The following is a 72,089-nucleotide window of genomic DNA, read 5'->3' on the forward strand; positions in this document are numbered from 1 at the left end:
AAACTCAAAGATGCCCTGCGCCAAATTTCCGCTACAAAACTACCTGTGGCCAGGACATGATCCTGATTTTCTAGACAACCCTGTACACAACATTCACATTTAGAAACCACTGGGATGCCCAACTCTTTAATACGCGCATCCACACCTAGGGAAAAATTCAAAGCCTTTCCCATCATAACTGAATACTTCTTTGGTATCCCAGAATGCCAAATCCAACGAGCCCATTCTATTTTTGGGGCCCTAACACGAATACATTCCCAAGCCAACTTCAAGGAAAAAATGCCATCCAAACTTGGCTTCCAAATCAGGATATCTACCCCATCTTTATGGTCACCGAAAGATGTCAAGATTGCCTCAAGTTTGGATTCCCCAACCAGTCTTCTGAGAAGATCCACATCCCACCCATTATAAATGCGACACTCCCTTATTGTGAGAAGAGGAAGATCCGAGATCTCACAAGAGTCTATAATAGCACCTGATGATAACCAGTTATCCCTCCAAAAAGAGACACGACCATCCCTTACCTTCCACACGGCATTACTCAACACCTTAGGTAGCACCGCTACTATTTGCTTCCAGAATAAATAGCCCTTACTAGCCTCAATCAAAGAGATTTGCCTATACTTGACATATTTTGCCTTAAAGAAATTAACCCAAATGGAATTTTGAGTTAGAAGCTTCCAAGCAAACTTCATAAAGAGCGACACCTGCACATCTTCAAAATTTCGAAGACCCCTACCCCCTTCAAGAATCGGAGTACACACTCTAGCCCAAGAAACCCACTACTTTTTTGGTTTACCATTGTAGGAGCACCAAAACAAATTACTCATGAGCCAATTAAGACTTGCCACCACAGCCTTACGTGCATACAAAACAGAAAAGAGGTGTATCGATAAACTTGCCACAATATGACTCAACAACAAAATGGGAGCACCACACGATAGGAACTTCATTTGCCATCCTTCAAGCTGGCTCCGGATCCAGTGCATTAGCCCATCAAAATGAATTACTTTCAGCCTTCCTGAAACCAACGGTGCCCCATATTTCACCGGAAAGGAGCCCTCTGAGAAAGATGTAATTCTCAAGGCACTCCTTTTTTTAGCACTCGTAAAATGTTTAGGAAAGAAAATAGAAGACTTCTCTTTACTCACCACCTGACTAAACCAATCTTCATACTGAGCAAAGGCAACCCTGATAGCACAGAGCGAGGACTTCCCACCATTAGCAAACACAACAATGTCATCAACATACAATAAATGTGATATAAGAGGAGCACCCCGAGGGTGAGAAAATGAAATAATCCACCCATTACCAAAATTATGCTTTAACAATCTGGATAATAATTCTTCCACAAGAATAAACAAGTAGGGAGATAAAGGATCCCCCTGTCTCAAACCACGCCCACTGGGAAAGAATCCTTTCATGGTGCCATTCACAACCACAGAGAACCAAGGAGTAGAAATACACTGTTGGATCAACTCACAAAACCGAGGGCCAAAACCAAAAGTGGACATGACCTGTAATAAGAAATCCCAGTCAACATTGTCATACACCTTACTCGTATCCACTTTAATTATGACAATACCACCACGGGCCTGCTTATCCACAGCCAACTAACATTCTCAAATATGCTTCGTCCAGGTAAGAAGGTCCCCTACTCCGAAGAAATAATCTTATTTAAAATAGGTGACAATCTACGAACTAGAATTTTGGAGCATACCTTGTAAACCACAGAACACAGATTGATGGGTCTAAATTTGTCAAACCTAGTAGGGCTTGGCACCTTTGGAAGGAGCACAATGTAAGATGCCGAGCACAATCTGGGTAGAGGGGCACCACTAAAGAACTCCTGAACTGCGGCCACCACATTAGCCTCCACAATATCCCAACACGAACAATTGAATCTAGACCCAAACCCATCTAGGCCTAGACTACTATCCTCCGGAATAGAAAAAATAGCCTCTTTAACCTCTTGGATTGAATGGAACTGAAGAAGAATGTTGTTTTCCTCTTCTGTAATGACATTCTGCACAAACAAGGATAAATCTGGGGTAGCCCTCATTGGTCTTGCCTTCAGAAAATCACTCAAGAATTCCACAGCCCTAGCATGAATAGCCTCTGGGGATGACAAACAAGAACCATCACGTAGTCGCATCTCCTGCACCATCGGTTTATTAACAGAAGCAAGAGTTTTAAAAAAATTGAGCGGAGGCCTTGCCCTTCTCCATCCACCTAATTTTGGCCTGTTGAGATAACCGAGTCTCCTCTCTAAGAAGCCACACTACAAGCTCTTTCTTGGCAATTAGTAATTCTGACTCAACCTCTTCAAAAAAGCTAGCCTGCAATTGACCCTCAAATCTTTCTATCTGCTTCTCCAACTCACAAATATTTTTTTCCGTATGCCAAAAAACTCTACGATTCCAATCTTTCAAAACCATTTTAAACTTTTTTTAATTTAACAACAAGACAAGACAGCCCCATATTAGCAATTGGAGCTTGCCAAACTCCTTGCACAACCTCTCTAAAATTCGCATGAGACACCCACATTTGTTGGAACTTAAAAGACGATGGACCATATCTACATGCCTGAGACTTTAAAACAAAGAGCATAGGAGCATGATCCGAAGTAGAGCGAGGCAAAAAATTACACAAAGCATCTGGTAATAAATCCATAGCCAGAGGATTTAGGAGACATCTGTCTAGTTTTGACCAGCTTCTAGCCAAACCTCGCTGCCCATTACACCAAGAAAACTTGGCCCCCATTGACTTCATTTCCGTTAACCCACATACCTCAATAAAATCATTAAATTCATCCACTGCCATTCTCGACCAGTGTTTACCACCCCTACGTTCATCATCCCCACGAATAATATTGAAATTACCAAGACAAAACTAGGGAATATCTTGCACGACATCCAACTGTAACAACCTCCAGAGATCACACTCTCCATATGCTTACATTTTGCATAGACCACAGAAACCATAACAAAATGAGAGGCATCCTTCAGCAAGACAGACACATGATGAGCATTGAATTGACTAATCGAAACCACTAACTCGTCTTTCCATAATAGCCATAATTTTCCACCAACACTTTGATTAGAAAAACCATAATGAAACTTCAACCAATTTTTTAAAACATCCAACTGACTTTCATCAACAAAAGGCTCAGCTAACATAATAAAATTAACTTAAAACTTCCTTACCAACTTACATAGACGTCTCCGCGATGCTCGAATACCACAGATATTGCAAAAAAGAGGCGTACAAATCATAAATTCATCCGAGCAGGCTTGCTAGGAACCCGAGATGAGCTTCTGAGAGTTCATCCACCCTTACTTGCATCTTTTGCGCTATAGCATCCCCATCAGACGGATACTCTTTATTTTTGCATAGTTGCTCTATCCTGTCTTCAGCGGGTTCTGAGACGTAATCCTCAACCATTCCCTTAGGCAGAAATGCCACCCTCTCAACCAGAATTATCATAGCCAAAGACCCCAACCCTCCATCTTCCACAGTGTCAAGTAACGCCCCATCCCCTGTCACCTGCTCACCTAACTCCTCTACTCCCATCATACCACAAGTCTCCACCCTCTCCGCATCCGGATTGACATTCACTAGGCTAGACTCAACAGTACGCAAATTTTGCTAGCATCCAAAACCAGTTGCTTCCAATACAACGGCTATCTCCTCATGGTTTCCACCAACTTCTGCACTGTCAAGGAGCTGGAACCAGCCCCAGTTACATCCACCTTTTCAGCCTCCAAAGTATCAACAACAGAATTATTATGGGTCATAGGACAAACATGTAAATCCAATACGTTGCTTACTACATGGTCCTCTACCACGGAAACATGATTTCCACTCACAAGTGTCATGCCACCACAATCTGCACTATCACCTTGTATTTTAGACAAACTAGGACTAGCCAAATCTTTTTCTACACTTCCGTTCATTCCCACATCAGCAGCAACGTCATTCACAAGCATAGGAGACTGCGAATCCTCCATCATTTTCATCAACAGCAACAACGTCTCCTTTGGCACATCAGCAGGAGTCATAACCCCTTCCATATTTTTGTCATCCACAATAGGTCTCAGTTTCCACATATCCACTACCTTCTATGGCTCCTTTCAACCTCTTTTCTTCTTACGATCAAACACCTTAACACCAGCTTCTGTCCATTGGCAAGTATTTAAATTATGGCCTTGAATACATCATCTAAAGCAAAAAGCAGGGAATGTCTCATACTCAACCTCTATATAAAAGCTAGAAACATGGTGCAGATTGCCAATCCAAATTCCCCTTACAGCATCCTTTGCCGCATCAATTTCCAAGCAAATTCGTGTCCCATCTATTCTCGACACACACTTTGTGGCGTTATCACGCCGTAAGAACCTACCCAACGGTGCAGTGATGTTCCTTAAAAATGACTCATAATAATAGTTTGGTGGTAATCCAAGGAGGAAAACCCACACCGGCACCAAGGAAGACTATGAATCCTCATCAAACTTCGTGTGCCAATGGAACCCATAGTAAGGAATCCCATCTACATCAGTAGCCTCCCTCGACATTGCCTTCACGAAATCATCCTCACTGGTGAGTCGCACGAACACATTCCGAGGTTTCCTCATTGTTGAAACCATTGGCCGTGAATTTAATCCCCAACGACTGCGTATGAACACTCTAATGGCATTAAGGGATGGACGCTGCCAAAGAAACTTGAGAACCATCGAGTATCTAAACAGTATAGCAGATTTTTCTATTTCCTCCTTGGAAAACAGAACACAGATTTGACAATCAATGGATTTGGCAGGACGGAGTGGGACATCAATCTCAGGCAACGATTGTGGTGTTTGTGCCACCAAATCTGCAAACATTCGCTGTCTACCAACCGTCGCCGAATGTAATGCCTCGACCCCAAGGGTCCGAAAAGTTAACTCATATAACCTAATAATCAGCTCCAACAATCCTAATGTATTTCCAAATCCAAGAATATATACTTCCAAAACTTCAAATCAAATGTAAATACTTCAAATTAATAGACCATACATACTCACATATCAAATCCTCAATCCAATAACCCAAATAAAAATCTCAAATCTTCTTCAGGTCCCAAATAACAAACTAAAATAAAATAAAATTGGCATAAGTCTCCATAAACCGTCTAAATCCATAGAAATCAACTTAATAAATAAATAACATCCAACAACAATACTAATACACGAGATACCCAATATCTATTCACAGATAATCTTGCCCACAACATCTAATACTGATCCTCAGCTGAACCATTAATGTCATATGAGAATATTATGAAGATTAAAGGGTGACTTATCAACAACTCAGCAAGCAGAGAGCATATACTAGCATGTAAACATAAGCATTTATAACATTCATTATGCAAATAAAATATTTACTTTCAGAATGCAAAAACAACATATTTATTCTTGAAATGCATAAACAAACTTGTCACAAAAACACTAGAGCGAAATTTCTAAAGAGACAAACTTATTTCCCAAAAAGAAAAATCCATTGGCAATTCCAAACTGAAACATTATAATCATATCATCTCTTAGCATCACAATGGGGACAAATACCATGTTTACCCCCTGTGGTAGGGTTATAAACTGTTATTATACCCGTGAATGGGCCGTATACCATGTTTCACCCCCGTGGTAGGGTTATAAACCACCATTATACCCGTGGCTGGGCCTTAACAGAAAACATAACAGATATCATCGGAATCAGATCACATTCATATACAGAATCAGAACTTCAAGCCAAGATTTTCAAATGACACATCATATCAAAACAAAATATTGAATAGCTTTAGATCACTTCACATGTTCGAAATAAACATAATCAAAATATTTTCATTTATTCATAACAAAGCTTTTAGATTTTCATAATTGCTCTTTTGCATAGTTCATAAACAAAATGTACAAAATTAGCTCATGTCTACACCAGTCATGACAGAAAATACTTTCTCTTATATTGAATTTATGCATGTACAGAATAAACATCTGAGGTTGTTTTCAGATCATTTCTTTTCAAAAACAAACATGCTTATTTTCAAAGTCAACCTCATTTTATTTCTTTTATGCAAAACTAGTATATGAACCCCGCTTACCTGACTTCCATGTATTATCAACACCTTGAGTCGGAACTCTAATAGTGACACCACCTAACCAAAACATATACCCAACATTTAATAAGCTAAACCAGTAAGCTACTATTTATTTACTAATAAACCAAAACTGCCCCTTCTTAACTCAATAACTAACATAAAATTAAATCCGAACAATACTCTCCTCACACCCTTAGCATTTAAACACCATCACCGTCACTAAAAAAAAAAAAATCCCACTCAGCAGCTAAATACGACTCATAAAGGTTACCTCTTTCCAACAAGTATTTAATCAAATACAATCAACCCCAAAACACCATTCCGCCTTTGATCACTATTAATCCCCACCAACCGTGTAATTAGAATTCACACCACCACCATATCAACTATACTTTATCTACATTTCAAAATCCAACCATGTAATACCCAAGAACATTACCAAAATTTTCAGAAGAGACTGACCTAAAAGAATCGCAAAAGCTTCGCACCTCCTTGAATCAAAGCACCCACTGTAAATTAAGCCCAAAAATTCACTGGAATCTCTAGTGGAAAACAAAAATAGATGATGGTCTGCGCATGGAAGGATGAAATGTCTGAGTGTGTGCGCACGGCAACCAAAATAGAGTGGCTTTGTGTGTGAAAACAAAACAAAGCAAACCAAGTAGAAGAGAGGGTCTGTGCGAGTAAAACCAGAAGAAAAGGAAGAAGAAGAAAAAAAATAAAAATAAAAATGAAAGAGAGATGCCGGAATGAGAGAAAGGAGTTACCTACGGTAGTGCAAAAATAATGCAGTGGAGGTCGATGGTTGAAGCTCCAACAACCCGGGGTTGAACGCACGGTGAAGGGAGAGAAAAGTTGAGAGGAACCAAAGGACAAAGTCTGCTCAAAGGTGAGGGTTTGTTTCTTGAACGTGAGAAGAGGTAGAAATAACTGCAGAGGTTATGGGTTTTGTGTGTACAGGTTGAGCAAGATGCGGACATGCAGCGCAGTGGGAATATTTCCTGGAGTAGAAAAACAGTGCAGCATAAATGGGAAAGGAAATCACCAAACGACGCCGTTCAAGCCTCCCTTCAAGTGCTGGCAAGTCGTGGGCCGGGCTTTGTGCAATAGGGCTGGCTTCAATAGAAACTGGGCTTAGAGCCCGAGTATTACATCCTCTCCCCCTTATAAAAATTCCGTTCTCGGAATTTGTCACAAGTTATCAAGATTACTGACGAACAACTGTGGGTACTTGACTTGCATTTCCTCTTCCAATTCCCAAGAGGCTTCACTGACAGTATGATTATTCCATTCCACTTTAACCAAAGGAATAGTTCGTTTCCGTAATACTTGCTCTTTTCTCTCTATAATCCGTATCAGGTCTTCTGTATAAGTCAGATTTTCCTAAAGTTGAAGAGGCTCATAATCGATAACGTGGGTGGGGTCAGGTATATACTTCCTCAGCATAGATACATGAAATACATTGTGTACCCCTGAGAGTGCTGGTGGTAGGGCTACTCTGTAAGCCACTTGTCCAATCCGGTCAAGATCTCAAATGGCCCGACATAGCTAGGGCTCAACTTGCACTTCTTTCCAAACCTCATAACCCCTCTCATGGGTGCAATCCTCAAGAATACCTTACTCCCAACCTCAAACTCTAATTGGCGATGATGGTTATCTGCATAGCTTTTCTGTCGACTCTGAGCTGCTCTCATTCTAGCTCAAATGGTCTCAATCTTCTCTGTTGTCTTCTGTATGATTTCTGGACCCAAAATTTGTCTTTCTCCCACCTCGTCCCAATACAAAGGAGATCTACACCTCTTACCGTAAAGTGCTTCATAAGGTGCCATCTCAATGCTAGCCTGGTAACTGTTATTATAAGCAAATTCGACCAAAGGCAAGTGTCATATCCAGGTTCCCTTGAAATCCAGCATGCATGCTCTCAACATGTCTTCCAAAATTTGAATGGTCCTTTCCGGCTGACCATCTGTGTAATGCCCCGGTCCTGCAGGGATCGAAGAGTTACTCCCTATAACTTAAAACTCACAATTCATCAATAAATTTATAGACTCCAAAATATAACGTCATCAGAATACTACCAAGTCTCTTAATAAAATCCGCCACTTCTCAGAAATCTTCTATGAGTAATCCACTATGCTTAAAATAATCATCTCACCGATACTCCATAATCTTGATCCTTAGCTAGTCTATTCAAAAATCATCTGAAAAAAATAAATGGAGATAAGGGGTGAGTTATCAACAACCCAGTAAGCAGAGGACATATACTAGTGTGTAAACATGAGCATTTTCACAGAGTTCAGAATGCATAAACAAAACATTTCAGTATCAATATGCAAATCTCAAAAAAAATACATCTTATCAGAAAATCAGAGCGACTTCTCAAATATTTCATATTTAGAAACCAACTTTTCATATTCAAAGATTCCTTTGGCACAACATGACTGAACAACTTCGTCTTATCATATCACATCAGAATAGAGACCATGTTTAACCCCCTTGGTAGGGTTGTGCATCTTGCAGAAAGTCAAGCAGAACATAAATCACAGTGTTACCAAAGCGATTGCACTCAGAACAGAAAATCACTATTATATCCCTTGGCGGGCCAAAGGTCACTATTATCTCCCGTGACAGGGCCAGAGGTCACTATTATATCTCGTGACAGGGCCAGAGATCACTATTATATCCAATGACAGGGCCACATATTAGAGCAAAACAGAATCAAAATCACCATATCAAAGTCAGAATCAGAGTCAGAAAGTCATGCCAAAGGTTTTTCAGATGCCACATCATAACAGAGTACAGAATAGAATAGAATCAGATCACAAAACATACTTTATGCACAAAATTTCATATTCGCTTTCTTTTTCAAAGTTCAGAAACATAATGTCAAAAATAAGCTCATGTCTACACCAGTCATGACAGAAAATACTTTCTTCTTAAACAGAATCTCATGAGTAATGCAGAACAATTATCTGAGGTTGTTTTCAGATTTCTTTTCATAACAAAACATGCACATTTTCCAAAAAGGACCTCAGTTCATTTTATTTTAATGCAAAGTCTAGCATAAGAACCCCGCTTACCTGGACTTCTTAGCTTTTCAGAATTTTCCTCAAAAATGCCGAACAAATAATAATCGTCACCTATAAAATAATCACGTAACTTCCATAAATTTCCAACCAACCACGTATTTCGATATTAAAACTTAAAAATGCTAAAAGAACCTATTTTAAGAACCTCAAAACCTAAAATTCTCATAATACCTAAAATACCAACATTTTCTAAGACCATCAATATCCACTTAATCGAATTCGTACTGGAGAAGAAAATTTATCGAATAAGTATTATGATAATTATAGAACTCAATAAAAATTAATATTCAAAATATCTAAAATACCAACAATATTTTATAAATAAAAAGAATACATTGATTACTAAACTTTTCCTAAAATAATTCATGAAAAACTCACCTCTTATGAAAAATAGATTTACTTACTTCAACTAACAATATTATTAAAATACAATACAATATTTGTTGAAACTTAAAACAAAATCCTATTTAAATATAAACTCAACACAAAAAAAATACTTCTCAGCCGAAAACTCAAGCCGTGAACTTTCCTAATATATAATAGGTTAAAACTAGTAAGTGCCCAAGTTAAAACTTTACTTATAAATATACACACACACACATATATATATAAATATATATATAAACACCCTATACGTAAAACAAACAATAGACATACAACAGAATAAAAGAAAAACATGTAGCGGTGGCAGTGACTCACCGAGATGGTGAAGTGCGACGACACGATGTACGACGGGAGGTGGTGCACTCGGTGGCTATGCACTGAACGAGAAAGAGAGAGAGAGATGCACGGTGAGAGAGAGCTTACGGGAGAGTAAACCGAAAGTGAGAGACAGAAACAGAGAGGGAGATTACCGTGCGGCGGGGTGGCAAGAGGCGGACCTGGGGTGACGGAAAACTTCGCCGGTGGTTGCTGGAGCCGCAAAGTGATGGAGCTCTCGGTGGTAAATGGTTGTAATGGCTCACAGTAGGAGGAAAAACATCCTCTGTTTTGGGAGTGAAAAACAGAGGCTTGCGGGATGGCTATCGAAGGCTACACTGGTGGGTTCACGGCTGGGTCACGGAGGCGGCGTATGGCAGCATTGAGGAGGAGCAAGCGGCAACTTGACTTCCTTGGGAGGCTGCGTTTTCCAGGAGACGGTTGGGTAAAACCGTGAAGATGCAGGTTGGCTTTTGGCCATACGCGGGCAAGTCTCTTGCTGTGCGATCCGCGTGCTCAGCGTCTCATGTGGTGCAATGGTTGCCCCCGGTTGCTGACCTCCTTGTATGAGCGGAACGCTCTCACGGTAATGGCATGCTACTGCGGCTGAGGCCGAGACGGACGTGATGGTGCACAATGAGGCGTTGAGCCTTGGTGAAAGACGCTAACGGTGGAGGGTAAGGGCGTTGGTTTTACGTGCGTGGATGTTGGCGTCGAACTAGGAGGGCCCGGGTGGTTCTGGTGGCTGGGTTTGATCGAGGCAGTGGCTGGGATGCTGCGCGGCGGCTGGTCTTCAAGCGGTTGTGAGGATGTGCACTGAAGTTGGACGGTGGGAGGGCATGCAACGCTGCGGTTGCTGTTTGCGTGGGGAGGAGTTTCTAGTGGCGGCAATGTTTGGGTAAAATCTCCTTGCTTGGGAAAAACATATGCATCTATATATATGTGAGGTGAAACCCTAGAGAGACGAGAGAGACGTGTGTGTGCATGCATGCCGTGAACGAAATGCGTGTGTAAGCATGCCGTGGATGAGAGGCAGACCAAGGGGAAAAAGAAAAAAAAATAAAAATAGAAAGAAAAGAACACAAAATTAAATCTGGTGTTTAAAAACAAAAATAAACATGTGAAGAAAATATAAATCAATAAATGAACTAAAAAATAAATAAATAGATAAAAAAAAAAGAGTTTGGTTGGGTCCGAGTGTTACAATCTGTCTACAGGTGAAATGCAGTGCTGAAATTTAACTTAGTGCCCATGGCCGCTTGTAAGCTTCGCCAAAATTTCGAAGAGAAACGAGGATCCCTATCCGACACAATGGACACGGGTACCCCATGCAACCTCACTATTTCCTGTATATACAGCTCAGCTAGTTGCTCTAACTTATAAGAAACTTTGATAGGTACAAAGTGAGCTGTCTTCGTCAAACGGTCCACTATCACCCATATTGCATCCTGTCCAGTCAGTGTCCATGGTAAGGCTGTAACAAAATCCATAGAAATATGCTCTCATTTCCATTCTGGAATCTGAAGTGGTTGCAATAACCCTGCTGGTCTTTGATGTTCTACTTTCACCTGTTGGCAAGTTAGGCACTATGCCACAAATTTGGCAATCTCTCTCTTCATGCCATCCCACAAAAAAGACTCTTTCAAATCCCAATACATTTTTGTACTACATGGGTGAACTGTGTAAGGCGAGCAGTGCGCTTCTTCGAGAATAAGTCTTTTTATTCCAACATTGTCCGGTACACAAAATCTATTTCCAAACCTTAACATTCCATTTCCAGTAATGTTGAACTCAGATTTAACCCCTTTTTCTACTTCTTCTATTAATCTCGCTAACTTAGAATCTTCTTTTTGGGCGCGCTTAATTCTATCAATCAAAGCTGGTTGAACTATTAAACTGGCTATCAATGCCTACTGGTCACCAGTAACAACTTCAATAGCAGCTCTTTCTAAGTCCATTAATTAGTGGGGCTGAGTGGTAAGAGTTACAATTGTTGGTCCCATTGGCTTCCTGCTAAGTGCATTAGCTACAATATTAGCTTTGCCTGAATGGTAGTTAATGTTGCAGTCGTAATCCTTGACTAGTTCGAGCCATCTCCTCTGTCTCATATTCAGTTCCTTCTATGTGAAGAAGTACTTCAAACTCTTGTGATCCGTGTAGATTTCGCACCTTTCACCATATAAATAATGTCTCCAGATTTTAAGCGCAAAGACAACTGCAGCTAACTCCAAATCATGTGTGGAGTAATTTTGCTCATATGTCTTCAATTGCCGTGAAGCGTATGCTATTACTTTCCCGTGCTGCATCAATACACATCCCAAACCCAATCGTGAAGCATCACTATAAACCACAAATCCTCCTCTTTCACTAGGGACTGTCAGAACTGGAGTTGTCACCAATCTCTTCTTCAATTCCTAGAAGCTTTCCTCACATTTTTCAATCCATTCATACTTGTTGTTCTTCCTGGTAAGGGCAGTAAGAGGAATCGCTATTTTTGAGAAATTTTCTATAAATTGGAGGTAATAACCAGGCAAACCCAAGAAACTTCTAACTTCATGCACATTGGTTGGTTGGGTCCAGTTAACTATTGCTTCAATTTTTTCGGGGTCTACTGAAATACCATCCCTTGAGACTACATGTCCCAAAAATGCAATAGATTCAAGGCAAAACTCACACTTCTTCAACTTAGCAAATAATTTCTTATCCCTGAGTGCCCCCAATACTTGTCTCAAATGGTCTTCATGTTCAGTTTTGCTATTGGAGTAGATTAATATATCGTCAATAAACACCATTACAAATTTATCCAAGAATTCATGAAATACTCGATTCATCAAGTACATAAATACCGTTGGGGCGTTGGTTAGGCCAAAAGGCATGACCAAGAATTCATAATGGTCGTACCTGGTCCTAAAAGTTGTCTTAGGCACATCCTCCGGCTTGATCTTCAATTGATGATAACCTGATCTGAGATCAATCTTGGAGAAAACCTGAGCACCTCGCAACTGATCAAATAAATCATCGATGCGGGGCATCGGATATTTATTCTTTATAGTCACTCGGCTCAATTCCATGTAGTCTATACACATTCTCATTATCCCATCCTTCTTCTTCACAAACAAAACTGGAGCTCCCCAAGGTGACACACTGGGCTTCATGAAACCTTTGTCTAATAAATCTTGTAACTGTTCTTTGAGTTCGGCTAACTCTGATTGTGCCATTTGATAAGGGGCTTTAGAAAGAGGTGTCGTGCCTGGGGCTAATTCAATAGCAAACTCTACCTCTTGCTCAGGTGGTAATCCAGACAAATCTTCAGGAAAAACTTCCGGATATTCTCTCACAATAGGAATCTCTTCTAGTTTCAATTCTTCCTTTGGTTCATCTACCACGAAAGCCAAGTACCCCTGACACCCATCACGTAATAACTTGTCAACCTGAAAAGCATAAATAACTAATGGAGGGGTACACACTCTGGAACCCAAAAACTGAAGTTCCTCTTCTTCCGAAAACTTGAACACCACTTCCCTTTTGAAACAATCAATACTAGCATAACTGGAAGCTAACAAATCCATTCCCAAAATCACATCAAACACAATCATAGGAAAGACTATCAGGTTAGCTGGCATTTCCTTCCCGCTAATAGTTATTGGGCACTTAAGTATTATCTTGTTGCAATTCACTATGCCACCTGCTGGGGTTGAGACCCTTAAATTGTTAATCTTCTCATCAGCATCAACGGGGCACAACTTAACATAATTCATTGAAATAAAGGAGTTGGTAGCCCCCGAGTCAAATAAAACAGTAGCCTTATTGAGAAACAAAGGAATAATTCCTAGGTTTACGTCATATAATCAATAGAGATAATAAGATAAGTAATTCTTAGTTCTTAACATAAAAAGCTAAAAAGGAAGGTCAGAAACAATTATACCTGTGATGACCTCATCCTTGTCCTCAGCTTCTCCGGATGTTAAAGCAAACACCTGTGCCGGTACAGTCCTCCGCTGGTTGTTGCCTTGACTATTCGCCCTAAGGTTTTGAGGTGGGTTAGGCCTTCTGTTGTTCTCCCCAAGCAATGGACATTCTCTGATTAAGTGCCCATCCTTACCGCATTTGAAACATGATCTCATTTCCTTTCTGCACTCCCTAGCGTGTATGCGGTTAAAGAATTTACAGAGGTTAGATGTATGATTTCCCTGTATCTGTCTCTGACTTGAACTGCTTCCCTCATTTCACTTCTTCCATGACCCTTGATCTAAATTAGAGAATCCTTGTGGCGTAGCTCTCTTCCTCTGTTCTTGCAATTCAGCACCCCTCTTGAGATTCTGCTCGACTAACATCGCCTTGTGCACCAATTCTGAAAAATGCTGAATCTGTACGACCATCACTCGTTCATAAATCCTGTAGTTCAAACCTTCTTCAAACTTCCTGGTATTTTTCCCTTCATCAGGAATCAAGTATGTGGCAAAGCGTGATAATTTCGCAAACCTTGCAGCATACTGTCGCACAGTCATGGTCCCTTGCACCAAGTTGGTGAACTCTCGAGCTCTAGCTTCCCTATCAGCCTTAGGGAAAAATCGATCAAAGAAATTTTGCTTGAATTGAGCCCAAACAATCACTCTAGTCCCCTCAGCTTCCCTGATGACTTTTTCAGAATTCCACCATCTCTTCGCTTCTCCAGTTAGTTTAAAAGCTGCGAACCGAACCTTTTGCTGATCGATACACTCCAAAACACTGAATATTTCTTCAATGCCTTGTATCCAATCTTCCACTACGTTCATATCGCCTCTTCCATCAAAGGTGGGAGGATGCGTTCAATTAAATTGCTCAAACGTGCAACCCCCATCATTGTTGTTTTGGTTCAAATCTTCAAGGCTTTGAACTCGACGACGAGCCACCATCCTGAAAGCTTAAATTTGGTAAAACGTTCTAAAATAATTAAAAATGGAAATACTAAGTAAATAAAATAAATCAATAAAATAAATAAAATATGCGTATCAATAAAAATACATATATATATATATATCAATTAACTATTTAAACCTAACATCACTTAATACTCACATATGTCATTAGAATCTAAACACCTCAAAGTTACGAATTTAATTCCTAACATCTGCAAAATCTAAAACCTCAAATCTCATCAAAATCAATCATAAGGTTAGAAGCTCAAACTTAAAATATTCACGTGATCATCCTTATAGTCCTCAAGTTCCTATACAGAAATTTTTACATCCTATGAACCCACAGTTCCTATACAGAAATTTTTACATCCTATGAACCCACAGATATCTAAACCTCCAAGGTCTATAGTATGCAGAATTATTAACCTATCTCTGATACCAACTGTAATGCCCCGACCCCGAGTGTCCGAAAAATTAACTCATATAACCTAATAATCAGCTCCAACAATCCTAATGTATTTCCAAATCCAAGAATATATACTTCCAAAACTTCAAATCAAATGTAAATACTTCAAATTAATAGACCATACATACTCACATATCAAATCCTCAATCCAATAACCTAAATAAAAATATCAAATCTTCTTCAGGTCCCAAATAACAAACTAAAATAAAATAAAATTGACATAAGTCTCCATAAATAATCTAAATCCATAGAAATCAACTTAATAAATAAACAACATCCAACAACAATACTAATACCGCAAGATACCCAATATCTATTCATAGATAATCTTGCCCACAACCTCTAATACTGATCCTCAACTGAACCATCAATGTCATCTGAAAATATTATGAAGATTAAGGGGTGAGTTATCTACAACTCAGCAAGCAGAGAGCATATACTACCATGTAAACTTGAGCATTTATAACGTTCAATATGCAAATAAAATATTTACTTTCAGAATGCAAAAACAACATATTTACTCTTGAAATGCATAAACAAACTTGGCACAAAAACACTAGAGCAAAATTTCCAAAAGACAAACTTATTTCCCAAAAAGAAAATTCCATTGGCATTTCCAAACTGAAACATTATAATCATATCATCTCTTAGCATCACATCGGGACAAATACCATGTTTAACCCCCATGGTAGGGTTATAAACCACCATTATACCCGTTGCTGGGCCTTAATAGAAAACAAAACAGATATTATCGGAATCAGATCACATTCATATACAGAATCAGAACTTCATGCCAAGGTTTTCAAATGACACATATATCAAAACAAAATACTAAAATAGTTTTAGATCACTTCACATGTTCGAAATAAACAGAATCAAAATATTTTCATTTATTCATAACAAAACTTTTAGATTTTCATATTCGCTCTTTTGCATAGTTCAGAAACAAAATGCACAAAATTAGCTCATATCTACACCAGTCATGACAGAAAATACTTTCTCTTATATTGAATTTATGCATATGCAGAATAAACATCTGAGGTTGTTTTCAGATCATTTCTTTTAAAAAACAAACATGCTTATTTTCAAAGTCAACCTCATTTTATTTCTTTTATACAAAATTATTATATGAACCCCGCTTACCTGACTTCCATGTATTATCAACATATTGAGTCGGAACTCTAATAATGACACCACCTAAACAAAACATATACCCAACATTTAGTAAGCTAAACCAGTAAGCTACTATATATTTAGTAATAAACCAAAACTGCCCCTTTTTAACTCAATAACTAACATAAAATTAAACCCAAACAGTACTCTCCTCACACCCTTAGCATTTAAACACCATCACCATCACTAAAAAAAAAAAAAAAAAACCCACGCAGCAACTAAAGACACTCATAAAGGTTACCTCTTACCAACAAGTATTTAATCAAATATAATCAACCCCAAAACACCATTCCACCTTTGATCATCGTTAATCCCCACCAACCGTGTAATTAGAATTCACACCACCACCATATCAACTATACTTTATCTATATTTCAAAATCCAACAATGTAATACCCAAGAACATTACCAAAATTTTCAGAAGAGACTTACCTAAAAGAATCACAAAAGCTTCGCACCTCCTTGAATCGAAGCACCCATTGTAAATTAAGCCCAAAAATTCACTGGAATCTCTAGTGGAAAGCAAAAATAGACGATGGTCTGCGCAAGGAAGGATGAAAGGTCTGAGTGTGTGTGCATGGCAACCAAAAAGAGTGGGTTTGTGTGTGAAAACAAAACAAAGCAAACCAAGTAGAAGAGAGGGTCTGTGCGAGTAAAACCAGAAGAAAAGGAAGAAGAAGAAAAAAAATAAAAATAAAAATGAAAGAGAGATGCCGGAATGAGAGAAAGGAGTTACCTACGGTAGTGCAAAAATAATGCAGTGGAGGTCGATGGTTGAAGCTCCAACAACCCAGGGTTGAACGCACGGTGAAGGGAGAGAAAAGTTGAGAGGAACCGAAGGACAAAGTCTGCTCAAAGGTGAGGGTTTGTTTCTTGAACGTGAGAAGTTGAGCAAGATGCAAAAATGCAGCACAGTGGGAAGATTTTGTGGAGAAGAAAAACAGTGCAGCAGAAATGGGAAAGGAACTCACCAAACGACGTCGTTCCAGCCTCCCTTCAAGTGCTGGCAAGTCGGGGGCCGGGCTTCGTGCAATCGGGCTGGCTTCGGTAGAAACTAGGCTTAGAGCCCGAGTATTACACCGAAGACCCAAGAGGAGCCCCGGTAGCTATCATGCAACACTAACCTTAGCAGTGCACGGTTTAGAAGTAAAGGGTAATGTCATCCGAGTTCTATATAAGTTGATAAGAGGAAGAGTTGGATGGGTTGGCCTTTTTTCCAACTCAAGTATCCAAAGTTGTTCTTATTCTAGAATAGCTCAGCTCCTAATTAACTTGGATTAAGGCTACTAAGCTCAAGGCCTAAGGAGCTTTTTAGTTGGGGTGTTACACCCAGTCATCTTCCTCTCTATCAAATGATCCACCACTATTTGACGAAACGCCCACCTAGCTTTCTTCCCCTAGACTAGAAATTAGAATTATTGACCTCAACTTTTGGAGATGGCGTCTAGACTACTATGGGTGCATGACACATGGGACAATTGGTATGCAATTTAAGCCAAGTATCAATACAGGGAATATGAAAAGCGTGACTACACTTGGGCAAAAGTCAGTCTCATCTTTTTCAAACTCGCTCAAGCAAACCGACACATTGCTCCTTCAACAAGACCTTCACCTCTTTTACACTCACACATCATGATCGAACTGATAAGCGATTGTTGAAGACCTACAGTGTGGATGTGCCAAATGCAATGGTCCACCATAGATCCATCTTCTTCCTCAAGAAACTCATCTTGGGTCTCCACAAATTTCCACTGTGACCTCCTCCTTAGATTCTGCCTTTGTAAATAGTACCTCAAATTGATATCATAGAAGCAAACAAGCAGAAAGCAGCAACAAGAAATGTGATCGTAGTGATCAAGAAATGGGAGATCTTATTGAGGGATTTATTTGACTCAAGTGAGGAGCATAGCTGTAAACAATAACCTTGAACATTTTTTGAACATTATGATAGACAAACCGAGGTTGTATTTTCTGAATCTTCTATCAGCTTTCTCTGTCACTGTAGCCCCATAGCAAAGAGAGGTATTTGGTTTTACAAACAAAGAAAACATCAAAGCAAAACCGTCAAGGAGAGAAAGCTTAGAGAGGTTGGGTGATGGTTGAACAAAAATGAGATGAGAAACTTATGAGGAAGGTTCATTCAAGACAACTTCATTTGTTGGGTAAGTTAATCTATGAATATGAAGGATAACGTAGATAAGCACTACGCTTTGTTTTGATCTTTTCTGCCGTTTTTTGCTAGCTTTCAGTTCCTCTCCAGCCCAAAAGCATTGATCGCGTTTGAACCCCAATAAATGAAATTAACTATTTCATTTAGCTGACATGGTGGGCCATGTCGACTAGTCCTTGGCGACTATACAAACGTGACTACATCTAGAGTTTTTCATCTCCCTTAGGGAGCATGCCTCTATGTTTAATCCTATAACCCTTCTAGGCTTTTCAACTAACACATCCTGACATGGGCATGTCTCTTGAATGGGCACTTCAGTGCATTTAATGGGACATGCCTTCTTAGGTTCTTAGTGAGTAAAATGAGGGTCATTGCTTTATCCATGCAAGTTTACCCCCGCCCCTAAAGGACGAGCCTTTGGGCCGCTAGCCTAACCTTCTTGTCTTGCACACTAATCTCAGTTAAGTGGGCTCAGTAAGGTTTTATCTTTTGTGGTGAGATTTTGGCCTAACAGTTTCCACGCAAATTCCTATTGCATGCACGCGACGGGAATTTTATTCATTATTTTTTTGCGTCAGCACTGTCGATATGCCGTTGCGATTAACTTCCCTTGGGTTGAACAACTCTCGTCGGTTCCTCTTCCCCAAGTTCCCTCAGGTCACTTGCTTCGTGGGACTTATAAGTCCCATCTTGCAGTTGACGACACATGTCACTCTTAATGGAAGCGTCGGTCTCCAACCATTGCTTTTCTCTTTCAAAATGTCGTGCTAATTTCATACTCCCTAATTCTAGCTTTTCTCCCATATTCTTTGCAGCCTAGCTCTCGCCCTGCTCCCGTTCTCAAATCCCCGATGGTTTCAACAGCATGAACTCTTTTAAGAGTAAGGGAATCGCTGGGAGCCAATGGTCCATCACTACCATTGTAGCAGCGCTCGACTTTGTGAGGGATCTGCACAGGATTTTGGATTCCATTAAGTTGATCCTGCTCAATCCTCTTCAAGGTACAATTGATTTGAAAGGCTTTGCTGGGAAAGTAGCCCTTTACCTTGGTATGTTCTTGTTGGGGCTACGACTTCCCTTCCGTCGTCCTGTTCGTGAAATCCTAGACTTCCTAGGTTTGGTCCCATCTCAGCTCAACTTATGTAGCTTTCAGTCATGGACAGGTGCTCAAGAAGGGAGAGATCTTATGGAGGGCTTTATTTGACTCTGGTGAGGACCATAACTGTAAACAATAGCCTTGAACAAGTTTTTACATTATGATAGACATACTAAGGTTCTATTTTCTAAATCTTCTATTAGCTTTCTATGTCACTATAGCCCTACAACAGAGAGAGGTATTTGGTTTTACAAACAAAGAAAACATCAAAGCAAAACCATCAAGGAGAGAAAGCTTAGAGAGGTTAGGTGGTGGTTGAACCAAAACGAGATGAGAAACTTATGAGGAAGACTCATGATGGGCGAGTTTTGGCCATTTGCTTTGTTGTCGAGAAGGGGCCTCCATGGCGCCTCGGCTTAGCATCTCTCCTTTGTTGGGGGCTCGAGCTCTTGCTCAGTCATCGCTGCAAGTCCCATTCATGCTGTCAAGGTTAACTGTGACAAAGAAGGGAACATAGGTTTGTTGTGTCCTAGGGTCTTTGTTCCTCCCTCTGATGATTTTTTCGGTTTGGTCGTCAGAATATAGTTTGAAAAGTTTGGGACTCCGTCTCTAGAGTCGAGTGATTTAGACAATGCAGGTAAAAACGACAAGGAATAAGAGCAGGTTCATCTTGCGGGCTGCCCTCTCCATGAGGGCCCTGAGGCCGTACCCGACAACCTTTCCTCGGTCTAGTCCTCAATCCTTGAGGAAGAGAACCAAGACATTCTCCTTAATGGGATGCTAGTGATGTTTTCATCCCCCCCTGCTTCTGTGTCTCCACATGGGGAAGTTCCTTCGGAGGAGGTGGGAGGCCAAGAAGCTATAGCGGGCGAAGTGAGTCTCATATAGTCTCCTCCTTCCGTTCCTCAACTAGGGCACCATGGGAGAGTTTGCTCCTTCACTTATGGTCACGTTGGGGACAAGGCCAATCCTTCGGGAGCGTTTGATCCATCTCAGGAGGGCCCTTATATGTCTACCCTACAAGTGGATGACTCTAAGGACCCACCCTTTCAATAGACTATGCTCGACCACCGAGGATTTCCTTCTATGATAGGTTTCCTTATCTTTCCTACGTGTTCTTCCTTGTGCTTTGCTTAATTGTTCTTTTGGTGTCACAGGGGGTTCGCCCATTAGCAACTTTGGTTGCTCACTGCCATGCCCAGTTGGAGGAACAAGTTTGTTCCTCTTATTCCTTTATAGAGGGAGCTAGGTGAGTCGTCTAGTGAGTTGTTGGAGGTGGAAAGAAAGAAATGGGAAACTGCTTATTCTGAGTTGGGAGCCCTTCTACATCCCAGGGGGCAAAGTTGGACAGCCTCTACCAAGGGTTGGTGGCTGAACGGGAGAACTGGAAGTGGAACTCCCTTGAAGCCACTCTTCCGAGAGAGGAGCGAGATTACAAGCATGGTCTTAACAATGGTCTGGTGGAGGACCTGAATACAGAGAAGGTTCGTGGTACTCGGTACATGGTGAGAGCCTTACAAGCAGAGTACCTTCACCATGACGTCTAATCAGGATTTCAACTTTACAGAGGACCTTAAAGTGCATCAAGAAGAACGATCTCATCACGATGGCTTCATGGAGGCTTTGCAAGGGGAACTTGCGTGTGCTGGTAGCAGATTGTAAGGTTGGATGCTGAGCTGGTGTCCTCGCAAGAGGTGGTTGTGCGACTTTCACCCCAAATCATTGTCGTGTTCGCGGTCGGGCATGGGGAGTGGGGTTCACTCTCGATCATGAAACATTGAGGGATCATTTGCTAGACCAGTGAGAGACAGACTTGAGTACCTTGTAGCTAGAGACCGTGTAGCGAGGTGCCAATGCTTATCAATGGTTGGACTCCATAGATGCCAAAGTGATGTTGAACACTTTTTTGCCTCTAGTGAGCAATCTTAGGCCCCAAATGGGTGTGCTTGGCATGCCCCCATCACATGGGCATTTTCAGCCACCGTGGGCGCAAGAGGCTTACTGGACTGCTCATCGGGCTCTGTATGCCCCCATCGCATGGGCATTTTCTGTCATCATCGCCCACATGGGTAGGCTCGGTATGCCCCCATCTCATGGGCATTTTCAGTAGTCTTTGCCTGGATATTTGATTGACTAGCAGACTTAGTATGTCTCCATCGTATGGGCATTCAATCGTCATCGCTCGAATGGGTGGGCTCAACATGCACCCATCGTATGAGAAATTTCAACCATCGTCACTCGAATTGTGCGAGAGGCTTGCTCGAGCACTCATCGGGCTCGACATGGGAGTTTTCTATCGTCGTCACCTGTATGGGTGGGCTCGGCATGCCTCCATTGATGGCTAGCCAAATCCCACAACTACTGCAAGTCTTGCCAGCAGTGCCTCATACTCAGCTTCATTATTTATGGTTTCAAATGTGAGCTTTATCGCGAAATAGAGTTCATTGTCGGCTTCAGCTATCACATGTACGCCCACCCCGCCTCCTGTGCGGCATAAGGAGTCATCGATTTAGACTCGCTAGGGATTCTTTGTGGGGCCTGGCTAGATTTCATTTGGGAAACTGGTGAAGTCGCAACAAAGTCTGCCAACGCCTATGCTTCATGGCACTTCAGGAAGGTAATCAATATCGAATTCGGTCATTTCGATTGACCAACTCACCAGGCGACCATTTGTATCGGATCTCCACAAGGCCTTCTTCAAGGGTGCTTCAGTCAGGACAACTATCAGATGAGCCTGGAAGTAAGGTCCCAGTCGACGAGCTGCTACCACCAGGGCAAACGCTAGCAACTCCATGCACGGGTAATAGACTCTGTCTCCCCTCAGGGTGTGGATCATAAAATAAACCAATCTTTGCATCCTCTCCTCTTCTCTCATCAAAGCGATGGACCCTACATTTGTAAAATTATAAGTACATGGCCTCTCTTGGTATTGTCTGGCTTAGGAAAGGGGTTGGCTAGGTACCCCTTGAGCTGTTCAAATGCCTTGTTACACTCTTCGTCCTAGGTATGGATCTTCCTCAATACTAAAAAAAGGAGATGCATTTTTCTCGTGGTTAGCCTCAAATCCTCTTTCCAAAACCATAAAGCCTAAGAATTAAGGCGCATTTTACTGCATTGAGTGTCATTTAGTACTGTCGAATGATGGCGAAGGCCTCTCGAAGATCTTCTACATGCATGCTAGGCTCCTTGCTTTTAATTAACAAATCATCCACGTAAACCTCCATATTCCACCCAATTTGATTTTTAAACATGTGGTTGACTAGCCTATGGTACGTCTGGCATTCTTCAGACCGAAAGGCATTACTTGGTAGCAATATAGGCCTCGGTTGGTCTCTAATGAAAGCATTCATTTCTTGATTGGCTTGGCCCATTCAAATCTAGCTATAACCGGATTATGCATCTATAAAGCTCAGGATTCGGTGCCCTATTGTGAAGTCGATTATCAAATTGATGTGGGGTAGAGGGAAGCTATCTTTTTAAGGTACACTTTGTATAGGTCGGTAAATTCTACACACGTTCACTATTTACTCTTGGGCTTATTTACCAACATGAGCTTAAAGAGCCATTCCAGGTAATGAGCTTCTTGGATGAAACCCAAGGTTAAGAGACGCCCAACTACTTTCACGATTGTTGCATACTTATCCATAGTGAAACTTCGTTGCTTCTACCATATCTTTGTGGCCTCCGAGGTTTATGCAGAGATAGTGTTCCATTACCTTAGCGTCAATGCCATGCATATCTTTGACTAGGAAATGCTCCAACTGCTGCCTAATTTTGGATGTCATCCATGTTCCAATTCGTGTTGTTGCCCATGGCCAATCTTGGTCCAAAGCTATCATCTCCAGCAATTTGCCAGCCTCTCCTTGCCTCAGGCATTGCTCATCCCGCACCTCTACCCCTTTCTCGATGAGATTGAGTGGTGGGGGAGGAGGGACTTCCTCCAGCTGTAGTATTTTTGTGGTTCAAATGTTTTCCCCTCTATCTTTGAGCTTCTGCATGTAACACTCCCTTGTTAGCACTTGCTTACCGCAGATCTCACCATTACTCACCTCCGTATGGAATTTCATCTTCAAATGGTAGGTTGAGGTGACAGCCTGCAGATTGTTCAAGGTCAGGTGCCCGATGAATGCGTTGTATGACGAGTGGGCCTTGACTATTAGGAAATCGTTCATGACAGTAGCGACTTATGGTATTGTCCCAGCAGATACAGGCAATGTGAGGGGGCTGACATGTTGCACCCTTTCTCCCAAGAAACCTTTCAGGGATGTCGACGATGGGCGTAGCCTATTCCGGTTGGATCCCCACTTTATGAATGTATACCAGAACATAACATTGGTCAAACTCCCATTACCTACCAAAATTCTTCGAGTGGTGTAGATGACGATCAACAGTATTACTACTAAGGCATCATCATGCGGGTATTGCACTCCTTCACAATCTTCATCGCCAAAAGAGATTGCAGTCGCCACCCAAGTTCTTATTCGCTTGGGAGGCTTTCCTATCGTAATGACCTCCTTGTACCTTGCTCTCCTAGCGTGGGCTTTTCTTCTGGAGGTGGTGGGGCCTCCCCCAATGAAGCCTCCCACTATAGTTCAAATCTTGTCGAGGGGCGTGTTCCTTCTAACTGAGCTGTAACTATTGTCCCTCCTGGCATCATGTTGTGTGTTCCTTCCCCACCTTGGGCTCTTCTCTAAAGCTCTCGATTTTTTTCTTGTCATTTGTTGGTCGATTGGTCCGACATGGGTTCATGTTGGGCAACTAACTTCTCCAGCTCTCTGGTTCCTTGCATAGTTTCTACTCTTTACTTAAGAGTATGGCAATGGTTCGTCCTATGTCCTATTCTCCCATGGTAAGCACAGTAGTTGTGACACCCCCAACCTCTACTTGGGATAGAACAGAGACTTAGAGCGTCGAGACATGTAACAAAAGGTTATATACCCCCATACATGACAGTAAAAATGCAATGCATCCTATAAATGCAACTAGCATAATGCAATATTCGCAGTGAATTAAGGGTGAAAAAAAAAAAACTTATGCCAGAATAACTAAAATCATCTCAATGCCTTAATGACCATCGTAAGGTCAAACCAAATCGTAGCATAAACTTAGTACCTCTAATCATAAAAGTCTCCAAAGCTAAATCAATTGTTTCATGAGTTCTAAAGTATGAAGGACTAGTGCTATAAACATAAGGATAAGGTCCCGTCTTTTCTGGAGGTTTGGCTCCTCCTCAATAAGTTAGATCTATTACTCCAACCAGTCCGTCCTCCTCAGGTCCTGACACAACTTCTATCATCTTGAGTGATAGTGGCTCCACAAGGAATGAGATTTACTTGAAATCTTAATAAGTTAAACAACCAATGTGCACAAAGATAAATTATGTATAAAGAATGATAAATATAAAATGCATGAAATGCAGAAAAAATTAGTGTATGTCTCCCATCCAGATTTCTTAACATTTTCAGAAAAACTGAGACACATATTTTCGTTCAGAAATTTTTTTTACTTCAACTGTCAAAAATATAATTTCATCACAACATTTCATCATTATTAAGAATTCATATTTAATCGTAACATCATAACGTGTGGTATCAACACAGTTCCTCATATGCACTGTGAGTACCTGTCGGTGACCGTAGTATAACTCACGTGGAAACTACGTTGTCTGCAGACTCGTTCTCAATACATTGATAATATAACATAACATCATCATAACATCATAACATATACACCCACCAGCATTAGATATCATAACATTTGACTTCACTCTAGCATTTTTTAAAAAGAACCCATTCGAAGCCCATTGACTATTTTTCGTCAACCCACCAAAGTTTTGAATTTCATACTGTTCCAGCTGGTACAGTTGAAATATATTGTACCGGAGCGGAGGGTTGTGTTTTGTTTCAGATCAAATACTAGCTGAACCGGGTTGTTTCAGCTTGTATTCAAGATTTTGGCCGAAATATACATTTCGCCCGGTACATGTAATAAGGCTGAGACGCTGACTAACCTTTTAGCATTTTTGTAATTTAAGTAAAACTGCAGGGTCATTTTCTGTAAAGAAGAACTCAAAAGGAGGTGCTTTTATGGTTTCTAATTTCTTCAAAACCTTAACTACTCAGAATCTCGCACGTCTTCCTCATTTTCCTCAAGTCTCCATTCTCTCTCTCTCTCTCTCTCTCTCCCTCCCTCCTACTACATACCATTTCTATTAGGCTCGCGAAAGAGGTAATTTACTTTTGATTTTTTCAAATTACATTTACATTTCAGAATTTATTTTTAATTTTAAAAATTGAAATATTATATGGGTCATTAAAAATAAGTTGAATTAATAGTTGTAACATGCTAATTGATTGAATTGATTCTATTGATGTGAACTGTCAAGCAGATTGTAATTTAATTGTTGATTGAAGTGTAACTATTAAAATTATTGATAATTTGCATTGAAAAATATTATTAATTTTTTTCTTATATTTTTGTTATTTTGGAATATAGCTAATATATATAATTTATTTATATATAGACTATTCCGAAACGATACCGATACCGAAATATTTTATTATATTGTCTCGATCGAAACGGTATTCAAAACATTGGTTATCATTTCATTCTTAAATACTCTAGAGTGGATAGAGAAGTTCCACTAGGATAATTGCTTATCCTAGTGTTTGGGATCGTGACAAAAATTATTTTTCAAGCTATGTTGAAAAATATGTTTCATTACGTATGCATATGTAGCAAGCTTTCATATGAAAATGAAGTTTATAGATGCAATATGCTAAAATGGTGAAACATATCACATGTCATGTAAGTATGCACTAAATGTATCATATAACATGATATTTTATGCTCAAAATGACAATTATAACATGAATGTGACATTTATCAATAAATCATTTATAATTTATCAAGGTGTAAATTAGAAGCCAACTTACAAACTTCTTAAGTTTGAAAAGTCATAGCATCTGAAATCAAATTCATACTAAGTTAGGATTTGAACCTTTAAGGAAGATGTTCATAATCAAATCAAAAATAGGTATTTATAAAAATACTCCTAAGCTTTCAAAAACTGCCACTAAGGCCCTAAATTTTTACTATTTGCAAAAAAATCTCAAATTTAACCAAACTTCATGGACCTCATATTTTTTATATTCTAAAACCATCTATACCGCTATAATTGTAAAATTCAAAGTAGAACAAGCTCAGACACTCCAAAACCTTGGCATAGCGTGTTTTCAACTATTGATTGCTATGAATGCATGCTTATGAAATTATCTTTAGTCACAAATAGTCACTATAGTCCTTAATGATATGATAAAGGCAAATTCTTTGGTGAGAAAGTTCATACCAATACTTAATCATGGCTAAAAACCTTAATCTTCAATAAACCTCCATTAATCAAGTTCGATGCTCTTAGTGTAAATCACAAAGGCATGCTTTCAAAACTCACCCAAAACATGTCTTTTAGTTCTTATCCCAATCATAAGATTTTATAAATGCTTAATCATCAAGCTTAGGTGGAATAAATCAAGCTTCATGCCTTAATCACAAACTTACTTAAAACCCATGCATGTTTTGATGATCAAAACAATATAGAATTAAAACTTATCAAGGCATGTTCTAATAAAAAAATCAAACATTCCATGATCATTCTAAAACATTAATAAATCATATCAAAATATGCTAAGACATGCCATAACTAAAATTTTCACTTAAAACAATTTAAACACTTAAATCATCCTTAATGAACCCAGTTTTAAATCAAGCATGGTAACCTTTTCTAAATTTATCCAAAAATCACTCCAACACTTAAAATCAAAACTTGACATGTAAACTAAGATGTAGGGTAAGAAAAATTATAAATTTCATAACCCACTCAAGCTCCTAGCACAAGAACTCCAAGAACACTCAAGCACACACACCTTTCGATTTCTCTCAGAACTAAGGGGGAAGATGGCTCTCAATGCTCAAGGGGGGGAACTAGAGATGAGGTGTGGAGAAAATTAGGGGGTGAATGGGCCTTTTATAGTTGGCCAAGGGGGTGGAGACATTGGCCTAAGTCCATGGTGATTGGAGGAGATGGGTGGTGGTGTAAAGGACTGATTTTTCATATTGCACTTCATCACTTTGTGTCACTTGTGCAAAATGAAATAGTGCCCTAAATCACCATGATTTCATCCCTACATGTGCTACATGAACCTAAGGGTGATGGTCAAGTCGTGGTGTAGAAGAAGTAGAATAAAAACCAACAATGGGGCAGACGGGTTCAAAGTGGAGGGTTGGCTCTTCTTAAGGCTGATTTTTACAGGCGTAAGGTCACTTCTTGAAGGCTTTTTCAGGTGGCAGAACATGGAGGGTTGGCTGTCATGTGATCATGAAGGTGCAGCTTAAAGAAGATGATGCAATGGAGGGTGGTTGCTGAAATGGAGTGGTGCACAAAAGCCATTCGGGTTTGGGTGCCTTCTTTGGGTGGAAAAAATTTTCAAAGCTCATGATGACCATGAGGCCTCTTGGGAATTGGGTGTGCTAGAGGTGGCATGGGGTGGTGGCTCAGCCATGGGCAGATAGGTGGTTGTAACCCAACCAATTCGGTTGTCATCCAACTAGTCTTTTGGGTGCAATCAGTTTTGGTTTTTGGTTTGGTTTTTGAAATCAGATTTCGTCCAAGGGTTGGTCTGGGTTTAAAGGGAACATATTAGATTTTTAAAGACCATAGTGCCCTTGAGAAAAGGCACAAAAGATTATATTTAAGGGCAAAACAATCCATGCACACAAAGGCCACACATGTGTGCCGATTGATTTTAATTTGGGGTTTGATATGTCATTTCTTCTAATGACATGTGTGGATGTTCATCTAGGGTCCTAATATGACCTAAGAATGATATAATTGAATAATGAAACAAGAAAATTTCATATCAAAAAGGCTGAAAAGATTAAAAAAGAAAAATAAGGTCTAAAACATGGTTTAAATATCACTAATCATAAGTAAGTTGATTAATGGTCTTAACCTAGTTTCAAAACTTAATTAAGGAACTTAGGTATGACATGGGCTTAAGGAAACATATGGTATGGTGTATTGGGCTTTCAAATTGTAGAGTGAAATAGAAGCAAAACAAGGTTTTAGGCCTTGTGGGCTTAAAAGGGCCATGAATGTGGGTTAATGGTCCAAGGGCTTTTGGATTTGAGTGGATGGGGGCCTTGTTTCCTGGATTTGAGAGATTAAGAGAGATCTCAAGATCCACAAAGATGGGGCTTGAAAGGCTCACCTTGACATAATTGGGTCATGGGTCAAACCTATACCATGCTTGGCAAAAAGGCCTTATCGCTTATGCTTCCTAAGTTGGGCCTAATACCTTCACTCTTACTAAGTTAGACCCAATGACCTTATGTCCTTTTCATTGAACCTATTTTCTAGTCTCCTCCAAGAAAGGCTTAAAACTTTATATCTTTCAAGTTGGGCCTAGGGCTTTTTAACATCTTAATCTTAACTCATCACATCCTTAGTGCATTAGGGCCCTAAAGTATTATTGTCTCTCCTAAGCTTTTATACCCAAAAAGCTTGGGCCCTTCGTAAACCACTCTTTGGGCCTTCTCCAATTCCATCAAATATATAACCCAAATTGCTTAGCTCATTAATGTGGCAACCATCCCATATGCCATGTGTCATTTCCTTATGGGCCTCTTGGCTTCTTATCCTCAAAATTAATAAAGAACTAAAAATTCTCTAAAATAATATTATTAACCAATCAAGCTCCAAAAATTTTCTTTTTCCTCAAAAATCAATATTGCACTAGAATCTTCTAATAATTCTCCTAAACCCAAAGTATACAGACTTTTGCCAACTTAAGTATCCAAAATTGTTCTTATTCTAGAATAGCTCAACTCCTAATTAATTAGGTTAAGGCTACTAAGATCAAGGCCTAAGGAGCCTTTTAGATGGGGTGTTACGGTAGTGGTGGGTGTCTCATCCACGCGTGTCTCAATCATCATTACTATGCAGCCGTCTGTCGTTCCCTGTTCGCACACTCAAACTCGAATGGGTTGTCCTGAGTCTCCGATCACCCGACATTGTGTATCCTTCCTTCCTTGTTCCATATTGGCCCTTTCTTGCCTTTTCCTCCTTCCTGCGTCCCTGTCCTTCTTTTCGTTCGTTGACACCCTATCCGCATATTCTACCTCGGACCTCTTGAGGGAGGTAAGTGCCTTCAATGCATCCTATGGATTAACAAAGTCATCAGCTATGTCCATGAACTCACATAGAGTAGTTGGCCTTTTTCTAGCCAACTTTGACACGAAAAGGCTTCTGGGCCATATTCCCCCTAATAGTGCATCAAGCATAATTTTTGGGAAATGCTCTAGCCACAAAGAGATTATACAAAAGTAATTCTATAAACTAACGTGACTTGCTATGGTTTGTCAGATTATAAAGTTACTTTTATTGTAAAGTAGATCTAACGGATCAAATGAAACCACATCAGTTTGTGGGATTATTTTGGTATGATTAATTTTTGGATGTAGCAGTACTCATAATTTTTTATTCTTGATCATCCGCTATCATCCGTTCCTTGTTGAATCTCTCTAGATATGCCTTCACATTTTCATCCTCCTAATACTTCACGGTGAGAATGTACGCAACTGGTCTTCTCCTTTACCTGATGGATATGAATTGTGTCAAGAACTATCTGCTTAAGTAGTTAAAGCAGCTAATAGAGCCTAGTGGCAAATCTCCGAACCATCCCCTAGCTACTCCTTTAAGGGTCAAGGGGAAGGCTCAGCATGCAATCTCTCTAGGGAACCCATTTAGTTTTATGTGGGCTTTGAACGTCTCTAGGTGCTCAACTTAGTCCTTTGATCCTTCACACAATTAGATCAACGAGACTTTGAACTTAGGAGGAAGAGGAATCGCCATGACCACCGTGTCATATGGCAGATCAGTGATGCTCAATAAGCTATCTATGGAGGATGATGTGCCTATTTTCTTGGTCATCTCTTCATATTTATCCATGAGGTTGCACAGATCATTGTGCATCTTTCACTTTTCCTCCTCATCGCTGGGGTTTGGACCACCTTCAACATGTGATTCCTTTTCATTCTACTCTTCTCCATCCAAAGTCGCACCTTCGCTGGGTCTTGCCTCTCAACATGTGATTCATGGTCATGAGTTGCTCAGGAGAGTGTTGTCTTGGGCATGTGAAAGGCACATTGAAACAAACTATCCAGAAAATTCAAAGATCCCACATACAACACTAAATGTTAACGACGTGTTTCACGCACCCGCGATTGCATCCTCACCTTTATAGGGTCCTCTTGTAACCTGAAATCGGAAAACAAGTTATGCATGGAGCCTCTGGCTAGGAATTGCCTCTTATACCCAAGTTAGTCGCCTCCAAAGATATTTTCTTAAATTATAAAGTGTGTATGAGCATACCTTTAATCTTTTCACTTTCCTTATTTGTGTCTCCCTTAGAAGCGAGAGTATTACCTGCCATTCATGAAAGTCTGATAGTTATGGTTGTACAAGAAATCAGAGAACCGACCTGGACTGGCTGCCGGAGCTCTATACCTGCCAAAATCAGTGTAGAACCGGTCGGCCAGTAGTTGAAATTGGCAAAAACCGATGTCCAGCGGTTCAATCCCGATTTGATCTTGGGCCGGATAGCTAAACAGACCGCATCGATAAAATGTTTTTTTTTCTTAAATTATACATATATGAAATGACGTCGTTTCACTTAAATAAGTGAAATGACATCGTTTTAGGACTCAGTGTTTGAAAAAAAATATAAAAAAAAGGCATCATTTGGCTTTAATCCAAATAGCGCCATTTCACTCTAGGGTTTAAACTCCCTGCACCTTCTTCTTCCTCATTCATTTTTTTTCTTCTCATTTCTTTCCTCTCTCTCTCTCATCGAGGCTTCACACGCAGCGACAGGGCCACCTCCATCGCAACCAAAGACGCTAATTGACTGTAGTTATGTCAAGACCAATATCAACAATTTTCTCTCCCTTCACCAGCTAATTTTGGTCAAGATTTACATAATTTTAAGGGATCAGTACAGTTTCGGTTATTAATCAAAACTGCACAGATACTTTCTATTCACCCCTACTAACAGCGGTACCTCCTTAAGGGAGCATGTCACTATGTTTAATGCAGTAACCCTTTTGGGCTAGCTTTTCGACTAATCCAACCTAACATGGGCAAGTCTAGATTTGTGCCTAACAATATATAACCAAATATTTATGTTTATATTTTTTAATGTAATATCTAACTATTCTTGGACTGAGAAAGGCCATGCTTTGTTTGAAAAAGTCTATATGGCCGATATTTTGCCACTCTCGTGGTGCCACAATGGCCCTTCATTTATTTTATTTTATTTTTTTCTTTTCAATTTTTATAATTTTAGAAATAATTTTTGTATTAAAAAAAAATTACTTTTCTATTTTACTTTAGAGCAGTGCTACTTGTCACCGCTCTATTAGACGCCTAGTGTAATTTATACTTTACTATTATTTTATTTTTCAAATATTTTTTACACATATTTAAATATTTTTAAAAAATAAAAATATCAATATATTAATAATTATTTCCTTAATTATTAAAAATTTTTTAAAAAATTAAATATATAAAAGATCAAGAAAAATAAAAAAAAATAAATAGTCATATAGCATTTTTCTTTCTTTTAAAATACTTTTGATTATTTTATGAAAATTAAGATGGACACGTGGCATGCAGCTTGGGATTGGGAGGGTCACTTGTTTTCCATCAACAGTGACGATGGAGGAAAAATAAGGAAAAAATTATTTTTTCTCTTCACTTTGACTATTTTATTTGACCGTTAGTTAATTTTTTTTTATTTAATGATTAAAAAAATAATTTTAAATATATTAATATATTTTTTTATTTTTTAAAAATATTTAAATATATTAAAAAAATAAAAATAAAAACATTAGACGTATCGAGTGGGACAATAGAGTAACCGCACTAAAAAAAATAAATTTATGAGAAAGCTGGCCTCACCTCAACCGCCTGTAGCCCACATGTCTTCAATTTGGCAGCCGAAGCATTGATGAGGAGCTAAATTTTAACCTACTACAATCTTGGAAAAGTATTTCCCCATTTTAGGGATTGTTTGGGAAAGGTTGGTCTTATTTTAATCTTTTTTTTTAAACATTATTTAAATATAAATATTTTTTAATTTTAAATATTTAAATTTTATCTAACAATTATTTGATTATTATAATTTTTCAAACTTTCAAATAAAATATAAAAAATAATCTAATTTTTTCAAATTTTAAAATAAATATGATATTAAAAAATTATATTTTAATAATATTTAAAATTTTTTAAAATTTTTCTCTATCTTTTTCAAAATCTAATAAAATATCATAACTTAAATTATTTCACTATTATTCTTAAATTATTTTACTATTATTTATATATTTTTTATTTCATCTCATTTTTCAAACATCTTGTAAGCGTTCTATCTCGTCTTTTCTCGGAAACCAAACAAATGTAAATAACCTAAAAAAAAGACCCAAGTTGTACGCCACTGAAATCATCCGCTCCTCACATATTGTTCAACCTCTGTACCAATTTCCTCTTTTATGTTTTCCATGGATCGAAGTTAATTTTTACCTTTTTTATTCAACTAATGTACAACGTTTGCATCTAGGTTCTTCTTAAAAGGTAATGTGAATAGTAATAAAAAATAAATAAAAATTAATAATAAAATATTCTCAATATCCAAATTAAACTATCGCTGATTTCTTTTTATTGTCTCAGGAATGCTTAGGTGTTTCTCAACTTTTTATAAAAAATACGTCATGTTTTCATTGAAATGGTGTAAACTGTAAAGCCCAAAGCTTTTTCTGTTTTGTTTTTCCCTCTTAATTTTGGGTTGGTAGTGGTTCACCTAATTTTGGGGTTGGTTGCAGTTTCCGTCCTTTCTGGCCTAATAAATGCTGACATTATGGAAGACAAAACTAATATTTTTGAATATCGTTTTGAGATAGTATTTCGGAATGGTCGATATATAAATAAATTATATATAAAAATTATATTTTAAAATAATAGTTTATATATAAATAAATTATATATAAATACATATATATAAATTATAAATAGTCTAGTCTGAATTGAGGGTTAAAAAATAAACTTATAGTTTGAAAAAATAAAAAAAAAAAAACACTGACAGAAATATCGGCCGGTACCAGCCGAAATTGTGACCGGTACAGGCTGAAATTTAGGCCAATGAAATGTATATAATCCCTATACCGGCCGGACGGCCGGTACGAAAAATTTTGACCGTACCGGCTAGTACGGAACGAAATTCAAAACCTTAGACAAAACACAATTTATGGGTCTCCATCCTTGAGCCCTTACAACAAATTCATACACAAAATGAACTTTTTTTTTTAATCATGATCACAATAATAATAATAATAAACCCATTGTATCTTAAGCGTTTATATACATAACTAGTGTGTTGACGTAGATATCTTAAAATAACAGCATTCTAGAAACATAAAAGATGTGGTACATATATTCAATCATAAAATATCATATCATTAAAATGTTTTAAAAAAATATATATTTTCAGTGACATAATATTTTATAAAAACATAAGAGTAGTATTTGTCTGTTTTCTAAAATCACTTAAATTTCGTTTGGTTATACAGATGAAATGATATAAAAATTAAAAAAAATATTATTTTTTTAATATTATTTTTATTTTGAGATTTGAAAAAATTGAATTATTATTTTAGGAGTGTAATATGTTCAGTTTGGTCCGATTTTGAATATATTTTATAACCAAATCAATATATACCGATTTTGAGATTTGAAGATCAAACCGATATCGTACCCATTACAATCATAAACCGGTATTTCCTACTTTATCGATTCCGGTCTGATTTTTTCAGTATATTATATGTTATATATAATATAGTATATATATATATTATAGTATATATATTATAGTATATAATAATATAGCGATAATATATAGTTATTTATATAGGATTTTAAAATTTAATATTATATTAATTAGTAATTTATCATATAATATAAAATTATTTTATATATAATTATATATTATATATAAATTATATATAATATAAAAAATATTTTATACAATATAAAAAATCAAAATATATATATGTGTGTATATATAAACCAGTCCGGTCTGGTGTTAGAAAATGAAAAACTGAAACCAAATCAATTTTGACCGTTTTGAGAAAAATGAAATTGGTACCGGACCGAACCGAACCCGGTACCACACTAGTTTGGTCCAATTTATCTGTTTCTTTTTTCACCCCTATATTTTTTTATATTTTTTTTAAGAATTTAGAAAAATTATAATGATTAAAACCCGGTTTGGATACACAAAACCATGTCATTTCATCTCATCATTACAACTTTGTCAAATTTCCACACAAAATATAATAAACAATTCAACTTTTTCAAATTTTAAAATAACAATTATATTAAAAAATTATATTCTAACAATATTTTATTTAACTTTTAATAAAATATATCATCTCATCTCATCTCATCTAAACTGTATAACCAAATGAGTCTTAAAGTATATGTTTGGATAGTCAAATGAGATAAGATAGTTTTGACTTTTTATAATTTGATAAAGGAAAATATTAAAACCACAACTGGGTATTTCCAACTGCGATCCCAATTGATCTTTTTTTTTACTTAATGATTAAGTAAATATTTTTTATTGATGTTTTGAATTTTTTAAAAAAATATATTTGAAATTGATAAAAAAAAATGCATGAAAAAAGAAAAAAAAAAAAGACATTGGGTGGGATCCCAGTCGGGATGTGCCATTTGTAGGTGCAAAAATACTCTTTGAAAAATGGCGTGGGTCATATTAATGGTAAAGAAATTTTTTTTTAGTGTGTGAGATTTTTTTTACTGTTTATATCAAAAATATTTCGGATGAGTTTGAAAATTTAAAAATGAAATATATATGTAAAATTAACTGTTTGAATAGATAAAATTATCTCTTTTATACAGACCAGATGAAATGAAACGCAAACCAAACCGGGCATTAGAAATTATTCTTGCATAATGAAGAACTTTTACTATTCCAAAAGAATAAATTACTTAGGTTAAGTAAATGGTGGCCACCTAGTTTAACAAAAAATACAGAGGACCCAACAAATCCTGTTATCCGCGTCGCATTTTGTAGTTAATTCCGGCGGTTTTCCGTTCATCTACCTCACCCAACTCTCTTCCCTCTCTCGTACCCGTAGGCAAATTTAATGCCTATTTCTATTCTAGTTTTGTCGTAGCATCCTGTCGCATCACCCCATTAGCATTGGTGGGCAAAATCCCTATATTCACTCAGTCACTCCATCCCCTTGCTTCGTCAATCTCAAAACCGAGTGAATCTGTTTTGGGTCACTGCGACTAATATCTTCCTACAAAATCCATTTCTTGAATCCCACCATTTCCCATTTCAGATCTAAAGCGGAACCGCATACTTCCCAAATGGAAATCTGTACAATAGACAAGCTCAAGGCTCAGCCTTTCTGGGTTATCGTGCTGTTCACTTTGGGTTCTCTCTCGGTTCTGAAGTTCTCTCTCGCTTTCCTAAAATGGGCCTACGTCAATTTTCTCAGACCCGCCAAGAACCTCAAGAAATATGGGTCCTGGGCACTCGTTACAGGACCCACTGACGGTATTGGCAAGGGTTTCGCCTTTCAGTTGGCCCGTAAAGGGCTTAATCTCATCCTGGTTGGTCGGAATCCTGACAAGCTCAAAGATGTTTCGAACTCGATTCAAGCCAAGTATGGTAAGACCCAAATCAAGACCGTTGTTGTAGATTTCTCCGGTGATATTTCTGACGGTATTCAGAGGATTAGAGAATCCATTGAAGGGTTGGATGTTGGGGTTTTGATCAACAACGTTGGTATATCGTACCCCTATGCCAGGTTTTTCCATGAAGTGGATGAGGAGTTGCTGAAGAATTTGATTAAAATCAATGTGGAAGGTACTACAAAGGTTACTCAGGCCGTTTTGCCTGGGATGCTCCAGAGGAAGAGAGGTGCAATTGTCAATATTGGCTCTGGGGCTGCCATTGTTATTCCGTCGGATCCTCTTTATGCTGTTTATGCAGCCACGAAAGCGTAAGCATTTTTCTTTTTCTTAAAGTTCGTTTGCTTAGTCCATTTGTTAAGACTGGCTGCATGTTCTTTCTTTGTTCAGTATAGATGCTTGAACTTATTTGATTCTATAGTTTGCTAATTTGAAACAAGGTTACCAATGTCTGCATCAGGTATATTGATCAATTCTCGAGGTGTCTCTATGTTGAATACAAGAAAAGTGGGATCGACGTGCAGTGTCAGGTATCGAACCCACGTCTCTGACCCCATCGCTTTATTTCAGTTAGGATTATTTTTATCAACGTGGTCATAATACCATTTTCTTAGGATTCCATTACCTATTATCTCTGTTAGTTTTAGGGTAAAGAAATATAATTCATATCTACTTCTTCACACGCTAATTGGCTTGATATGGACAATAAAGTATGGAGATTCAGATTCGTTCAGAAAATGTTCATAAAAAACTACTTAATGGCAGTTACTTGTTGCCTATTAAGTTCAATGTTCAGTAACCATGGATGGATTGTACCTAATGGTTTCCCTCCACCACAAAAAGTGAGGATACTACAAGAAAAAGGGGGATGTTTCTTAAAAAAAAAAGTAACCATGGATGGTGTATAGTTTTTACCTTGCAGTTGGTGTGTCTGCTCATTGTTTGGGTAAAATAGAAGCCAGCATTTGGTGGGCTGTTCAATTCAACATTCAATAGGCCATTTAACATACTATATAGCGTCCTCGTGTGTCCCATGCTAGACAGGTAGCCATCTTTTCTGAGTATAAGGATGGCCTGGTGTTATCCAACATCGATATTGGGTGACTTTCCTTGTTTTCTCTTTTTATACGACAATATTGCGTTTCTTGATATGTATATTAGGTTCAATTAGGTAGAGTTCTTTTTTACTTGTTTTCCTTTTCGTATTGACATTCAATTTTAACCAAGGGGTGAATGATTAATTGATTGTTGCTCTATAAATGTACACTGTAGGGAAGACAAATGTAAAGGCATTCCCCTGTAGACTCTAGATTCTCATTTCTTTTGGTTTGAAGGCAATTATGGGCTAGAGAACATAGGGTAGCCCTCAAGAAAATTCTTAATCTTTTTTGGAAATTTACGTTTAGGGTGTTAGAGAGATTCATATTTATTGAATTGTAATATTGATAATTGTGAGCTTAAACCGTGTTTATATGAATTTTATAATTTACAATTTCCTAGCCCAAGCAGGCCATAGATGTCCATTATAACATGTACATGCTCCTAGTTCGTTTTTGTGTTGGACTTGGTATTTGTCATTCTTTGTTGGCATCGTTGTTTTGGATTTTTTACATGTTATTCTTCAACCTTTTGTTACTTCCTCTATCAGTAGCTAGCGAATGTTCTTTTATATGTTCAAAATTATCCATTTGATTGGCATTAAATGAGAGGGAATTTTGTATACTTATTGCAAATGGAAATCAAATTTATACAAACAAAAATGAAATAAAAATAGAATTGGCTAGCTCTTCAAGCAACAAATGTTTGGTTTATATTTCTGATCAACTCTCTGGACACAGGTTCCCCTGTACGTGGCAACTAAGATGGCATCAATCAAGAGGTCCTCCTTCTTTGTTCCGTCAACAGATGGATATGCCCGAGCAGGTATACGCTGGATAGGTTATGAGCCCCGTTGCACGCCTTACTGGCCCCATACCCTCCTCTGGGCATTGGCCAACTCATTGCCTGAGTCTGTTGTTGATGCATGGCGCCTGAGGTTTTGCCTTGGGATTCGGAAGAGAGGGCAACTAAAGGACTCCAGGAAGAAGGAATAGGCTCTTGTTCTAGTGGTTGTGAGGAGGGATGGCTACTTTGATAAGTGAAGACCATAAAAACACTTGAGTCGGAGTGATAATGGCAATTCTAGTTACATTAATGTTGATCATTATTAATGTTGGCCATAAAAACACTTGAGAAGACCGGATGCATGCTTAAGAGTCTACGTTTCAGTTTCGTTGGAGTTATGAGTTGTGTTTACTTTCTCTCTTGCGGTCTAATTTTTCGTATATTATTATCAAAATAACTTGCACTTTTTTCCGTCTTCTTCGGGGCTGACCCCTTATTTTCTGTTTTCTCGGATTTCTTCACAGAAATTGCATTTTGTTGGTCCTTCCGTGCGTTGATTAGCAAGAGTTGCTTATACGGTAAAATATTAATCCATGGCATTGTTAGCCAACACTTTTGCTGCCCTGATTTTTCATGAGTTTTACGTTCACGCAATTGAATCTAACCAAACATTTCAGACGGGTCTTACAGGTGGTTAGTTATTCCAAGTGTACGTTCTTTGTCTGCTCCATTGCTCCATTTCATTTTCTAAGCCCCGTTATCCTATTATCTATCCTCTATATATAAAACTGCCTTATTTGCCCTCAAAACAAAAATTTTCCCAAAGATTATTTTTCTTCAGCTATTTTGTCAAGTGAATTAAAGGTTTTATCTTGAATTTTTTTTTTTATCTTTTTTATGTTAACAGTATTTAAAAAATGCCTTCTATATATGATAGGACAAGATAAAGGCGGGCATATGTGTGTGTATATAAAGGAACATGTGAGCTACTCAATGTAGGACTGCTATCCGCCCTACAAGGGCTGGTACTCACCCCCCACACCCATCTTGGCGGGTTCCTATTTTTTTTTCCTCCACTCTGCCTTGTTATATATGGATGGGCAGATTGGCCCTTTGCCATCTGGCCACCTGTGGCGCCCTCAATGAGTCATTGGTGATGACGACAACGAGATGGATCACAAAGAGTGCAAAGAGCAAGACAAAGACGAAGAAGATATGAGAGAGATACAGAAGAGAGTGAGACAAAGAGTCAGAGGAGAGAGTGATGACGGTGACGGCAAGATGAGAGATGGAGAAGAGTGTGAAACAGAGAGTTAGAGAGGAGAGAGTGAAGATGGCAATGGAGAGATGAGAGATGGAGATGAGAGAGTGAGACAAAGACTAGAGAGCAGATAAGGCAATTGAAATTTGAGAGAGACAAAGAATTGGAAGGGTTTTAGGGGAAAGAGAGTCGGGCCACCTTACAATAACTGTTCTAGCCATAGGTTGCTAGATAAGCCACCTCTGGTGGCTTTCAGAGCTCCAGGCAGCCGGATTGGACACCATAAGGTGGCCTACAGGTGTTAACCTAAATTGAAATATAAAATTAAGAAAATAAGAAATTGGCAATTCAAGAAGCCAAGGGATCTCCAACCCACTATATTTTACAAAGGAAAAAGTTCTCTTTTATTCATAATTAGTACTTGCTTAAACACCTTAATGCAAACTGAAACCAAAACTTACTCCACCTACATTAATGAGCATGTTAACACAGCTAGCCCAAGTGCGTATTCTAAGGCCATGACCCATACAACATCTTCCTAAGACTTGGACTACTCGACAAAAGTAAATATTACAATTGAAAGGACTGAAACAACCCTTAAACATAATGAAAATAAATAAGCATGGACAAGACGTGGCACTAGACTTACAAGATATTCCCCTTCTCCAGACGAACTAACCCACAAGATTTGGAAGCTTCTTCTTGAAATCGGACAGATCCTCCCAAGTTGCATCCTCTATTGTTGCGTCCTTCCATTGGACCAGTACCTCTACACCACCTTGGTTCCATTTCTGCTTAATTCTACGTTAAATACACGTTCTAGTTCAATAGCTAGGGCTTATTCGAGGGTTATGGCTGGAAGTTTGGGGATGGGTTAGATGTGTGCTCTGAGCTTCTTCTTGATGCAAGAAATGTGGAAAATAGGATATATTTAAGACTCCTTAGGGAGATTGAGATTATAGGAAACCCTTCCAATCCTTTGGACCACCTGAAGGGGATCACAGTATTGCAGTGCAAGCTTGAGGTTCATTTATTATCGGTATAAAATCTCATTTTGGCTTGGGCATCTTGCAGATTTCTCTAATCAAGCTCATGATGAAGTCACTACTCTTCATTACTTCTTCAGTTGCCTGTATATGGATTGAACCTGGTTCGTCTAGGAGCATTCGTGGTGGAGGCTGACCATTAACTGCCTCAAAATGGGAAAGTTGCGTAGAAGTGTGAACAAATGTGTTGTATCCATATTCAACCAATGATAGCCAACGAGTGAGTCCAATCCTTCGGCCGATCCCTTGAGAAACACCATAGATAACACTCCATTCTGTTCACAATCTCGGTTTGCCTGACAATTAGGGGGTGATATGCCGAGCTAAGTAGTAGTTCTATGCTAAAAATCCAAAATGACTCCTTCCAAAACTAGATTGTGAATACAGTTCCTCTTTGGGCAGATATATCCTATAGAAGGGATTTATCGAAGACCAATAGTGAAATGACACCTCAGCTAAGCGCATCATCTAAACTTAAACCTGGTCGCACCATAGCAAACGGCAAAAGAGCATAATCAATAAAAAAAAATCTCTTCGACAAAATCAAAACCAAACGCACCCTCAATGCACGCGGTACAACCTCCGGTCCCCGTGGAGGAGCTTCGGACGACGAATGGTGAAATCATTTGTATCATTTCAGTTTCAGATAATTTTTTTCCATCTATTTCTCGCATATCCTCTCCTTCCCCAAATAGATTTTTCCATTCCATTTCAAATGCACAAACTCCACAAACTTCAGCAATCTCTCTATCTCTCAATCCCTGTTTTCGTTCCCAAGCACCTCTCTTCTTTTTTCTCCTCTCTCTTCTTTCCCACAAAATCTAATTCATCAGATATTGCAAAAATAATTTTAGAATCCTAAATAATTTCATATATTAACATTGTATATGCAAAAATATATTGCAAAAATAACAAATATAAGTGCATAAGAATATCTTGGTGAGAAATTGAAATAAAATCTACAAGGTTAACGACAAATCAATGGTGGGAGTAAGAGACCAAATTGCAAATGTCAGAAGGGAGGGTCAGAGAGAGAGAGAGAGAGAGGGGGTAGGGTTTCGGTCCATGCCTTAGTATCCTTACTTTAGCCCATGAGAAGGTCGGTACAAATCCATCATATAATTAGCCGGCAAAAAACTATTTCAGAGAGAGAGAAAGAGAGAGAGAGAGAGAGGGGGATGTAGAGCATCGTGGGGAAGAAGAAATGTTTTTTTCCTCTGAATCGCATCGCACAATAATTGTGTGGTCTGCGTGGCATGTTTTAATTGGACTCTTTTACTTGAAGATGTCATCCATAAAGATTCTTGCCACTATTGCAAAAATGTATGAATGTGTGAGGGACATAAAATGAGCATGCTTGCTCAACCCATCAACCACAACCATAACAACATTGTGCCCTCTTTGATAATGGCAAACTTTCAATGAAATCATACTAATATCCAAACAGTTCTGAGAGGGTATTGGTAGTGACTGGAATAGACCCGCTGGATGGAAGCTTTCAACTTTGTTGAGCTGACATACATCACACACTCAAATGAAGGATCGAACATAATTTCTCAGGACAGACCAGAAGAACTATTTTTTAATTATTGCAGAGTTGGTAACAAGTTGGAGTTAAGTGATTGAGCTAAATTATTGAATATTTTATACGTCTAGAACCCATATATTTGAATTATTTCATTATATTATTATTGATTTTAGATGGAAAAATGATTAAGATTCATAAATCTGAGTTGTGATTTAAATTGATTTATAGCATAATTTATGCTTAATTTTATAACTTGTGATTTAATTGGTCAATATTTTCTTCATATGCAAAACACATTTTTTATATTTTATTCTTCATTTTATTTTATTTTATTTTTTTCTGATTTCAATTTTATTTTATTTATTTTTCTTTTCAAGCCAAGAAATACAAAAGGCAAGTCAAAAAGGCACCAACTCTCTTGGTGTTTGGATATTGGACAAAAGCAACAAAAGAAAGTTTTTTTTTTTTGTTATCTCTCAAAACGCACACAAGAAAAAGAAATAAGAAAGTAATGCACGCACGCCGCACAGACTGAAAAAAAAAAAAAAAAGGCAAGGGTTTTATTATTCATTGAGACGCAAGACGCAACGGAGGTTTTTTTTCTTCTGACCTCTGGAGACACAACACAAACAGTAGTGACGCACATTGAAGAACCTTGAGGGTCCAACGTCTGCCACTGCCCAGCCTATTTCCATCTTTATCTCAATCCATTTGGCTTGCTCTTTTCTTTTCCTAATTTCTATTTAATTTTAGTCTGAATTTTATAGTGTATTTTTTAGATTTTTAATTTAGAATCATTTGATTTTGGATATTTTATTTTCAGTATGTTTAAGTTTGATGTAGTTATTTTTCTTGCTCTTTTAAGCTTTTGTTTAACAGTTATTACAATTGCTATGGATTGATTTTGAGAATTTATGATTTGAATACAAGGATGAACCCTAGAATCTTGATTTTGGGGCTTTTCAAATTTTAGTTCGTATTTTGTCAATTACTTTCTAATCTAGTTTCATTCTTAACTTAGTTTAATTAATCTCTTAGTTCCGTTGCATATTAGATTGATTAAAGCTTAATTAAGACTTAAATAATTTCAGTTTTATTAATTAATTTTTTGATTAAGTGAGATCGTTTAACTTAGTTGGTTCCTTGATTGTTAATTTCAATTTGTTAGTCTTTTATATTTCATTTCGACACTAAAACAAAATCTAAAAATATGAATCTAGTCCATGACTAGTGCCATTTTCATTCCCGTTGCACTCTTCCATTCATTGCACATACCATCATTTTTATTTTCTCTTTGTGAATATTTTCACAATTTTAAACGAGTTTGATTTTAAGTAACTTTTCATGAGAAGAAGATCTAAGAATTTATTTCTAATTATTACACGACACCCACCTGCATTTGGAATAGCCTATGTGCTACTCATTTTTTGAGTGAGTAACCAAGGCCCGCTGATGGTAGTTACTAACTATCTCTTACAACTGGGGGTCTTGGGGTAAGACCTGCAAAGTTCTTCCATCCATTGTGCCCTCATTGCATTGATTGCTTGAATTTGCATGTTGGAAATGTTGGTGTTGGCATCTGTGCTCCTAACCCATATGTAGAAACATCACATTCAACAATAAAAGCCTTAGAAAAAGTAGGTTTTCCTAACACTAGAGGGTTCAGCATAGCTTCCTTCAATTAACTGAAAGCTTGGTGAGCCTTGTTTAGTCCAATTGAATGAATTCTTTTTAAGTGGGGTAGTGAAGAGAACTGCAATTGCAACATGTCCTTTGAAAAAATTTTGGTAGTACCCATGAGACCTAATAATCTCCAGCCTTCAAGTTTTAAGAGCTGGATGGTTCATTGTAACACCCACTTCCCTAAAACTAGGGATGTCACGTGTTTTTCCTAAAATATAACCAGGCAAGAGATTTCATAATTAAATAAATCAACTAAATAATAAATAAATAAAGCCTGGACCTAAATCCAACTGCTCTATCTAAGCCTAACCCGCTTACTCATACTGATCATCCTCACCTGGGTGGTTAAAAACATGAAATAAAACTAAAGTGAGTCTAAAACTGAGTATGAAATCCATCAAAACTTAAACATAATAAACGTAGGATTTTTCATAAAACATTTCATGCGGAGAATTTAAATTCATGATCATTAATACATATACCATGTCATGCATGACTTATCATACTGACCAACACAATTAAACATGTATGCGAGGTTGTGCACCGGCTCCACATTCTCTGCCACAAGGGAAGCCACTAATAGTATTCTAGCATACTATGGTGGACCACGCTTAGGTCCATGGCTTGCACGTCCACCCATGAAAGTCGCATTGGTACCATGTATCTAAATGATCATCTTATAAAACTTATCTTATCTTACACTTAACCATGGGAAAGCTAACGTAACTTGATCATAAAAAGCTTACATGTATTTATGCAACGTGAGATGCATAACATTCATAATACGTACATAATTATAAAATGCTAAATTAAACATGATGCGAAATTGACATGATTGTGTGCTATGTTGGATGACATGTTTGCATAATCATGACATGCAAGTTATATAAACATTGACTTTAATAATAATTTATCTAAACTAACATGTGATGATTATAATTTGTGATCAAATTACTTACCTCACAGCGTTGCTTCCTAAATCTCACTTCGTAGTTTATCACCTATACAAATTATTAAACGTCATTACATCTGTCTAGGAAAATGTGTCCAAATACCCTACTTAATCAAGTTCATATTGCAGAAAATAATCAATAAATATTCTATTTAATATAAAATCAATGAATGCTTCTATCTTAAATTACTTAAATACCAAATACAAATTTTCGCTTTCAAATTATAATTTAGTAGAATACTTAGTCTATATTCAATTCTAGTAAGATAAGTCATGAAAACCTCAATTCTTAATTACAAGAAATCTAATAAATAATAATATCATCTAAATATTCTTAACATATTTCTTTATTTTCTAGTTATATCTATAATAGAAAATTTTTATTGAAGATGACAAAATAATAAAGGAAATTTGTTTCGATAATTAGCTTACTCATATTTACAATTCAAATACCAGCAAAACTATTATTATAATCAAACAATAATTCAACACTAATAACATATTATAATTTGGTACGAAATCATATTTGATTTAAATCTATTAAATAACATTGGAAGCTTGTTTCATAAAATATACTTAATCAAACTTATCATTTAAAAATAAAATTAAACTCTTATTGTTCACTACTAAAATTTAGTTGTAAAAATTAATACTTAAAATATAATTTAGTTCCTTAAATATATTTTGTAAAAATAGAATTTCTGGACTAATATACTTATTTAATTTCAAATTAAGCTCAACTTAAATGTTTAGCCTAACCCAACATAAAAGCCCACTTGAAAATAAGTAAAGCTACCTTGCCTTACAACTAAGGGCATTGGCGTAATTTAATCAAAAGTTTCTTCATAAAAGGCAACACAACAACTTAACAAGGGCTTTAAAGGCATTTTTAGTAATAATGGAAAACTTGCTTGCACTTTTTGGGAAGGACAAACCAAAACAATACAAGAAGGAAGACAGTGGGCATACGGCAAGGGGAAACACCATGTGACAGGGAAAACTCCAAAACTCACCAAGAGAGAAGGAGACGCGATGGAGTTGGGTGAGTTGGACGATGGTGAGCATGGCGGCAAAGCACTGAGAGAGAGAGAGAGAGAGAGAGATTATTTTGGTGGTGCCTCACTATGATGCAATGGAGAAGGAGAGAGTGAGATTGATGAAGCTTACTGAGGCTGATTGCAGTGAACTAACTGGCAATTTCTATGGCTTTCTGGGTGGTTTCCGGCTAAAGGAGTTGCGGGTATGTCAAATCCCCACATTTGGATCCTTCTATGGTGGTTTTCAGCGTGTAAGTTGGCATGAGGTGGAAGAGACGTGGCTTGCCGTTAGCTTACGGTGGTTGTCCAGGGCTTCAGTGTACTCTTGAGCATGGTGGTCGAATCAGAGTTTTGGCCTTCACAGTTGTGCTTTGTTTGTTAAATATTTTAACATGAAACATTAAATATAAGGATCTTCGATTTTCTATAGTCCATAATAATAAAATAATAACAGTTAAAAGGCGTACATTTTCTCATCACAGTTCGATGAAGAATCTGACCTAACTATAAGAGACGAATCACCCTAACAACTTAGCCTCACAAATGTCTCCCGATGGTTAGAGGCACAATGTTGTTGTAGGTGAGAACCCTTAACCCCTCAGTACTATTTATAGACTTTTGGTCATCAAGAAATCTAGAGATTTTATGTCCCACTGTAATTAGATATAGAGTCATTGTTATCTCATTGAAGTTAATCTTATCCCATTGTAACTCATCAATTAAGTTATAAATATTGAGCTATTCTAAACCCATCAGGGTATGGATGTGTAGGACATAGAATTTAAATAAAACTCTTACATTCTCCCACTTAGCTCATACGCCCATAAAATAATATTTTTCGTTCATGGGTTTATTATAGAAAATTAACCATACTGTGCAAATTCATTCTCGAAAAACTTTCATAGCTCAAAATACATTACATGAGTTCCGTAATATTAATGTCAAACCAGCTACCAATGTGAGTCATGGCGGTCCTCAACATGATGTACCACAACACCAGTAATTTAATTCAACACGATCTTTAATTTGGACAATTAAGACTAATACTGTAATGCCTTGGGTTCCAATTCATGTCTATTGTAGACATTATCTTGTCATCATTCATCTACCCCATTTAATGTACATATAAAGTGGAAAGATAAAAAAACAAAAACAACCATAATAGATATCTTTCAATATCCAGTAACAAAATACTCAGCATATCAATGATCTCTTTAACATGTTCACATCATGGGTATAAGCATATCACCCATCTTTTCAACATGTTCTTCAAAATATAATCATTAACACACTATTGTTATGGATATATTGGTTTCTGTACTTTCTCCTTAGGGCTATAAATGAACCAGTCTGTTCAATAACTCGCAAGGTACTCACTCGGTTAAACTCGAATTGAACTCAACTCGTGAAAAAAAAAGCTCATTCGTGAAAGTAGATACCCGCTTGAATTGTAAATGACACATACCCGACAAAACTCAACTCGACTCGACTCGGCTAAGGCTCGTTAAGGCTCGCTTGTTTATGCTTGAGTCGACTCGTTAGCTTGACTCCATTAAAACTCATTCATATATTGATAAATATATACATACACCTATGTGTATATATATACACACACACATATATATATATATGTGTAGTAACTAATAATATAGGTATACCACTTTTATAATTAAATATATAATATGTAATCTAATTACTTATGTCTATATAGTGAATATACTTCATAAGTATATTTTATAATTTGTATAATAATTAATCGATAAAATTTAATAATTTCATATACTAGTATGTGAGAACCATATATGAAATAGATATATGCTATCATATTAAGTGTATTAAGTGTATGTATTAATAATATATGTAGACATATAATATATTGTTATTTCAGATAAATATCAACTAGTTAAATATTAATTATTTATAAATTCTATACGTCGCTTACGAAGTTATAAGAATCTTGTGTTCCTAAGATGAGGAGTCTTCTCTCGTTCTCTCTCTGAGGGTACAAGGTGGAGTTTAAGGTAGATACTGGTGAGATCTATTGCTTGGGTTGGTTTTCAAGTAATAGAAGATGGATGATATACATGAGAGATGGAGTAAGTTGAGATTATCAGAGAGTGAGGCGAGTGTTCTGGATCTAGAAATAGAAAGGAGAAGGGTGATTGAAGTCTAGTGGGGAAGTTGTTTACGAATCGTATAGTAAGCAAGGAAGTGATCTCCTCAACAATGGCTAAGGTTTGGAAAATAAGTAAACATGCAGTGTTTCATGAGTGCGGAGCAAATGTCTTTACATTAACATTTGCTACACATGCTGACAAGTATAAGGTGTTAGATGGGAAACCATGGTTGTTCGATAATGGTTTGTTTGCTTTGAAGTTATTTGATGGGCTTAACCAGCCAAATAAAATCAGATTTGATTGTGAAGAGTTTTGGGTGCAGTTTCACAACCTACCGTTAGCATATATGAATCGAGTGTGTGGGGTGCAGATCGGTAAGACAATTGGCAATGTGTTAGAAGTGGATATCCCGGATGATGGGATAGGATGGGATAAGTTCCTACGAATCAAGATTGAAATGAAGTTGCACCAAGCATTGCCAAGAGGTAGAATGATTGGCGTGAAGGGTGATAAAGTCTGGATTCCAATTAAATATGAAAAACTACCAAAAGTTTGCTTTATGTGTGGGTATATAGCTCATGAAGCAGGAGGATGTACGTTGAAAAGTGAAAATTTGGCTCAGCATGCAGAAAAGATTATGCAATTTGGCCCAAGGCTTCGTGCAGAGTCTACATATTCAAGGAGGAGTTATTACAGTGGGAAGGTCAGCCATGGGGATAGCGAGAGGTGGAAGATGAGACCAAAGGAGGGGGGGAAACCAAAAACTGATTCAGGAGAGCAAAATGGCGAAAATCAAGGGGCTAATTCAAATTCAAATTTGAATTTGGATTAGGATGAGAGTGTTGAATTTGTAGCATGTACTCAACAGAAGGGGAATGATATGATGGCAGTTATGAATGATAAGGAGATTGAATCAGATGGGTATGAAGGAGTTGGTGATAAGGGTAAAGCACATATGAGAGATAATGAGGAGAGGAAATCAGAATGTGTCAACCAGAATTCAAATTTGGCTGATAAGAAGGGTAGTTATAATGATGAGATGGGTTCGGGTCTGGGCCTGGGCCTCCTGGAGTCAGCCCATTTTAATATTGATCAGATACAAACAACGTTGAGAAATGAGGGGAAGGCATATGAGAGCCTGATTCATGCAAAATGCTATCCTGAAACATATGCTGAGAACCATGTGCTGGACAATGTACGTAGGCTTCGTAGTAACAAAGGAGGGTGGAAGAAACGTGTGAGGGAGAAAGGTATGACTACGCAGGAGAAAGTAGTAACCAAGTCTATGAAAAGGGGAGTAGTAAATGAAGATGAAGGTTATGAGAATGAGGAGGGAAGGAAGAGATTAAAAGGCAATGGGGAAAGGGACTGTTCCATTGCATATGTTAACTTGGTGGCGGCAGCTGAGCAACGCCACCAACGCCACCAAGAACAATGAAAACCTTAAGTTGGAATTTCCAGGGGTTGGGTCACCCTCGTGCAGTTCATGACCTTCACTGTCTAGTGAAGGAGAAGAGACCAGACTTAGTTTTCTTGATAGAAACTAAGTTAGATTCATCTAGATGGGAATTTCTAAAGAGAAAATTGAATTTTGAGGGTTGTTTTATGGTTGATCCACTGGGAAGAAGTGGAGGGTTGGTTTTATTGTGGATGCTTGAGATAGGGGTGTCAATTCAGTCTTATTCCAGATTCCATATTAATGCATGTATTAAGGCTGATCAGGAGGCTATTGAGTGGCAGTTTACTGGCTTTTATGGGCATCCTGAGGTTAGTAAGAGACAAGACTCATGGGATATCTTGGTGTCATTAAAACCCTCAAATAACATGCCTTGGTTTATTTGTGGGGATTTTAATGAAATCTTAACACAAGATGAGAAGAGAGGAGGAAATGTGAGAAGTGTAGCTTAGATGAATAAGTTCAGACAGGTTCTAGAGTTGGGGGAGCTGTATGATTTGGGATAGACAGATTCAAAGTTTACTTGGTGCAACAGGCACAAAGATTCAACTTTTATATTAGAAAGATTGGATAGTGGATTAGCAAACAGTGGATGGCTGGACTATTTTAACACTATTAAAATAGATACTCTGGTTGCTAGAAGTTTTGATCATAGACCTTTATGTTTTTCTTTTTGGCAGCAGATTGCAGGTTCTAGAGAGTATAAGAATTTGTTTAAATATGAAGTGGCTTGGGGCAAGGATGAAGGATGTAAGAAATTAGTAAGTGAGGTGTGGTTGAATGAGGGTACAAGGGAAGATCCTGTAAGAGAAGTTCAACAAAGACTTAAAATTTGTAGAATGGGCTTGGCAAAATGGAGTAAAGTTGCCAGATCAGCCTCAGAGAAAGAACTGAAAGATAAGTCTATGTTGCTAAAAAAGTTACAAGATGAAGAAAATCAACAAAATGAAGTGGAAATAGTGCAGTTACAGAAGGAAGTGGGAGATTTACTGCATAAAGAGGATCTCAAATGGAGGCAAAGGGCAAAAAGGCATTGGTACCAAGAAGGGGATAGGAACACCAGATTTTTCCATGCATGTGCCACATAGAGGAGAAAACAGAATTTTATTAAAAAAGTCAAGGATTATGATGGAAGCATGAGGTTCGGAGAGGCTGATATTGCACTAGCGTTCCAAAATCATTTTCAGAAGGTTTATACATCCTCTAATCCACAGGAAGCTGATATTGAGACATGTTTACAAGGCATAGACAAAAGGGTGACAATGGAGATGAATGCTGATCTGGAGGCTCCTTTCACCCAGGAAGAAGTTTTTGATGCTCTACAACAAATGGGTCCTTTTAAATCTCCAGGTCCTGATGGGTTTGGAGCAGCTTTCTACCAGCATCACTGGGAAGCTGTGGGTCCTCGCGTGTGTGAGGCAATGTTTGAAGTTCTAAATGGGGGTGGTATGCCTGGTACTTTGAACCATACTAATATTGTTTTAATTCCAAAGATTGATGTGGCATTATTGTGAATGATTTTCGACCCATTTCTTTATGTAATGTCTTGTACAAAATTATTGCTAAGATATTAGCAAATAGGCTTAAGCATGTATTACCTCATATAATATCTAGCTTCCAAAGTGCATTTGTACCAGGCAGGTCAATAATTGAGAATGTTATGGTGGCATACGAAATGCTACACACTACTATGAAGACAAGGAAGAAAGGAAGAGAAGGAAGCATGGCTTTAAGGCTTGATATGTCAAAAGCATATGACATAATTGAGTGGAATTTTCTGAAGTTTATAATGGGGAGGCTGGGTTTTAGTGAAAAATGGGTCCAGCTGATAATGAACTGTGTGGTATCAGTTTCTTATTCTATTTTGGTAAATGGAAAGGAGGGGGAGAGTTTTATCCCAACTAGAGGATTGAGGCAAGGAGACCCCTTGTCTCATTTCCTTTTCATTTTATGTGCAGAAGGCCTTAGTTCACTATTGTGTGCTGCTGAAGCTAAAGGGAAAATGAAGGGAGTAGCTGCTACTAGAGGTGGGACCAGAATCACTCATTTGCTTTTTGCAGATGATTGTGTGATTTTCAGTAGAGCAAGTAAAGAGGAATGGAGGACAATAATTGACATACTGAAGGTCTATGAAGATTCATCTGGCCAAATGCTGAATAGACAGAAAACATCTATCCTATTTAGCTCTAATACAAGTACTCTCAATCAAAGGGATATTTTGCAAGAGGCTGGTGCAGTTATATGTGGGGATTATGGGAAATATCTGGGCCTCCCAACTATTGTTGGAAGATCCAAGTATGGAACGTTTAAGAGCATAAAAGACAAAATTTGGACGAGAATTCATAGCTGGAAAAACTCATTTCTATCAAGTGCAGGAAGAGAGGTTCTGATCAAGGCAGTGTTACAGTCTATCCCTACTTATACCATGAATGTTTTTCGATTACCAAGGAAGCTGAGCAGTGAGATTAATTCTATGATAGCAAGGTTCTGGTGGAGTAATAAAAAGGAAGGCAAAGGTATTCATTGGCAGAATTGGGGTAAAATGGGGGAAAACAAAAAGGTAGGTGGAATGGGATTCAGGGATGTCAATACTTTTAATAAGGCTATGCTGGCCAAACAAGGATGGATGCTGCAACAGAATGTCAACTCCTTAGCAGCAAAAATTTTTAAGGAAAAGTATTACAGGAAAAGCCAATTCATTGAGGCAAAGCTTGGGTATAAGCCATCTTTCATGTGGAGGAGTTTGTTGGAGGCACAAGGTCTGATCAAAGCTGGTATGGTGTGGAGGGTAGGTAATGGGAGGAGTATATCTATTTGGAATCAAAACTGGCTTCCCAATTCTGTAAATTTCCAAGTGAGATCACCAGTTAGAATTATAGCTGCTGACTCAAAAGTAAGTTCCCTTGTTTTTTAGGATATTCACTTCTGGAATGAGAGGCTGATTTGTGAAATATTCAGTAGGAAAGAGGCTGCTCAGATTTGCAATCTACCACTCAGTAGGCATGGTGCGGATGATAAAAGCTTTTGGGGCTTCACTAAGGATGGAAGTTTTTCTGTGAGAAGTGCATACCACTTATGCACTGATATGGAAAAAGTAAACTATGGGGAATGCTCGATCAGACAGGAATAGAAACATGTATGGGAGGGGTTATGGAGGCTTAATGTTCCTAACTCCACCAAGCAGTTTGTGTGGAGAGCAATGAATAATATATTGCCTACAAAGAAGAACTTGGCCCAAAAGAATGTTGTTGAGGTTGCCACATGCCAAACTTGTGGTATGGAGGAAGAAACAGTATGTCATGTCCTATGGACCTGTCCAGCTGCAAGTGATGTATGGGCAGAAAGTCAGAGTGGTCTACAGAAGTGGACATGTGAAGAGAAGGAGTTCTTTTATATTTGGGCTGAGATGCAGTCAAAGTTGCAGAAGACAAAAGTATAAGAGGTTGCCTTGATCTTGAAAGGTTTATGGTTCAGAAGAAATAGGATGGTATTTGAAGGCAAGTTCGATAGCCCAAGTAAGGTGATTGTTGCTGCTATATTAGGTCTCAAGTGTTTTCAAGAATCTAGACTTGAGGGGAACCAGACCAAGGGGGTAAACATCCAAAGAAGGAAAGATACAAAGTGGAAGCCACCAGATGAAGGTGTAACAAAGGTAAATTTTGATGTTGCTATTGATAAACCGAATAACAAAGTTGGGTTGGGTATAGTAGCAAGGAATTATGAGGGAGAGCTTTTATTCTCATTATGTGCCTCAAAGATGTTTAGTGGAAGTTCAGATTTGGCTGAAGCTATTACCTTATGGAGAGCTATGGATCTAGTTGTGGAACTAGATGGTCGAAATGTGGTTTTTGAAGGCGATGCTAAAAGAGTAATAAAAGGGGTAGCAGGGAAGGGAATTATATGTGCTTCGATGGCTCAGCTTTTTGATGATATGCGAAGCAGACTGGTTCATAGGCAAGATTGCTCTATGGAATTCATTTATAGGGAAGGCAATAGTGTGGCTCATGAACTTGCTAAGAGGGCGTTGAGAATGGAAGGGTAATGCTGCTGGATTGAAGAGGGACCTATTGAGATTGTTGATATTGTTAATAGAGAAATGCTTTGCACTAATTTAGAGCAACATCTTGTGGGTGACAAAGTGTAAACAGATGTTGTTTTGCACCATTTGTTTATGAATGAATGAGAAGTATTTCTGGATGATTCAAAAAAAAAAAAAATTATTTATAAATTTTTTAAAATTTTATAATTCAATAGAGGTTCTACTTGTTAGTTGTATAAATTCAATATTAGATTTTTTTTAATTTTTTTAATTTATTAATTATTAAATCTTATTCAAAAAATAAAAAATAAACAATTCAGGCTCGAGCTAGGCTCGAACTCATTTGTGGGACGAGCTAGAACTCGAGCTCGAGTTGAGAGTTTAGCTTATCGAGTTGAGCCCGAACAAAGAATAAAAAAAAATCTCAAACTCGAGTATTTTGAGTCGAGCCAAGCTCGGCAAGCCAAAGACTGGCTCGGCTCAGCTCGATTACAGCCCTATTTCTCCTTAACACTTAGGTATTTAAAATCTCATTAAATACTTATCATTCGAAGAAAAAAAATTTCTGAACAATTCTTGCAATTCTTACAATACTTCTTAGCGACTTGGCTATAAGTCGATAATTTCAAGTCCTAAAATAAATTTTCTCAGTCAGATACTATACATTATGGCCTCAAAGCATACCACAAACTCAGTCTCTATTGCACATGAAGCAGTAAGAGATTTGTCTCATACTTTTCCATAAAATAACTCTACTAGATAGATAGCAAAATATATAACCATAACTGTATTTTCCATCATTAGAGTAATCGCATGAAATAGGATCTGAATATCCAGTTACCTTAAGATTAGCATTTCTTCTTAAGGCAACAACATAGTCTTTAATTTCTTACAAATAAATTTGCATTCTTTTCACAGCTTTTAGGTCAAACATCATTGGGTTATTTTGGCAACAACCAAGATATCAATGGTAAAACTAATGTTCAGTTGTATACAAGTTTGTACAACCATCAATTTTCTTATAACCATCATATACAAAGTTTCTTTAAAAACCTAATCCAATCGACAACATTGTAAAATACTGAGCATGTCACATTTTATTTTTAAAGCATCTATTGACCAACAATCTTGCATGCAAATTCTTTCAAAACTCTATGCAAATATACTTAGACAATCCTAACAGTTTTCGTCATAGTATTAAAATTCAATCACAACTAGGAAGAACGTCACATTCATAAATTTCATTTTTAAAATTTTTTAGATACATAACTTTAATGTCACATTACAAATAATTATTCATACTTGCCAAAAAGGCATATACATGCATGACCATAAATACAAATATAGTCACACTGATCTTAGGATATATACATTAACAATAAATATTTTTCTTAAATCCAAAAACAATATTGGTATTATCAAATTTTAGATACTAATTTTCAAAAAATCCGTTACCTTTTCTTAGTAATTATTTTATTTGTTTCTTGTAGGCTTTAGACTTTCACTCTACAATTGTTTTCACATCCATTTGATGTAATTGTAGACCATAATGAGCTACTAATGTCATAGTGATCCTTAATAAGTTCTTTCGGGTCTATTAGAAATCTCTTTCTAATCAATGCTCATTTTTGAGTGAAATCTATGATTACGAGTCAAACTCTATATCGTTCAACATTGCCTTTAAAGTTGAATCCTGTCTCCAAAACCCATTTACATACAACTTTTTATACATTTCAGACAATTTAGATGAAATTACAGACTTTACATTGATTCGTAGATTTCAATCACTCTTTTATGCATCGATCTTTTATAGAATCACTTATTTCTATAACTTGTAAAAACATATGTAAACTTTCATTTGTTTTTATGTCAAATTCAAATTTTGAAAATACACCAGTTACCCTAACCAAATAGCAAATCAAGAAAATTACATGAGCTTACCTATTCTGATGTCTCCGTGGCTAATTCTTTAGCAGTGTTTCTCTGATAAAGTAGATGATCATTTGATTGTTGTTCTATGTTATCATTGAGATAATCAGAAAAATGAACTACAAGCATTTTTTAAGTACAATAATGCACTTCATGACAATTTCCTCAGAATTCAAACTATGAATAGAGACAACACAATCTAAATTATTTGAGTCTTCCTGAGTAATCAATAATGTACCCATTAACTGTTATACGATCTAACTTTCTTTCATTTTGATTGTAAAGTCTTACTTTACATTGACTATTCATACATGTATATGCTTTAAATCAAGTATCGTATCACTCCACAACTCAACATAAGTCTTTGAGACTACTTACTAGAAACACAGTCTAAGATATATACGATTGTCTTTAAAAATCTTACTACACATTTTTTCAAGAAGTTAATGAAATAGGTTAGGGTTATGGCTCAACTCTTAATATCTTTTTCATGACACTATTTCAATTCAATTTAATGATTTTCACATTTCTATCTAATTACGAGAAGTACCTCAAGAATTACTAATGATTTGAGACTTCTCATGTAGCAGATAAATACATTCATACCATGAAAATCATCTATAAAAGTAATGAATACTTCTATCTATCAAACATTATAGAGAAAAATGTTTATATGCATCTATATGCATTATCTCAAGAAACTCTCTATTCCTTATACCATCTCTTCTTGATATGTTTGATTTGTTTTCCTTTTATATAAATCGACACACATCTTGAGATTAGAAAATCTAAATGTGGAAAATATTTTATTTACTAACCTTTACAACTTTTCTTGGAGATATTCTCCAAACTTTTATGTCACAAATTTTGTTTCAAGTTCTATGCCAAAAATTGTAAAAACTTTTCATAAATCATTTTTCATTTGGTTTCAGTACATGCTCCATGAGTGAAAAAAAAAACTTTTAAGAAAACCATTATTATGAAGACATGAAAAATAAAAGTTTTATTGGAAGATCAATGGAACCAACATAAGTGACACTTTAAAACAAATTGAAATTTGAACATTTGTGATCAAGTTCAACCACAAAAATAAGTATAAACATTTATAGAGTTTGATTTGAAACTTATACAGACAAAATAAAGATAAAGATAAACATTGGTTTTCAAGAATTAGCTTTAATAATAATTTATCTAAACGAACATGTGATAATCCTAATTTGTGATTAAATTACTTATCTTGATGCGCTGCTTTCTGAATCTCACTTCATAACTTGCCACCTATATGAAGTATTAAACATCACTACATCTATCTAGGAAAATGTGTCCTAATATCCCACTTAATCAAATTCATACGGTAGAAAATAATCAATAAATATTCTGTTTACAATAATTATTCAATCTTACAAGAAATCTAATAAATATTAATATTATCTAAATATTCTTAACATATTTCTTTACTTTCTGGTTATAACTATAATAGAACAATTTTATTGAAGCTGACAAAATAATAATGGAAATTTGTTTCAATAAATAGCTTACTCGTATTTACAATTCAAATACCACAAAATTATTATTATAATCTAACAATAATTCAACACTAATTACATATTATAATTTGGTAGGAAATCATATTTGATTTAAATCTATTAAATAACACTGAAGCTTGTTTCATAAAATATACTTAATCAGACTTATTGTTCACAACTAAAATTTAGTTGTAAAAGTTAATGCTTAAAAATATAATTTAGTTTCTTAAATATATTTTGTAAAAATAGAATTTTTGGGCTAATATATTAATTTACTTTAAAATTAAGGCCTGCTTAAATGTTTAGCCCAACCCATCATAAAAGCCCACGTGAAAATAAGTCTATAGCTACGATGCCTTACAACTAAGGGCATTGGCATAATTTAATCAAAAGCGTAAAAGGCTACATACACAACAACTTAACAAGGGCTTTAAAGGCAGTTATAGTAATATTGGAAAACTTGCTTGCACTTTTTGGTAAGGACTGAAAACCAAAACAATATAAGAAGGAAGACAGTGGGCTTACGGGAGGGGGAAGCACCGTTGTAAGGCCCAGGCGTCGTGTGGCCCAGATCCACGCGTGAAATGGCCCAGCCCGTTTCTTGGAGGTGCGAACGTCGTCGTTTTGGGGTAAGTTTCTTCTTCCCCAGCCCCGATTTCTTTTCCCTCTCTTTCTCATTTCTGTTTCTTTCTTTCTGTTCTTCCACTCCCGCATTGCTCTCTCACACGTCTCTCTCTTTTCTTTCGGTTTCATCTTCTTTTCTAGTTGCTGGCGTTATTTTGAGATTCCTACTCCCATGCCCTAAACCTCCTCACTTTGATTTCCGTTTTGCGTTGCTTCTGGTTTCCAGTGAGTTGCCGTTTGCTGCACCTCTGTTTCGCTCCATTTTTACGTTTCGGTTTTCTCTCTGCAACTCGGCGTGCATCATTCCGCAGCCCTCCATCTTCCAACTGGTAAGAATTCCATCTTCAAACAGTTGATTTTCGGTCTCCTCTGCTATAGCGTAATCCTTCTGCTGCTTTCCCGATTTTGGTTTGCTTTATCCTTTTTTTTTTTTTTTTTTTTTTTTTTTTTTTTTTTTTTTTTTTTTTTTTTTTTTCTGCAGTTTCTGTTTTTGGCCGTGAGGGTCGAGTTGCGTTTTGTGCATGGTGAGTATTTGGGTTGGTGTGTTTCGGGTAGGCATTGAAGCCTTTGCTGGAATTTCTTGTTGCCGTGGGTAAGTTTCTTGCCTCTGCTTTCTGCACACACTCACACACATTTCCACTTCCAGTCTTTCTCATTGAAATTTATGGGTAATGTATTCTTTTTAGATCAGTTTTGTGGGCGGCTCTTTGGACATTTCTTGGTATAATAAATTGCCTGTGGTGTAGTGTCCTAGGTTTGGATTAATTGAAGTTACATTGTAGTGGAATTGTTGGATTGGTGGTTGAGAAAATATTTAGAAGTATTAGTTTATACTTTCTGTTATGGAGTTGTGAATGGAAAGAAGTGTGCTTTGTGTAGTGTTGTTTGGTTAAGTTGGTGGTAATTGTTTGAAATTGTGAATGGTTGGAATTAGTGTGAGTTATTGGAATTTGAACCGGCATTGGTCTTGACGCTTGTATTGGACAATACTGAGTTTAGTATACAATAGTTTGGGTCGAAGTGAGGGCTGTTCGAATTGTTTTTTTTGGCTGTTTGAGGTTGATTAAACTCGCTGAATTATGGTCTAGAGTGTGGGTCTTGAGTTGTTTAAGACCAATTTTGTGTTGTTGGACTTTAATATTTAGTTTATATTATTTTATGAATAGGTGACGAGACGGATAGAGACTGTATTCAAGTCATAGATTATACGCTGCAGGAGTCAGGTAAGCGGGGTTCCTATGCTAGGCCTTACACGAATTATTGAGACTGAAGTTGATTTTTTGAAAACTTTGCATATTTTTGTGGTGAAATGAGAACTTGGGAAAAAAAAAAAACCAACCTCGGTCGTTTATTTGCATACTCATGAAATTTATACGAAAAAGAGAAAAATATGTTCTGACATGCATTGTGTAGACATGAGCTAAATTCTGTCATGTGGTTTCTGAAATCTGAAAAATGAGCGATATTGAGAATATGAAAAGTTGTGCATTTATTTGGAAAGATATTCTAGCTTTTGTGTTCACTGTGTGTAGACTGTCTGATTCTGTTTTGGTACTCTGTATTATTTTGATATAACATCTGAAAACCTTTGGCATGGTGTACTGGTTTTCGTATTTGACTCTGTCTCTGCTTTGCTCTGCTCTGTTATGCTCTGTTCGGTTTGGGTTGGTACCAACTTCTTTGTCTCTGAGTGCACCCACTTTGGAAACAAAGTAGTTTTATTGTGGTCTTTCCTGTGTGCACACTCAGGGCTCCGAGAAGAATAAAAGAAATATTTCACCTCTGTGCCTGGTTTGGCCACCAGGGTTAGCACAACCCTACCACAGGGGTGAAACATGGTCTCTGCTCTGTTTGATGCTCTGTTTTGATCTGATGATGATACTCAGTTTATGTTATGCCAAAGCACTATGGGTTTTTACCTGTCTTAAAACCATCTCTCTCTTACTCTTGAAAATATGTTCTGTTCTGCATGATAACTCTGGAAAATATTTTGTTCTGCATGCTATTCTTTGTAAATGCTCATGTATGCACGCTAGCATATGATTTCTGCTTACTGAGTTGTGATAACTCACCTCCTATCATGATAATATTTTTCAGATGATGTGGAGAGTCCAAATGAGGACCTGGATTAAATTGGTGAACGTGTTTAAGCTGAGGAGCTGTGGTTAGAAGAAGGACTTCTGATGTTCTTAGTTTTAGTGTCTTTGAGTTTTAATTATATTTTTGGGTTTAGTAGGACCTATGGTTTTATCAGTTTGGTATGTTACTATTACCGGGAGATTGTGGACCCTTTGAGTTTTATTATTGCATTAGAGATTGTGTGGAGTTGTAATGAGATTATTTAGAAGATATGAGATTGATTTTACTTATGAAGTCTTTGGAGATTTTTCTTTGGATGTGTTGGGAGACATGTTTATGAGTGACAGGTAATAATTCTCCAAGCCACCCGAGTTTGGGGTGTTACATTTGGTATCAGAGCCAGGTTTGAATTCTGCATACTATAAACCTTGGAGGTTTAGATTTCTATGGGTTCATAGGATTTTAGAGTATAGATAGTGTTTAAGAAGTCATTTTCAGATTTATTATGATAGTAAAGCGAACTATAGGATTGAATATTGTTGATGTGCGAAGTCTTAGAAGTCGCAGGCTTTAGGAATAGCTATGAGGTGTGGTATTTCACAGGTCTAAGAACTAAGTTCATGTTGATTAAGGTTTAGTTTAATAGCGGAGCCTTCTTAAATAGTTGAATGGGTTTAAGTATTAGTTTTTGGAAATTGACTATTACTACGGTTATATGTACTTTTCTATTCTCCTTTATGAGTATTCTTATATTTATAACTATTCTTATAAATAGTTAAATGGGTTTAAGTATAATATATACGTTTTGTTTTTAGAAATACCACTAAATTTTCTATGTTCTTATAAACTCTATTTTTTGAAGCGGTGATTAAAAATTCAAGTTATTTTTGTCAGGATGCCACCTCTTCGTAGGGAACGAAGCATGTCGGATTTGAATGCAAACGAGAACGAAAGTGAAGCAAACCCAAGTGCTTCCGAGGTATTACGAGCGGCTGCACATCAATTAATTGATGACCTTGTGCAAAATCCTTCGGGTCGCCAGCGTAATTTCAATGAAGGGGGTTGTACCGTTGAGCAATTCAATCGAATGCACCCTCCTTTATTTGATGGGAGAGGCGATCCAACTTTGGCGGAGGATTGGATTCAGGACATTGAGGAGATCTTGCGAGTCCTAACCTGTATTGAGGAGCAAAAGGTGGCTTATGCCACATTCAAGCTTACTGGGGAAGCGAAGAGGTGGTGGATCTCTGAAAGATCTATCAGAGAAGCAGAGGGGACAGAGATAGTCAGTTGACTGCACTTCAAGCAGATCTTTCTTGAACGCTTTTTCCCTAGCTCGTTCCATGAGGACAAGGCTATGGAATTTGCCACCTTGGTTCAGGGAACAATGACGGTACATCAATATGCTGCTAGGTTTACTGAGTTATCCCGTTTTGCTATTTATTTGATTCCCGATGAGGAAAACAAGGCACGCAAATTTGAGCAAGGACTGAATGAGAAATTGTATGTGCGTGTGGTGGGTTTCCAGATTCGGAACTTCTCAGAATTGGTGAATAAAGCAACAGTTTTTGAAAGAACCCTTCAAAGAAGCCCTGCAATGCATGAACAGAGGAAAATGACTACTCCTACTGGGTACCAGTCTGGCATGGACCAGTGACCATGGAAAATGAGGAATGAAGGTAGTAGTTTGGGAAAAAGACCGGTTCAGAGTAATCAACAGCCCTACTAGTGTAGGACATGCAATCAAGTGCACTCTGGAGAGTGCAGAAAAGGGGCGGGATTGTGTTTTCGTTGTGGCAAATCAGGACACTACATCAGGGATTGCCCAATGCAAAATAGAAACAACCAGACGTTCATACTGCCACCTCAGAGGAATGAAGTATCAGCTCGGGGCAGCAATCAATGTCCTACTGCGCCTGCTCGAGTTTTTGCACTGACACTTGGAGAGGTTGAGGGTAGGAATGACGTGATCACCGGTATGACTCTTTTGTTTTGCTTTAAGGATTTATATTTTCTATTATTTCTTTTGATTGGTTCTGGTTAAGACTTTGAATATTCTTGGTTCATGGATGAGTTCGAATGTGATCACAGGTACTCTTTCTTTGTTTTCTAATAATGCTATTGTGTTATTTGACTCGGGAGCGACACATTCTTTTGTTTCCACGGCGTATTCTAGATTTTGTACTTTAGATGCTGAAAGGTTGAGGAACCGGTTAGTGGTTGCAACCCGAACAGGGAATTCTGTAGTCTGTAGTGAGATTTTACCTGGATGCCCTCTTTCTATAGAGGGAAGACTGATGCCAGTAGATTTAATAGTTTTCCACATGGTTGGATTTGATATGATTTTGGGTATGGATTGGCTGGCTTCCTACCACGCCAGTATCGATTGTGCTAAAAAGGAAGTGGTGTTCAGACCCCCTAATGAAGGTGAATTTCGGTTCACTGGGTCGAAAGTGAGGTTGGCTCCACCCATCATTTCTGCCATTCAGGTAGGAAAATTGTTGCGTGATGGTTCTCAGGGATTCCTAGCCTGTGGTAGAAGCACCAAAGGGGGATTGTTATTGGAACAGATCCCTGTTGTGAGAAATTATCCAGAGGTCTTCCCTGAAGATTTATCGGGACTTCCACCAGAGCGGGAGGTAGAGTTTGCTATTGAGTTAAATCCAGGCACAGCACCCCTTTTGAAAGCACCTTATCGCATGGCGCCGTCTGAATTAGCGGAACTCAAAGAGCACTTGCAAGATTTGTTAGACAAGGGTTTCATCAGGCCCAGTGTTTCACCTTGGGGAGCTCCATTTCTTTTTGTGAAGAAGAAGGATGGATCGATGAGAATGTGTATCGATTACAGAGAACTTAATCGGGTGACCATAAAGAATAAGTATCCGCTACCCCGTATAGAAGATTTGTTTGATCAGCTTCAGGGTGCTCAAGTATTTTCAAAAATTGATCTTCGATCGGGTTACCATCAGTTGAAGATCAGAGCTGAAGACGTGGCTAAGACGGCGTTTAGAACCCGATATGGCCATTATGAGTTTTTGGTCATGCCTTTTGGCCTGACTAACGCCCCAGCAGTATTCATGGACTTGATGAATAGGGTGTTCCATGAGTTTTTGGATAAGTTTGTGGTTGTCTTTATTGATGATATACTGATATACTCCAAAAGCAAGACCGAGCATGAAGAACATTTGAAGTTGGTACTTGGGACACTCAGAGACAACCAGCTGTTTGCTAAGTTGAAGAAGTGTGAATTTTGGCTTGATTCAATCACGTTTTTGGGACATGTAGTTTCGAAGGATGGTATTTCAGTAGACCCAGGAAAAGTGGAAGCAGTGGTTAATTGGTCGGCACCGAAGAATGTTCATGAGGTTAGAAGCTTCTTGGGATTGGCGGGGTATTACCGTCGATTCATTGATGGGTTTTCCAAGATAGCAGTTCCTCTCACTGCACTCATCAGGAAAAATAATAAGTTTGAATGGATAGCAAAGTGTGAAGAAAGCTTCCAGGAGTTGAAACAGAGATTAGTGACAGCTCTTGTGTTAATAGTTCCCACAGCTAGAGGCGGTTTTGTTGTCTATAGCGATGCATCTATGCTTGGATTGGGATGTGTACTGATGCAACATGGGAAGGTTGTAGCTTACGCCTCACGCCAACTGAAAGTTTAGGAACAAAATTATCCCACACATGACCTGGAACTCGCGGCAGTCATTTTTGCACTTAAGCTTTGGAGACATTACTTGTATGGGGAAAAGTGTGAAATTTATATGGATCACAAGAGTTTGAAGTATTTCTTTACCCAAAAAGAATTAAACATGAGACAAAGGAGGTGGCTTGAGTTGATCAAGGATTATGATTACACCATTAATTATCACCCAGGCAAAGCTAATGTTGTAGCTGACGCTCTAAGTAGGAAGTCAGTGGGACCGACAGTTGCAGCTATTACCACTCAGCATAGGTTGTTAATGGATTTAGAAAGAGTCGATATTGAAGTCATTGCTAGTGATACAAATGCTTTCATGGCCAGTTTAGTAGTTCAACCTGTCTTGATAGATAGAATCAAAGCTGCACAAAAAGTGGACTCAGGGTTGGTGAAACTAGTGGAAGAAGTCTAGAACGGGGACAAATCTGATTTTAGCATTTCTGAGGATGGAGTTTTGAGGTTTAGAGGTAGAGTATGCATACCTGCTGATGATGAACTGAAAAGGGTAATTCTTGAAGAAGCACACCGTTCTTTGTACACTGTTCACCCGGGGAGTACCAAGATGTATCGAGACTTGAGAGAGTCTTTTTGGTAGAATGGCATGAAAAGAGAAATTGCTAAATTTGTAGAACAGTACCTAACTTGCCAACAAGTGAAGGCGGGGAGTATCAGAGACCTGCAGGGTTTTTACAGCCACTTCAGATTCCAGAGTGGAAATGGGAACATATCTCCATGGACTTCGTGACAGGTCTACCAAGGTCCTTAAGCGGACAAGATGCTGTTTGGGTGATCGTGGATCGCTTAACAAAGACCGCCCGTTTTGTGCCCATTAAAGTTTCTTATAAACTGGAGAAACTAGCTTAACTGTATGTGCGGGAGATAGTGAGGTTGCATGGAGTACCGGTATCCATTGTGTCGGATAGAGATCCTCATTTTACTTCTTAGTTCTGGCGAAGCTTACAAGAGGCAATGGGTACTCAGTTAAGTTTCAGTACAGCTTTTCACCCTCAGACAGATGGACAGTCAGAAAGAACAATTCAGATTTTAGAAGACATGTTGAGGGCATGCTTGATGGATTTCAAGGGATCTTGGATGCAACATTTACTATTGGTTGAGTTTGCATATAATAATAGTTTCCAGGCTAGCATTGGGATGGCACCTTACGAGGTTTTGTATGGCAGGAGATGTAGTTCTCCATTGTGTTGGAATGAAGTAGGTGAAAGGAAACTTCTAGGGCCAGAGATTATTCAGCAGACCACATAAAAGATAGATACCATTCGGGCCAGAATGAAAGCAGCTCAAAGCCGATAGAAGAATTGTGATGCCCCCAGATTTCGCTTGGAATCGGACGGACATCTGAAGCATCGGGACATGCAACACAAGATTACTAGCCCCCGTTCAAGACATATAAGATGCAATGTTCCTAACATGCATCTAGCATTATGCAATATTCGCAGTGGATAATAAATTTATTTCTTTTTTTTTCTTTAGCAATACTATGCACCAAACTGAAATATCCCGAATACTTAAAACATACTTCATACGTAATGACATACTGAACAACTAAGATCACAATAATAGTCCATATGGTTGTGATCAAAAGAGTGCTGGAGATTGAACTCCACAAATACAAGTAGTAATCTGAGGTAACTACTGTACTACCATCTACATCACACCGTCGCTTAGTCGACCGTTTCTAGTTGGTCGTTTCCTGGTTCTCCTTTAGATCCTATAACAAAATCTACCATTCGGGGGTAATGGTAGTTGGGACTACCACAGTGAGATTTGATTACAAATCTCAGCAAGTTAACAAAAAACTTCCACACAAGTTAATGATGCATGCATGACAGTAAAATCATGAATGCATAATCAAATCATAAGTAATCATAGCATAACTTAACATACAACATAACATAACTGGCATAACTTAAACCGAAACTAAAGCTTAGCATGAATGTGACTTGAAACATAGCATGAACGTGAACTTGAAATATAACATGGACTTGAAACATAACATGAACGTGAACATGCATAATTTGAATATGAACTTGAAACATAACATGAACCTGAGCATGAAATAACATAACTGTGAACTTGGAATATATCGTAAACGTGAACATAACATGACATGAACTTGAAACATATTCTTGTCTCATGGGATTACCATGATTGCGTGAACGTAAACTTGAACATAACATAACGTGAAACATGACTTGAACTTGAAATGCATGAACTTGGAATCTTATTCAATAGACTTAATCATTAAAGTGACCATATGGGTGCTACACAGGTCCCTTTGAGCCGTGTGTCCCTGCCGATTACCGTTTGTCCCTGTCAATTACTGCATCACATCACAGGTGTCTATACCAGCTGTGAGTGCGTTAATACGTACTCCACAGTTGTTGTGGCTCCACGTATTCTACGTGTCACAATTGCTGTGTCTCACGTAGTGTATGCTTCACAGTTGTTGTGGCCCCATACTTCATGCTCCACAGTTGTTGTGGCCCCATGACTTATTTGTTTGTACCACACTTACTGTGGACACACGTAACATAATGTATGGCACCATTGGCGTTAGTGTCTAGCGCACTCCTATGACCAGCTAATTAGGCCCCATTCGCAACCTGTTGACTGTACTTCGTCAACCCAGGGAATTTCACACCTATTTAGACACTCCAGCGTGAATAAAGGAGTTCCACTAGGATATTACCATATCCTAGCGCTTAGGGTCGTGATTGACATGAATGACTTAACTAGCATACATGACATTTCGTAACGTGACATAACATGAATGTGACATAAAAGACAGAAGTCCTGACGTAGCATAACGTGACATGAACGTAAAACGACAGACATGACATACTTCGAGACATAAATGTAACAGAGAGCATTTCATAACATGGCATACTTGTAACATGCAACATTTCGTAACATGGCATACCATATAACAGACAACATTTATATTCCTCATGTAAATTTTGTCCCAAACTCAAATATCAACTCAGAAAAATTTAAAACCAATCACAACTATGAAAAACTCACAATGGCCGAAACCTACATAGGCCATTTGTCTTGATTTTGGTTGCAATTCTTTCAAGTTTCAAAACTCATGAATAAACCAAAATTTTGTAACAAAGATCTTCCTATCCTAAGTTTAGAAACACACTTAAAAAATATCCATTAAAAAAAAGCTAATTATCAACACCAAATTTTTTGTAAAAAGACCCAAACCTTTTAACAAAAAGTAAACCTTAAATCACAAGTTTTGACCTTAATAAAAACATCTCCAAGAATTTCAAAAAATCAAATCTTACTTCTAACATATTCATAACTTCATTCTAAGATAAAAAAATGCTTTAAATCATCAAACAAAACTCACAAAAAATCACAAAACAATACTTGGAGTTTTTGGTTTTAAACTTAGTCCAAAACAGAAACTGTTTTTCCCAACTAACTTTGATCAATCTCTTGATCCATGGCTTAAAGACATGTGATCTTCAGACTAACACATCACATGGTTTAAAAATGTCTCCTAAAGAAGATCCAACCATCAAAATTAAAATCACATGGCTAAAATTTAATAAAACATGGATCTAACTCAAAAACATCAAAGTTTAGGCCTAACCGAAATCCTCTTGCATAGAAAATCATATCTTTAAAACTAATACTAAATATCTTCGAAATAACATCCTAACATGTATATAAGAGGCTTAGGATCATCATATAAAAAATATCAATGCCTTTGGAATAAGATTAAACCACGAAATATTCAAACTTTCACAAAACAGAAACTGTTTTTCCACTTCCAGTTTTCAAGTTTCTAACTCTAAGAAAATCTATTATCAAAAGCTTTATTCATGCAACAAAAGCTCAATGAACATTCATAAACACATGTTAACAACACTCCATAAAATTTTCGGACCAAGATATGTCCATTAGCTTGATCAAAACTTCCAAAACATAACATACTCTCCAGTTTCACGCCCGGAATGACCTCTCCATGGTTAAAAATACTTTTGACCAATCAAATGAGCATGGAATGAGACTAATAAGATATCTACAGAAACTAGACTCAAATATGAACAACTTTTATGAAGGAGTCATTACGAGATAATACCTACAATGGATCGAAAATGGCCACATAAAAAGACCCAGAAATCTGCCCGAGAGAGCTCTTTTGGGTTTCTCTCTAAGAACGGGGGAAAGAAGTGATAAAATGGAATGAAAAGTGCCTTGCACGACTATAGACTCCTGGAGGGGGAAGTTGTGGGCTGGAATGACCCTTGATTGGAGGTGGCTATGGGACATAAAGTGGAGAATAGTGAGGGGCAAAGACTGTCTGCAGCAGCTGTGAAAGATGGAGGTTGATGGAGTGGATTTCTCCTTCACATCAAGGCACTATTGGGTGAAGCCAATGGCAGTGGATCGTCTGCCATGTGGGGGAGAAAACTTCTCCAAGAAGCTTTGCCAAGGTGGCCAATTTCGTGGGCCTTGGTGGGCCCCACCAAGTGGGCTTCAATTTGGGGTTTAAAGGGGGTTTGGTTAGGGTTTGAGATACTATCAAGCCCAAAACCAATTTTTCTTGGCCCAATCAAATTTCCAAGGTTTAAAAGGTTGGATAATGATGTCATAACAAGGATTTGATTAATTAATAGCATGTGGAAGTGATTTAATCAAGTGATTAAAAACAATGCTAGAAATCGGGTTAAAAGGGGTTTGGAGACCAACTTTAGGATTTGGGGAAACTGTTTAAGATTTCGATTTCAACCAAGCTTTTGGGGCTTCAATTGGATTCCAACCATTTAGGGTTTTTCTAGGGTTGAAACCCTCTTTGGTTTGGCACAATTTGGTTGATCAGATGAAACAAAGTTTTACTTAGGTGACATGATGTCACACCTTGACTTCCTTCACAAATCCATCTAATGGTTCCTCTTTGTACTAAGTCTCTAATATTATTCACTATGTGTGGCTAAGATCTTGCCAAGTGTCGAAATAAAACTCCTCCAACCTAATTACTGTGATTTTGAAAACACTGCACTGGGTGCGCTTATTGAGGTTACTATTCACTCAAAAAAATTCATAATAAGCTTAGTACTAAAAAATTCTAAATATTCATATTAACCTATAGTGAAAATTGTTTAACAAAATTCAACCTCGAAGTACCCCTAAAAATAATTTCACAATTTTCAACAGACGTTTCGTCCGGAATGATGAAAATAGGCTATTGCGCCATAAAATCCTAAATAATCCATTGAGTCTAATGGCATAGACCATAACGCATTATGATACTTCTAACTATCTCAAATAATTAAACTCATATTTCTAGCACCATAGTAAGTGATAACACTAACTATGTTGACAAACTAAAACCTGTGCGATTGGTCGATTCGTAAAAACTTATGGGGTTTTCATGAGATTTCTAAAGTCAATAGAAATTCCACCAATGAATTTCTACTGGGCTGTTACAAGAGTTATGCAGATAAACTCCGCCGTCAGTTAGAGTTTGAGATTGGAGATAAGGTATTCTTGAAGATTTCACCAATGAAAGGAGTTATGAGATTCGGAAAGAAGGGTAAGTTGAGCCCTAGATACATTGGACCATTTGAAATTCTTGATCGGATTGGACCAGTGGCGTACAGGGTGGCTCTACCACCGGCGTTCTCGGGGTTGCATAACGTGTTCCATTTGTCCATGTTGAGGAAGTACATCCATGATCCCACTCACATTATTGATCATGAACCCTTGCAGATTCAAGAGGACATGACCTACACCGAGGAACCATTGCGGATTCTAGACAGGAAAGAGCAAGTGTTGCATAATCGAACTATTTCTTTGGTTAAAGTATTGTGGAATAATCATGCTACCAATGAAGCATCATGGGAATTCAAGGAAGAGATGCTAGTCAAGTATCCTCACTTGTTCGAAGAGAGTTCTTATAGCTTATAGCAAATTCCGAGGATGGAATTTTTGTAAGGGAGGGAGGATGTAAGGCCCAGGCGTCGTGTGGCCAAGATCCACGCGTGAAATGGCCCAACCCGTTTCTTGGAGGTGCGAACGTCGTCGTTTTGGGGTAAGTTTCTACTTCCCCCAACCCCGATTTCTTTTCCCTCTCTTTCTCATTTCTGTTTCTTTCTTTCTGTTCTTCCGCTCCCGCATCTCTCTCTCACACGTCTCTCTCTTTTCTTTCGGTTTCATCTTCTTTTCTAGTTGCTGGCGTTATTTTGAGATTCTGAATCCCATGCCCTAAACCTCCTCACTTTGATTTCCATTTTGCGTTGCTTCTGGTTTCCAGTGAGTTGCCGTCTGCTACACCTTTGTTTCTCTCCATTTGTACGTTTCGATTTTCTCTCTGCAACTCAGCGTGCATCATTCTGCAGCCCTCCATCTTCCGACTGGTAAGAATTCCATCTTCAAACATTTGATTTTCGGTCTCCTCTGCTGTAGGGTAATCCTTCTGCTGCTTTCCCAATTTTGGTTTGTTTTATCCTTTTTTTTTTTTCTGCTGTTTCTGTTTTTGGCCGTGAGGGTCGAGTTGCGTTTTGTGAGTTTCTGGTTGTTATGCGTGGTGAGTATTTGGGTTGGTGTGTTTCGGGTAGGCATTGAAGCCTTTGCTGGAATTTCTTGTTGCCGTGGGTAAGTTTCTTGCCTCTGTTTTCTGCACACACTCACACACATTTCCACTTCCAGTCTTTCTCATTGAAATTTATGGGTAATGTATTCTTTTTAGCTCAGTTTTGTGGGCGGCTCTTTGGGCATTTCTTGGTATAATGAATTTCTTGTGGTGTAGTGTCCTAGGTTTGGATTAATTGAAGTTACATTGTTGGATTGGTGGTTGAGAAAATATTTAGAAGTATTAGTTTATACTTTCTGTTATGGAGTTGTGAATGGAAATAAGTGTGCTTTGTGTAGTGTTGTTTGGTTAAGTTGGTGGTAATTGTTTAAAATTGTGAATCGTTGGAATTAGTGTGAGTTATTGGAATTTGAACCGGCATTGGTCTTGGCGCTTGTATTGGACCATACTGAGTTTAGTATAGAATAGTTTGGGTCGAAGTGAGGGCTGTTCGATTTGTTCTTTTTGGCTATTTGAGGTTGATTAAACTCGCTGAATTATTGTCTAGAGTGTGGGTCTTGAGTTGTTTAAGACCAATTTTGTGTTGTTGGACTTTAATATTTAGTTTATATTATTTTATGAATAGGTGACAAGACGGATAGAGACCGTATTCAAGTCATAGATTATACGCTGCAGGAGTCAGGTAAGCGGGGTTCCTATGCTAGGCCTTACACGAATTATTGAGACTGAGGTTGATTTTCTGAAAACTTTGCATATTTTTGTGGTGAAATGAGAACTTGGGAAAAACAAAACCAACCTCGGTCGTTTATTTGCATACTCATGAAATTTGTACGAAAAAGAGAAAAATATGTTCTGACATGCATTGTGTAGACATGAGCTAAATTCTGTCATGTGGTTTCTGAAATCTGAAAAATGAGCGATATTGAGAATATGAAAAGTTGTGTCTTTATTTAGAAAGATGTTCTGGCTTTTGTGTTCAGTGTGTGTAAACTATCTGATTCTGTTTTGGTACTCTGTATTATTTTGATATAACTTCTGAAAACCTTTGGCATGGTGTACTGGTTTTCGTATCTGACTCTGTCTTTGCTTTGCTCTGCTCTGCTCTGTTATGCTCTGCTCGGTTTGGGTTGGTACCAACTTCTCTGTCTCTAAGTGCACCCACTTTGGTAACAAAGTAGTTTTATTGTGGTCTTTCCTATGTGCACACTCGAGGTTCCGAGAAGAATAGAGGAAAGATTTCACCTCTGTCTCTGCTTGGTTTGGCCACCGGGGTTAGCACAACCCTACCACGGGGGTGAAACATGGTCCTGCTCTATTTGATGCTCTGTTTTGATCTGATGATGATACTCAGTTTATGTTATGCCAAAGCACTATGGGTTTTTACTTGTCTTAAAACCATCGCTCTGTTACTCTTGAAAATATGTTCTGTTCTGTATGATAACTCTGGAAAATATTTTGTTCTGCATGCTATTCTTTGTAAATGCTCATATTTGCATGCTAGCATATGATTTTTGCTTACTTAGTTGTGATAACTCACCCCCTATCATGATAATATTTTTCAGATGATGTGGAGAGTCCAAATGAGGACCTGGATTAGATTGGTAAACGTGTTTAAGCTGAGAAGATGTGGTTAGAAGAAGGAATTCTGATATTCTTAGTTTTAGTGTCTTTGAGTTTTAATTATATTTTTGGGTTTAGTAGGACCTATGGTTTTATCAGTTTGGTATGTTACTATTACCGGGAGATTGTGGACCCTTTGAGTTTTATTATTGCATTAAAGATTGTGTGGAGTTGTAATGAGATTATTTAGAAGATATGAGATTGATTTCACTTATGAAGTCTTTGGAGATTTTTCTTTGGATGTGTTGGGAGACATGTTTATGAGTGACAGGTAATAATTCTCCAAGCCACCTGGGTTTGGGGTGTTACAACCGTGCGACAAGGGAAACTCCAAAACTCACCGAGAGAGAAGGAGACGCGGCGAAGATGGGTGAGGTGGACGTAGGCGAGCGCGGCGGCAGAGAGAGAGAGAGAGAGAGAGAGAGAGAGAGAGAGAAGAAAAAACAAAGTTGTTTTGGTGGTGATCACTCACTTTGATGCAACGGAGA

At 37.7% G+C, this 72,089-nt stretch overlaps 3 protein-coding genes across 3 annotated transcripts in view; 2 read left to right on the plus strand and 1 right to left on the minus strand.

The window, feature by feature from the left end:
* Window positions 1-2,167, minus strand: part of LOC108990660 — a 2,198-nt gene extending 31 nt beyond the window's left edge. The window contains exons 1-3 of the mRNA XM_018964682.2: window positions 1,721-2,167; window positions 903-1,517; window positions 1-707 (exon numbers count right to left, since the gene is read on the minus strand). The exon at window positions 1-707 is cut by the window's left edge and continues 31 nt beyond it. Of these exons, the coding sequence (XP_018820227.2) occupies window positions 1-707; window positions 903-1,517; window positions 1,721-2,167 (1,769 nt within the window). The remainder of the gene's footprint in view (window positions 708-902; window positions 1,518-1,720) is intronic.
* A 33,674-nt stretch (window positions 2,168-35,841) lies between these two features.
* On the plus strand, window positions 35,842-38,853 carry LOC108990665 (very-long-chain 3-oxoacyl-CoA reductase 1). Its single transcript, XM_018964687.2, has 3 exons — window positions 35,842-36,863; window positions 37,013-37,082; window positions 38,391-38,853. Exons 1-3 carry the CDS (start codon window positions 36,226-36,228, stop codon window positions 38,643-38,645), a joined length of 963 nt encoding a protein of 320 aa, XP_018820232.1. The 5' UTR covers window positions 35,842-36,225; the 3' UTR covers window positions 38,646-38,853.
* A 9,316-nt stretch (window positions 38,854-48,169) lies between these two features.
* LOC109000154 lies at window positions 48,170-48,892 on the plus strand. Its single transcript, XM_018976984.2, has one exon. The coding sequence runs from the start codon at window positions 48,170-48,172 to the stop codon at window positions 48,890-48,892; it is 723 nt and encodes a 240-aa protein (XP_018832529.1).
* The last annotated feature ends 23,197 nt before the right edge of the window (window positions 48,893-72,089 follow it).

The sequence above is a fragment of the Juglans regia genome, chromosome 16 (assembly GCF_001411555.2).
Source record: "Juglans regia cultivar Chandler chromosome 16, Walnut 2.0, whole genome shotgun sequence".
Taxonomy (NCBI): domain Eukaryota; kingdom Viridiplantae; phylum Streptophyta; class Magnoliopsida; order Fagales; family Juglandaceae; genus Juglans; species Juglans regia.

Coding starts and splice junctions, on each gene's coding strand:
- LOC108990665 (XM_018964687.2), top strand. CDS start 36,226: ATGGAAATCTGTACAATAGACAAGCTCAAGGCTCAGCCTTTCTGGGTT. Junction 36,864..37,012: donor GTTTATGCAGCCACGAAAGC/GTAAGCATTTTT, acceptor TGTCTGCATCAG/GTATATTGATCAATTCTCGA. Junction 37,083..38,390: donor GGATCGACGTGCAGTGTCAG/GTATCGAACCCA, acceptor CTCTGGACACAG/GTTCCCCTGTACGTGGCAAC.
- LOC109000154 (XM_018976984.2), top strand. CDS start 48,170: ATGGCTAAGGTTTGGAAAATAAGTAAACATGCAGTGTTTCATGAGTGC.